At 41.2% G+C, this 70,790-nt stretch overlaps 4 protein-coding genes across 5 annotated transcripts in view; 3 read left to right on the forward strand and 1 right to left on the reverse strand.

Moving 5' to 3' along the window:
* Positions 1–414: 414 nt before the first annotated feature.
* Positions 415–29,407, forward strand: FZD6 (frizzled class receptor 6). The gene is made up of 6 exons (XM_061373372.1): positions 415–929; positions 19,242–19,438; positions 22,413–23,430; positions 26,446–26,594; positions 27,845–28,270; positions 28,568–29,407. Exons 1-6 carry the CDS (start codon positions 750–752, stop codon positions 28,722–28,724), a joined length of 2,127 nt encoding a protein of 708 aa, XP_061229356.1. The 5' UTR covers positions 415–749; the 3' UTR covers positions 28,725–29,407.
* Positions 29,408–39,651: 10,244 nt separating this feature from the next.
* On the forward strand, positions 39,652–45,996 carry CTHRC1 (collagen triple helix repeat containing 1). Its single transcript, XM_061373299.1, has 4 exons — positions 39,652–39,993; positions 42,704–42,925; positions 44,130–44,346; positions 45,533–45,996. Exons 1-4 carry the CDS (start codon positions 39,667–39,669, stop codon positions 45,673–45,675), a joined length of 909 nt encoding a protein of 302 aa, XP_061229283.1. The 5' UTR covers positions 39,652–39,666; the 3' UTR covers positions 45,676–45,996.
* An 862-nt stretch (positions 45,997–46,858) lies between these two features.
* On the reverse strand, positions 46,859–62,206 carry SLC25A32 (solute carrier family 25 member 32). Of its 2 annotated transcripts, XM_061373302.1 has the most exons (8): positions 61,963–62,206; positions 58,761–58,911; positions 57,612–57,697; positions 56,402–56,562; positions 50,696–50,809; positions 50,106–50,251; positions 49,198–49,335; positions 46,859–48,875 (listed from the first exon to the last, which is right to left on the reverse strand). In XM_061373302.1, exons 1-7 carry the CDS (start codon positions 62,132–62,134, stop codon positions 49,200–49,202), a joined length of 966 nt encoding a protein of 321 aa, XP_061229286.1. In that variant the 5' UTR covers positions 62,135–62,206; the 3' UTR covers positions 46,859–48,875; positions 49,198–49,199. The 2 variants fall into 2 exon arrangements, with proteins under 2 accessions (XP_061229286.1, XP_061229285.1); XM_061373301.1 differs by having other exon boundaries at positions 47,266–49,335.
* A 20-nt stretch (positions 62,207–62,226) lies between these two features.
* DCAF13 (DDB1 and CUL4 associated factor 13) overlaps positions 62,227–70,790 on the forward strand; it is a 20,071-nt gene continuing 11,507 nt past the window's right edge. Inside the window, exons 1-6 of the mRNA XM_061373300.1 lie at positions 62,227–62,395; positions 64,609–64,808; positions 66,064–66,171; positions 67,876–67,962; positions 68,788–68,943; positions 69,591–69,668. Of these exons, the coding sequence (XP_061229284.1) occupies positions 62,326–62,395; positions 64,609–64,808; positions 66,064–66,171; positions 67,876–67,962; positions 68,788–68,943; positions 69,591–69,668 (699 nt within the window). The 5' untranslated portion in view covers positions 62,227–62,325. The remainder of the gene's footprint in view (positions 62,396–64,608; positions 64,809–66,063; positions 66,172–67,875; positions 67,963–68,787; positions 68,944–69,590; positions 69,669–70,790) is intronic.

A 70,790-nucleotide genomic window follows, 5' to 3' on the forward strand; every position in this document is an offset into this window, starting at 1 on the left:
GGGGGCAGCGCCGGCACCCCTCGGCCCGGCCCGGGGAGCGGCGGCTCCTCCTCGGCGCCCCGGGGCATCCGCCAGCGGGGAAGCATCCGCTGGGAGGCGGGTCCTGGTGAGGGGGCGGTGGGGGCGCGGCCCGGGCGTGGCGGGGATGCGGCGCCGAGGCCGCGCCCGGCGAGCCCCGGCTCCTGGGCCGACTTCTCCGTCGGGTCCCGCCCGGCCCCTCGGGCACCGCTTCCCAGGGCGGGGCTGGGAACCGAGCGCCGACAGCGGGGCGTTGGGAGCCAGCGGTGGCTGCGGGGCCCGGGCGGGAGCGGAGGCCGAGCGCACCGCTCCCCGTGGGCGCGGCGGCGGGAGCGCGGGCAGCGCCGTGCTGCTGCCCCTGCGGGGTGTGTGAAGCCGGAGGGGGCTGCGGGACCCGCGGGAGCTGCCCTCTCCTGCCGGCCTTTGCGGAGGCCGCGTTCGGCCTTCGGACGGGTGGTCGCGGTCGGGTTGTTTCTGCTGTTAATGATCAGCCCTGTCTCTTCCTGCTTCTGCAGCTTGCAGGCTGGAGGAGGAGGGGGTTTTAATAAAACCGGGGCCAGCCGAAATGGGGAGATGCCTAAAGCAGCAGTGAGGAGTCCGTCGTCTGCCTAGTTGCCCGCGTCCTTACCTTGCGCTGGAATCAGCAGAGGAAGATGTATATTTTTATCCTTGTGCCAAGCTGGTCTAACTCTTAAGCAGAGCTATGCGCTGAAGTTGGAGGTCCTGACAAAATGGGAGTACTTGTGTTCTTTGTGACTTGCAGTTTACTTCTAACTCTGGTGAGAGGGCACAGTTTGTTCACATGTGAGCCAATTACTATTTCCAGATGTTCAGGAATGCCTTACAATATGACTTTTTTTCCAAACATCATGGGACACTATGATCAGGACACGGCTGCTTTCCAAATGGAGGTAAGTTCCCTTGTCCCTAGTGTAGTATGTAAATATTACACTGTGAAACAACCTTTTTGTCATTGAGAAATGTTTTGTGATGCCCGTTTCACTGAATGCCAAGGCAGATAATGTTTAATGACCAGGTGTTTCTTTAAAACGTTATGAGCTGTAAGGCACCCCCACCCCACCTTGGGTCCGGTGTTGGAGTGGAAGAGGAGTAGGTGTATCACAGTAATGTGGCTATTCAGAGCTCTTTGGCAGAGCTGATTACGTATAGCACCACACTGATATACAGGGCAGTTCCTGAAATTCTCTGGGGTCATGGCTTATGATATTGTGGCCGATCTGAACTTAGGTAGTGCAAAAATAATGTTTAGAAGTTGCTCTTTGTTCCTCTCTCAGCTTATGTGTACTAAGGAGAGAGGTACCCAAACTTGTTATTGGCCCGTTCTCCATTGTGGCTTTGCCTTATGTTGTCTTCTGACTGGATGCTGAAACTTCTGACTGAAAGTTGGAGGTTTTTTAAGCTGAAAGCAAACACTTTTCTTACTTGAACTGATGTAACATGTGGCTCTCTTGAGAATATTCCACCTTGTGGAAAGGCTTTGCTGATAGAAACAAAAGGGCCAGAGCCTCTCTGGGTGAGAGGCTTGTAAAACAAGTTTTAAACCTGTTTTAATAGTGGCTTTTCAGTGGTAAGAGGAGGGGGAACATATTAACACAGATCTTGAAAAGCTTATTATCTTTGTGCTGTGCAGAGTGAAACAAGTGAGTTGAAAATTAAGTTTCTGGTTAAAAAATAAATAAAATTAAAAGGTTGTATTGGAGTTGGCTACTGTTGTTAAAATCTTATTTGCATGTTCTTTACTGAGCTTGGAGGAGGAGCTTGGTTCAGTTACCAAAGCATTCTTTTAGTGTTGCTTGGGATAGTCAGGATTCCCTGGTTGGCCTCCAGCTGCCAGCCTGGAACAGCACAGGCTTTGGTCTTGCATAATGTTTGCCAGCCTGGTGTAGATGTATGGATGGGAAAGTCTGGTATCAAATGTTGAGATACCTGTATGCATGCAACTGAATTCAGCTGCAGGTCTCAGATAAATTTTGGGCTTTAAAATTGGAATGCAAGCTTATAAGCTTCAGTTGTAAACTGTGCAGTGCCTTATCTAGTCACTGTTTGTCAGGAATGCTTTCTACAACGTCTGCCACTTTTATCTCATCAGGTGTGCTGCTGGTTCTTACTTGGTGTGTCTTTGCAACTGTTGAGCCAGCTTTTGTTAGTATTTGTGCCTTCCAGTCATGCTGCTGTTATAGCAGATACCACAGAGCCATTTTTATTAGATTGCTACTCCTGACTTTTCTGAACTGTCAAGTAGCTTGTGCCTACTGCATGTCTTCTGGAAAGGCTTCATGGTTTACCTGTTCTCATACAGATACTTCATAAAACCTGAGTGGTAGTGAGAAGTTTTGTTGCTTTCCCTTTTTTTATCCCCCCCATCCTGTCTCCCTTATAACCACCTCTGACCACTGCAATGGTTGATCACTACTCAGCCAACTGACTGGGTGACTGTGTGGAACAACAGTGTCTATTAGGTTTTGATTTCCTTACCCTGTATCATTTGCTTCTTAGTCTCCTGTCATTGCTACTGTCTGGCCTCTAATTTGTTATACCTCACTACTCTAGTGTTGTGTAGACATTTCTAAACTACCTCATGTGTCTGTCTGCTGATCTGCTTCTATTTGTGATTCAGCAGTGCTGATTGACTGCTGGATCAAACTGGATTTTTAAGACAGCTGCTTTACTGATGAAAGGGTAAGGAAGTTGCTTTCCATTCTTATATAGCTAGTGTTGAATCTGTTGCTAGTGGTTAGATTGCAATTAATATGATAAACTTATGGTAGTTCATTGCAGGACCCTTTTTTCTGAGGGAGACGGGTATGTACCAACATCCCTTATACATTTTGGCATGTATTCTATGTGGCATTTGGTAATGGTGCTGGTATTGTTTGTCCCTAGTTGATTGTAACAGGGAGCTGCCTTAGGATTGTCAAAAGGTCCTGCTTTTTTGCAAAGGGGGGATTTGGTGTGGCTTCAGGGGAGGAGGAAATATTGATTTCTGGAGTATTGTTTAATTTCACCTTGCAGCCATAAAGAGGCAGTGGGTTGTGGCATGGGGGAGACTTCAGGTGTTATAAGAGCTTGAATTTTTCTGTAATTGGAGGTCCAAACCTTGTTCATAACAAAGAAAGAATCTTAATAGTATGTTGGTTAAAACTTTGTTCTTTTGATCTTTGATAGGAATGCTTAAAGGCTTTGTTTTCTAATTCCATCTTGTTCTTCTGCCTCCCCTCCCCACAGCCTGTTCTCAAGACTGGGCATGGTTTTAGGGTGTAAACACTGGGTTTTGAGATTAATGCTTGTAATATTTTCCTCACTTTATGTTAGCTGACTTAGAGTAAGCTGCTTAATCATGCAGTCACAGGGCATATGGTGGAGATGTCTTCAAGAAATCCAAGTATTTTGTGCAGAAAGAGCCTTGATGTTAGTCCTGTTTTCTGCTCCTATCTCCTCTCAAAACTTCTTCCCATTACTTATTTGGAGTGTTAACTCCCAGAAATAGCAAACGTTTGTTAAGGGCATAAACCTTACATGCAGGTGAAGTTCACTCTCCAAAACTGTGATAACTCTATGTCCTGCTGTCAAGGCTCTACAGGCGTGTTCTACTGTGGGGAGTCTTGTATATCCAGAAGAGCTGTGCTTTCCATCTCCTGGAGCAGGAAGGCTTCTGTACAGTTGCTCTGCTGTCTGGACAGATGTTAAATTGGCATTTCTGGGGCAGTATCTTCATGGTAATCCTCCAGGAGAGGATGATGTGGAGCCACTGTCTCACATAGTGGTTGTCCTCCAGGAATCCAGCTGATCTGTGGTCTTACATTTCTCCCTCATGTATCAACTCTTCATAATGATGTGCTGGAAACTGTAACACTGGACTGATTAAAACCAGAAAGAAAAAAAAGATTAACTCAGTCTTACAGCCTCTTACAGTTACAGGTGTTCTGGCTAGTGATGATAGCTGTGCTGGACTCTTATTCTCTGCAGTAGAAAATTTGTAATTTCCAGATTTCCAGTTGCTCCAATTTCTAGTTGCTCCCTCATTCTCCCTGTTGTTTGTTTGTTTTGGGGTCTTTTTTGGAGCTGTCAACTTGGCAGACTGAGTTTAGGCTACTTGAGTTTTACTTTAGATTTGGATTAGTTTTGTTTATACAACAAATGGTGATTTGGGGAAAGTAAAAGCATGTGGCTTTGTGGTGTGAAGTTTTGTGTATGTTAGCTGAACAGATGCATGACAATGGAATCTAATTGCTTGCAGATGCTCAGTGTATCTGTATCTCCAAGCAGTTTAACAGTGACACTGCTCATGTTACTACTAGCTCAGGCTGGGAGGTTGAAGACCTGAGGTTTGTTGGGGCAGGAAAATAGATGGGCACAGCAGGATAGATGGTCTATTACGGCTATACTTAAATAGCTGTTAACTCCCCCTCGTGGTCATCCGCGAAATGAAGTCACTTCTAATTCCAAAGTAACTTCTACTTTCAGCTATACTGGGCTAAGTTGTCAATATAAGGCATTATTCCGGCAAGCCAGAGAATATTACCGTGTTGTAACTTTGTTCATATCTCTCGATCTGTTCTGCTGCTGTTCTGGAATGTGTTCACTGTAGACAAGCCCTTAAGACTTCCTGATGTGAGTAAAATCTATGGGTCTGTAGAATTACAAAGGCAAAAGGCTTGCCAACGAGTATTAAAGCAGACTATACAAACCACTGGAACACATCCCATGGAGAACAATAAAGTACCTCAGACTGGAAAAATGATTTAGTAGTGAGTTTTCCATTCACTTCGGAGTTTGTGACTGTGTGCCAGAATACATGTGTGCATGTCTGTGGAGAGTTCAGTGCAAGTGGCTGCAGCAGTGGGAGAAATTATAGGAGAACTAGGGTTGGTTTAAACTAACAAAACCAGTTTGAAGTGGATTAAGTACCACCCTCAAAAGTTTAATAGTGAAGTCCTGCAAGTTAAAATTTGAAATGTAATCACTTAATTTGCTTCCACTAAATATAAATCTACTATTAATTCAATACCAAAGTATGTCCAAAACCAGGAGAGCTGTGTCTGGTAAGCTAAATCAGTGTGCGTGTGTGTGTGTATACACACATGGAGGAGGAAGCCGCCCACCTTCTGTAGGTTGAGAGTTTTGGGAAATAAGTACAGTTTTGTGTAGAAGGTTGTTACTGGGTTGCTCTGCAAAACAGTATAGGTGTGAATTTACTGAAACCTCTACAGCTTCAATCAGAAAAAAACCCCACCAATATTCTTTATCTGCCTGGAGTTAGGTTTTGTCCCTGATGCTGCCTCAGAGCCTAAGACGCAGAAAGGGTGTAGAGGTGTGGACATTGACTCAATGGAGCAAGCAGGAGGGGCTCTTTAGTTCATATTTTGCTTGTAACTTTTTTTGCTGTTTCTTTACCATGTATCACTGGTACTACCAGGCAGGCAAGGGTTGTATAAGAAGAGGTAAATGCTGCAGGCAGTACATACATGTTACTCAGTACAAACTAAGGTAACTTTTTAAGCTTATCAGAAGGAAGTGGTGCTTACAAAAGATTCTGGTGCTGGAAGAGCTACGCTGATGCTTGTTAAATGAAAGTTTGCAAATGCCAAAGTTTATTTTTTTATATATGCTTCATATGGATCAAGGGAAATACAAAGCAGTGGAACTGACTTCTGTGCTGGATAAGTCTCTAGAAATAGAGAATAGTCGGACAAGAATAGTTCTGGTTTGAAGATCACTATGTTGAATGTAGAAAAGCTTGGCCAAAGGTTCAAAACAATATGAATTATACCCATCTGTGTCATTCTGTATGATACCATAAAAATTTGGGAAGTGTGGTTTTATTTTTGCACTCTGGTGTTCCGAAGAAACACAAGTCAGTATTGGTTCTTACTGTGGTTCTTACAGCAACAGATTTGTAAACCATCTTTGCTGACTCTTGTGTGTCAGCCACCAAAAAAAGTGTTTGTTACCTGTAGTACTGAGGCGCTTCATCAAGTGTTACTAGCTTGTGCAGATTTGCTAAAACCAGGCAGGTGAATGTGTGTAATCCTATTACATTGGCTTTAAGGGTATTGGTTATCTGCAAAATCTAGTGCTGCTTTGTCTAAATAGCATTTCTCATCTACTTGATAATGCGAATCATACTGCCTTGCTCCTTGTTCTGAAAGGATACTGCTTGGAATTCAGAGCGATCCAAAGTAATGCATGCTTGATGAAGAGTAATACATCCACTCACGGCATGACATTGAGGAGTTTCACTCTGGACTAAATTTAAGCCCGTCCTGCTGTGCATGAGGTCCAGAGCTGGCCTGTGGAAGGTGAGGTCTTTCTCAACAGCAGACCTTTCTGGAAAGTTTTGTGGTATCTTGTGGCTCTCCTGAAGATTGCTGTCCCTTCCACAGTGCTCTGTCTAGTGTTCCTATGTAGCTGCAAGCATTGGTGGTTTGAGTCTCATTGTACAGATCATGCCTTGGCTCCCCCCTCTTCTTCACACTTGTGTTGTTTGCTGAGCACAAGGCACCATAAGTATGTGATGGGCATAGTCTTGTAGCTGTAGCCTATTCCAGGAGAACACTTGTGAATGGAGTCATACAAGCATCCCTAAAGCTGTGTAGAGAAGGAAAACATGGACAGAGCTACTGAGTTTAGAACTGCTTTGCCTTCATTGATAGGAGGCAGTTAGGGCTTGGAGACTGGGTTGACTCATTGGAACACATCATCCTTGAAGCTGGGGAAAGCCAGCAGTGGGTACAAAGCTTTCAGATGTAAAAAGGTGTGATTTCAGGATCATTTCCATGTTTTTAAGGAGTAGCTGTTGCCCTGTGGAACCTCCTGAACTTCACCTGGTCAGTAGCAAATCAGGTTAGGGAAGACAAATCTGCTGAGAGTGATGTGGTGACAATAATTTCAGTCTCCACATTGTCTCCTCTTGAATAGTAAACAAGAGGACAAAATTGTATACCGTTGTGTACAGGTGGCCTACACTGTTTTCCCTCTGCTGTCCATGATTTATCAGATTGTTTGGATTCATGCATGTCATTAGCAGTTGACATCCAGTGCATTGGCCCACGGCAGCTCTGGCAACAGCAACTTGTCTTTCAGAAATTGCCACCCCTGTCCTATGTCTAAAGCCTCCTGATGCTTTACCAGTTGGGCAGCAGGGTGGGCCTAAAACTGCTCTAGTCTTTTTCCGTGTCTTTGGTGGACCTGTCAGTGATTACTTGCGCAGTGTTGTTTCTCTGTCTGTCTTCCTCAGTGCCACCTCAGCTGCATGGTGCTGCAGCATTGCCTCAGGGTGAACCCCCAGCCTAGTGTGTGTGCTTCCTTTTGGCTGCAGCACTCTAGGGAAAGGAAGAAGGAAGAGGTGCCTTTGCGTATGTGTTATATAAAGAGGAGGATGCATCCATCCACCTCCTTATCAGAGGAATCTGTGAAGGAAAGGAAACCAAATGTGAGTACTTGACTGCCTGTGTGGCTAGAGTACGATAACATGTCTTGTGAGCTCCCTACAGCCCCCAACTTCTCATGATGAAGATTTCTGCAGTGTGGTGGAGATGCTGGGGATGTACTTGCTTCTGTTTAGGCTTGCTCCTGTTAGGGGTGGGCGAAAGCTCACACCAGATTGTCCCACTGAGTATGTTAAGTTACTTCTGTGCTACAGCAAACAGTGAACTGTTGGGAAACTGCCTCTCCTTTGATTCTTTGATCTTGCTAGCAAGAGGAAGCAAAGTGTTTAAGGTGTCAAGGATTTGGGTGAAGATTTTGAAGAGTTGGAGGAGAGACTGTGGGAGGCAGTACGTGCAGAAAGAGGCTCCTGAAGTAACATCACTAGCTTTGAGAGAGCCCTTCCTTATATTTGGATATCTTGCATTTGGAGAAAGGAGGAAGAGGTGATCATAAAGTAATGGGGTAAAGGAATTAGCTTCCTTCCTTAACAGCTGCCTCATCCATCTTTTAGAATTAGGAATTTATGTATTATTTATTTATTTATTTATATCTAAAAGTGAGTTGTTTTGATTGCTTTCCTGCCTTTCAGGTTTGCTTGTGTCTCAGAATAAATAAAAATTAAGAGTAAATAAAAGTTAGTAAATAAAAGTAATTTGAGTACATATGTCTACAGAGCAAAAATCCGTAACTACTCATATTGTAATTGTTTTAGACATTTTTGTCTTCATTAAAAATAACTGAACAATAATGCCACAGAATAAAATATACCTGTGTCCTGGGTTCAGCAGTAGCAGTCATTTTTTTCCTTCTTGGTAGCTGGTGCAGTGCTGTGTTTTGACTTTTGGCCTGGGAACAGAGCTGATAACACTGATGTTTTGGTTTGGCCAAGGACTTTGTGAGCCTTATGCTCTGCCAGGGAGGAGGGGAAGCCAGGAGGAAGCAGAGACAGGACACCTGACCCAAACTGACCAAGAGGTATTCCATACCACAGCACGTCATGCCCAGGATGTAACTGAGAGTTACCCATAAGGGCTGGGACTGTGGGGTTGGAGGAGGTATTGGTCGGTGCTTGTTCAGGCTTGGGGGGCAAGTTATTGGTCGGCTGGTGGTGAGATATTGTATTCTCTTCCCTTGTTATTTCCTTCATCATTATTATTACTGTGGTAGCAGCAGTGATTTGTGTTATACCTTAGTTACTGAACTGTTCTTATCTCAACCCCTGGGATTGCATTCTTTTAAATTCTCCTTTCTGTCCCTCTGGGAGTAGGGGGAGGGCAAGGGGGGGGAGTGAGTGAACGAGCTGCCTGACTGGTTTTAAACCACGACAGTTCTTTTTGACGCCCAATGTGGGGCACAAAGGGTTGAGATAATGAGAGATCTGACTGGATTGATAGTCACTCGTCACAATGCTGATTTATTGGCTCTCGGAGTTGTTCCTCTTGATCTCACAGCTTCAGAATGTTGTAACTTACTTAGAGCCGGTATTTGCTGTGTTAGTGTTTATCAAGTGTGGGGCTTGGGCTAAGGTTCCTGTTTCACTGTACTTTATGGCAATGACTTGTAATATGGGCAGGCTCCAGCAGCAGGGTGGGATGGACGTGGCCGTGGACTGGTCCCTGGCCGTCCGGCTGCTCCTCACTGTCCTGGCCCTCGCCCTCGCCTCCGTCTGCGTGAGGCCGAGGGGAGCCGAGGGGGAGTGGCCCCTGCAGCCTGCGGCTGCTGAAGCGGCCCGGGAGAGCAGCCCGGGGACCAGGCAGTGGCAGGAGCGGGGCTAGGGGGCTGGCAGGGAACGGCTGCCAGTGGAGGAGATCATCCCAGTCAAGGAGCGGAAGGAGGCGGCTGCCGAGCAGCGGGAGAAGGTGGCGGAGGAGCTGAGCCCCGCGACGGCCGAGAACATTCCCCAGAAGCTGCCTGCCGAGCTCCAGGAGGATGCAGGAGACCCCGCAGCATTTCCCAGCAAGGCAGAGGAGGAAGATCTGGATCCTGAAAAAGAGAAGCTGGTGGTGGGAGAGCTGGCAAGCACAGCAGCTGCACCAGCCCCAGTGACAAGTAAAGCAGCATCGTTTGAGAGTTCTGAAGGTTTTGAATGGCCTTTGGGTATCCTTGGGGCCTGCCTGCTGATTGTGATGGGGATCACCATGTTGGCACACATACAGACTGTGTTTTACCCACCACCATTTTGTCTGATCTCAAAAATTAAGCAGAGTCGGGTTCGGGTCTTGTCTGGGGTTAGATGACGATATAGGAGGACCAGGAGATTTTCCCCAAGGCTGGACAGTCATGAGTGGCAGGGCGTGTGGGACAGTATGGGCAAGTATCTAGTCCACCGGGCTCCTCCAGTGCTCTGGAAGCGTTGGAGATGGAAGGCAGCTGTATAGAGTCCCCAGCAACAAGCTGCAGAAACTGCTGAAGGGGACAGTGAATTATTTGAGCCTGGTGGGCCCATGGCACTTCAGGCCAACAGAGCAGAGATGCAGCATAGAGATGGACTCACGATTGAGGGGTGGACTTAGCAATGGACACTATTGCCCAGGTTATTCACGAGTGTGAACACTGCACACAGCCTCTCCTGCTCTGAAAGACTGTTACAAGAGATAGAGCCTGACATCATGGACCAGATGGACTCAGCAGTTTATAGGGACTGGTCCATGCACTAAGATAAGAGTGTACTGAGATAAGAGTGATGGTATATTGAAAATGTGGGATCTGAGCATGACGTGAATGGTATGGAGTAAGGGGTAAATAATGTCCTGGGTTCAGCAGCAGCAGTCATTTTTCTCCTTGGTAGCTAGTGCAGTGCTGTGTTTTGACTTTTGGCCTGGGAACAGAGCTGATAATGCTGATGTTTTGGTCTGGCCAAGGACTTTCTGAGCCTCATGCTCTGCCAGGGAGGAGGGGAAGCTAGGAGGAAGCAGAGACGGGACACCTGACCCAAACTGACCAAAGAGGTATTCCATACCACAGCACATCATGCCCAGGGTGTAACAGTTACCCAGAAGGGCTAGGACTGCAGGGTTGGAGGAGGTATCAGTCGGTGCTTGGTCGGGCTTGGGGGGCGAGTTATTGGTTGGCTGGTGCTGAGGTGTTGTGTTCTCTTCCCTTGTTATTTCCATTATCATTACAATTATTGGCAGTAGCAGCAGTGATATGTGTTATACCTTAGTTACTAAACTGTTCTTATCTCAACCCGTGGGAGTTGCATTGTTTTCGATTCTCCTCTCCGTCCCTCTGGGATCAGGGGGAGGGCAAGAGGGGTGGGGGAGTGAGTGAACGAGCTGTCTGGCTGGGTTTAAACCACAACAATCTGCAGAAGATAAGAACCATGTCCCACACTTAGGAATCCCCCTTCTTTTTTTTTTTTTTTTCCCTCAAGAAAGGATTTTATGTGTATCTTTTTTATATACCTTAAGTACTTGTTTTCCTATCATGATTATGTTCTCCTCTGAATAATAAGGATTATTAGTAATAATGATAATGTTATGTTTTCAAGCTACAGTCAAGGTGATAGCTGAAGAGATGAAGGCTGGTTTTCCATTTTGTGTACACACTGATCTTTCTAGAAGCAGTGATTTTACAGAAAATTACTCTGAATCAAAGTTATGGCACATGGTGAACGCTAAGTACATAGGAGGTTGGCTACATGGTGAAAGCTTCCCAAACACAAACAAAACAGAGGCTGCCATCCAGTTTTCCTGTCCAGTTTTTTAGCTGTCTCTGGTTTGTGGCTCAGACTCTTGGGTTGTTTTTTTCTAGTGCTGTCTGACTTGAGTTGCTCTGTGTCCCTGTGTTACCAAGAATTCATTCAGAAGGTCCTGTCCTCTTTGTCAGCAACTTGTGTGCATGACAGAAGAAACTTGTGCAGATTTTTTAGGGATTAAGCCAGTCTGTTTTAAGTTCAGGAAAGTATTTGATACTGCACTGCATGAAAACTGCTAAAAATGCTAATATTTGTAAACCTTAATCCATTCACTTTGTTGTGATGTAGATGTCAGCTGGGCATGCACAAGTCTGATGACTGAGTTGAAGCCCATGAAGCTGCAATTATCTACCTGACCACCTGCAGTTCTTACTTCTGTCTTCTGATTTCAGTATTTCCAGTTGGTCATATCTTGAGACACTGTCACACTGCTTGGCTGACCATGAGGCAAGCTATGTTTCATTTTTACAAGATACGGGCAAGAAACCACCGGATGCAGTTACTTTTAATTTTGTTGGATTTGGGATGCTGAGGGTGGCAGTTTATTATTACCCATTAGCATGGGAATTAACTTCGTAAGTCGGGAGATTTTCCAACTTCTGTACAATGTCTCTATCCCCATGTAACCAATAGCATGTCTAGCCCAGGTCTGCATGGAGTGGGAAGCTTGATGGAGGCAACAGTGTGGCTCCTTGCAGAGCTTCCTCGGGTCTGATCAAGTCAGCTTTGAGCAAAGGTGATTTGCCATATAACTGTGTTCTTGGATGGACTTGTAGCAGGATCAGCAGCCATGTAGAAACAGCACCTGGATGGGCTGGTGCTGCTCTGTGCAGAGTTATTTCAGAAGGTTTTTTCAGAAAGCCACAGAATTGGCTTTCTTGCCATCCCACTAACTGTCATGGTAAAGGGCTTTGAGAGCTCTGGTATTCATAGACTGGTAAAGGAGGTGTCTGAATGTGGATACCTGAGCATTCTGAGTAGTGTTCTGTTGTATAAACCCTGCCTCAGAGTTTGGTGTTAGTTTTAGTTGAGCATTTTCTTCTGGCTGTGAGGTTATCTCTCCTCCTGAATTCTGTGAATGTCATTCTTGGGTGCCTCTGGGTGTGGACATCAGGTAGGGAAACTGCTGTGAGGACTTTATGAAGTGCCTGGAAGTTAGGCATCAGAAATTTCTGTTGCAGTAGCCAGTCCACTTTGTGGATCTAGCTCTTGATTGCTCTACTTGATGTTGCAGATTACTTGGGAAGATTGATCCTGTTATGACTGAGATTCTCCTGATTTAATTTGTTCATGAAGTAGGCAAGGAAGAAAGCATGGTGCAGGGTTGCTTCTCTGGGAACTTGGGTGGTGGTGTTCTGTTGAAGTGAGTCCCTACACTTAAGAAGATAGGGAAACATGAATCTGGTCTGACTTTTGGAACCAGAGCAATAACTAATTCTGCTGGAATTCACTTCAAATGAGAATCTTTTTTTATAGGTAGCAGGCAGTCTTTCAACAGCATTACTGGTAACCTTCTAGATTGTATTCTACACAAAAAGTTCGGTAATGAATCCATTTAATCCTGTAATACATGGCAAATACATGATTTTTTTGAGGTGGTTCTGTTACCACAGTCCAGATGTAACGAAGCTCTGTCCAGCCATGTTTGAGAGCCTTCAGTTAACTTGCATTTGTCCGTCTTTTTATGCTTTGTATAGTATACATAGAGATAAAACCATATATAGTTTAAAACTGTGTATAAATAATTCAGTTTTGTAATGCTTGGGAAAACTCTCTCGTTTGTTTTGGAATGTAAATTGCAGAGGTTGGAATAGCTATAATTTAGGTTGAGCTATAATTTAGGTTAGAACCACAAAAGGCAGTGAATTTTGCTAATAAGCTATTTTTGGAGAGTGTTGTGGTACTACTTTAGTTTGCTTCAGAACAACTTCTTAGTGAGATGTAATATTCTTGGTTATATTGTTTCTAACCTTTGCTGTAGTTAAAAAATATAGGAACATTGGTATTTTTATGTCACACTTCGTTTAGGGTGAAAAAATGGAGCTAAGTTGTTTTACTACAGAAAGAAGTTCTGTAGTTGCTAGTTAATGCAAAACAGCCTGGAACCCATAGAGGTAAAAAGCAAAATATTTTACTGTTTTATCTTTCTGTGTATGTATCTGTGTAATGGCAATGGCAAATTTAGTGCCTAGTTGTGTCAGAGGAGTGTTTGCTTGTCGGTTTGTTTTTAAGGTGCATGAGTGCCTTGTTGCCTACTGACCTTTGAAAACCTTCCCCATGTGCCTTGTCCTTACCCTGGTTGGATTTATGATTAATATTCCCATCAACTTTGAGTAGCTAGTATGAAGGTTTAGACCTGAGTATGTATATTTTTATATATATATATGTATATGTATCAAAGTATATATTGTGTGTAGGGGTGAATGACGGCCAAGAACTTGCAAATATCCTGGTGATTTTGTTGCGGATATATTGACCATTCGTGTGATGGCTCATTCAGCTCACTGAGTACTTGAACCACCTGGTATCTGAGAGAATGTCTCACTAGCTTCACTTGAGGTAGGTGATGAAGTTCTGGCCGATTGAGTCTGTGCTGTACAGGCATCAGTCCCTGATGCCACTGGCGTTTACAGCACAGCATTCTTTAAGATAATGGGCTTGTCTTTCTAAAGGATAATGCTTCAGGTGCTGATCAGTTGTTGGCTCCCACAGTTGTACAACCATGGGGGGAGCAGGCAACAGGGAACAGTTCAGTTATCAACTGCTGCAAGTGAAGCTGTCCCCATGCTTTGTTCGGAGCCCTTTGAAAATCCAAATGCATGCACTGCCTTTGCTGTTTAGTCGAAGAACAAAGATGAAAGCTCGTATCTTTGCAAACAGATTCCGTTGCAGAACAATATCATTTGATCCACTTGCTTGCTTACTACATTTTTTAATTCTCTTTTTTTCCGTCATCTCCTTGAACTCCAGATTGTCCTTGGGAAGGAAATTTAAACTATTGTGTCTTTTAAGACAAGGTGATAATCTACTTTCTACTCTGACAAAAGGTTTTATTCTTATCTCTGTAAACACTAAACTGATTATGTTTAAAATATGTTTGACAAGCTTTTAAATCAATTGTGACTGCATTTGTCTTAATTGTCTTGTGAAAGCTACAGAAAGTAATGCTGCTTTGTTTAAAAGCAGCTTATTATAATTTGAATACATGTGTTTTGAATGCCTTTCTCTTACCTCTATCAAATTAGGCTGCACTAATGATGCGTATTAAATTTGCATATGTTCAGATCTAAAATATTTTATTCTTATCAGTGAATTTTAGTCCTGAAAACTCTTTTGTTGTAGAGGAGTTACCCATGATATTTTAGCTGAGTTTAGAAAATATAGATTATAACTGATACTTGCAGCTGGCAGCAATAGTCAATTATTATGCAAGCTCAGGTGGTGACACAGAGTATGTGGGACTCCAAATTAGTTCATACCATCTTCCCTGGTAGTTTGATGGATGGTTGACATTGTGCTAATGTTCATGAGCTACACTCACATTTCTGTTTTGCAGCTCTGCTGTTAAATAACAACTTCTAACAGACATGTAGCAACAAGATGCTGACATCTAAACTGCCTTAGCCTCCTGCAAAATAGTTTCTAATCCTTACATACCAACTTAAAAGTGTCTTTAACTTGCCTTTGATCTAAATCCATCAATGTAACTTCCAATAGGAAGACCTTGTTTTTTTTTCTCAACCCTGCTTTGAATGTAATGGAACTTGAGCATTTCATCCTTCGTTTTGTTCCATGTGTTAGGACATTTATTTATCATTATTTAACTGTGCATGAATTAGAAGTTGGAGATTCTTGGCAGCTGATTCACTATGGCTAAAAGCAAATTACCACCCTTGCTATCCTATCTAGTAATTGTGTGAAGGCATTAATCTCTCTGGGTATGATGCTAATCTCATTTCCATCCAGTCCAGAATAACTCTATTGAAACAGTAGTGTAGGATTAAATCAACCATGCCATATTTGTGTCACCATTTTTAATTGAAACAGATTGTCATTATAAAAGTGGGTAAAGATACTGTGAAGATTGTTAGTATCTCTCCGAGTATGAAGAGTAATTGCTGCCTGTTCTTTTGAAACTGTTTATATACACCATAGTTGACAGCAGCCATATTTCCTAAATATCAGATATGAAAGTGTATATGTAAAATATACTGGTTTAGGTTTTGAGGTTGTACTGCAGTTCTGTAGTGACACTTACGGGACAGTAGTTGTGTGTAAGTCTGGTACTGTAAATTTATTAATCATTAATTGTTAATAAAGTGCTATTCAAGGAGGGGGTTATTATTATATTAGTTACTGTCACTCAGAAAAGAGTCTGTCACTGAAAATGTGTGGTCAGTGTTCAACTGTAGTCAAGGCAAATAGAAGGTGAAGTATGTTAGGAAAGGAATAGAAAGAAAAATGTAAAACCTTATTATGCTAAGGTTTAGCAGGATGGCAAAATGACATGGAAAATGTAATCTGTTAGCTGTTTGTCAAAAGATAAATGAGGTTGCAAAACCAGGAGTTACAATAAACAAAATGTGCTCCTTTCTCAGCAGTGCCTGATTAATTTATGCAGTCTAACTTACTGCTGTAGTATTTGCAAAGGGTTTAAGTGTAAATGATTGAAAAAGAGATTAGATATGTTCTAGGCAGAAAGAAGGTCTGTCAGTGTCTTTTCAATACAGTGGTGGTATAACCTGCAGCTGATTTCCTAAACCACTGGTTGCAGGAAACTGAAGGGGATGTCAGCTTGTTTTGCTATATTCCGCTTGTTTTGCTATATCCCACTTGTTACCAGCTGGGGTGAGAAAGGGGTGCCCAGCTAAATGCAGTCTGAGTTTGGTCTGACTCGGAAGGTCTGCTTGTGTCTTCAGAACATGAAACATCCTGCTTCTTGTGTTTATACTTTCATGTGTCAGAAGGTAAATATTGTTAGCAAGCTGAAAGAAATACTGTAAGAACAAGTACTCTTGGCAGCCAAGTCCTTGGGTCCCTACTCCGATTACATTACAGGCTGAGCATAGGTTTCTTCCTAAAATTTCACATTTTTGTATTTAGCTGTTCACACAGTTTTGCATTTAAATAAAATAGATTGTTAAACAATAGTGTTTAGCCAGTGACAACATGCCGTAGTCAGAATGGTAAAGGTTGAGTTTATGTCCTTTCTTCACCAGATATCACTTTTGTTATACTTACTTGCTGTATCAAGGGGTGAGCCTACAATATGTAGCCTTATTAGCTATGTCGGAAAACTCAATTTAAAAAATTGTTTGTTGCTTATCGAAATACTTTATTTATTTTATTTATTTATTTAATTCTTTCTTTGTTGAGCAAATGTTGCTGTTTTACCTGTGGCTGCAGAAGTTCTTGCCTGGCACCCCAAAACTTGCTCTGGAAAATTATTTTCTGTCAACTGAGATAAACTTTGTGGGACACAGAAAGGAAAAAAGTAAAAAAAAATCAAGACAATTTCTGTAAGACTGAATTTCAAAAGTGAACTTGGTTTCTACAGGAGCTGTATGTGATCACCCAGGCTATTATCTTCATTTTATCCTAAGTGCCAGGAAGAACAGACCTAACATAAATTAACCATTGGAACAAATAACATTTAATTGAAAAGAAAACAAGCATCATAATTATGCAGAGGTCATTTCATTCATTTGGGGTTAACTCCTCACTGTTATTTTCATCTTAACCATGTAGTATTTAGGAATTAATCTGACTGATGGAACTGGAACATGTTATAACCAGAGTTATACTATTCTCCTTGTCATAAAACATTTCAAGTCTTGGGTTCCTGCAAAGGCAGCTCCAGAGCAGACATCCAGAGAGACAGGAGCAGACCTCTGTGCACCTGCTGTGATGGCATCTGCAGATGCAGCTGGAGTGCTCTGGAGGATAGTGCCAACAGTTTTTTTGTTTTTCATAAAGCATTTTTAAGTTAATCTTGCTGTGCCTTATCTTCTCCTTTCACCCCTCCCTACACATTCCTGTGCTTACTGCAAAAGTCCCCTGAGGCTTTGTAGGTATTCCATTTTGGAGGGGGAAATTTATCTATCAGTGTCTTTTATTTTAAAATACATGCTTGGTATGCAGTAAAACTTGCTCTTTGGCTGTAGATGTGTGTGTGTATATACTTGGGATTCTTAGGAGCTGGCAAAAGTAAGAATGCTATTCAGGACTCAGAAGTTAGTCCTTCCCTTACCGGTCATTTGTTGAATGTTTAATTTATGTAGCTGTTAATGGCAAAGAAGTAAATAAAATTCTTCCTAAATAAAAATCTTACTAAAAGCTTTGCCTACTTCGAAAACTTTGCACATTGTCCCTGTTTATCGAAACATTTAAAAGCGTGTTAAATACTGTTTCAGTTTTCCTGATGCATGAAATTGACTATTTAGGTGTGATATGGAGATTCCTGTTTCCTGAAATATCAGAAGTAGTTCTTCAAAAAGTGTACTTTGTAGAATCTTAGAATGCCAGATTGGAAAGGACCTCAATGATCATCTGGTCCAACCTTGCTTGGCAAAGCATGACTTAGACTAGATGTCCTGATGCCCTCTGTGGCTGAACCTTAAAAGTGTTCAATGTTGGGGAATCCACCACTTCCCTGGGGAGATTATTCCAATGGCTGATTGTTCTCTAAAACGTAAAAAAAATAATTTAAAAAGAACTTCAAAGGCTGATGTGACCCTGCAGATGGCTTTCACCCTCAGCTATGGGTTGGTTCCCTCAGGGAATGAGCTTGTTTTACTTTCATGAGCTGGGTCAGGAGAGTGTGTCTGGTATGGCAGACAGGACAGTGAACTGCAGCCTGCAATGGATCTGAAGGCTGGGGCTTATTCAAGAACCAGTGGGGCTGGATCCCTTCAGCACACACCCCTGCAGCTGCTCTGTGTTCCCTCCCTTTCCCTGGGCAGTCTCCGCACCTCGGTGAATGGAGAAGCCAGTCTGTTGTGCATCCCTCTAACCTGCCACCCCAGAGCTTTTACATGGGCCAAATGGCAGTGCACCACATATGTGCTGTCTGTCCTGGCAGTGCCTGGCACTTCCTGGCCCTAGCTGATCTGTGGTTAGTGTCCATGTGCCCTCCAGCAGGTCACCAACACATGGTTGGCTCCTTCAGTTTAATTTCTGCTTGTGCTCGCTGACACAAAGCCTTGCTTGCACAGCCCCCCAGCATTCCTGCTTCCTTCTGCTTGGCCCTGCTACTTTGGACATACAGCCCACTCATCACTTGCTTCCTTCAGTGAGCTGCCCTTACAACAATTCAGCACTTGCAAAAATGTCTGACAGCTTCTGGTTTGTCTGATATGCAGTAGTATTTCAGCTAAAATAGTTTTCCCTAATAATAAAGTTAGTAAAATATGGAGAAGGAAGACTGACTTTTTACCTTAAAAGCCTGTCTGTCAGTAATAGATTGAATTAACTCAGGGGGAGGCGGGAGGAGAAAGGGGCAAGTTGCATTAAATATCATTTTTGAATTCTCTAGTCGGAACATTCATCAGTCGTCAAATTTGAAATGCAGTGTTTCAGAAATGAAGAATAATGATATTTAGACCTCACTAATCAAAGAAACCCAAACCTCTCTGTCATGAGAGAAGATGATGAGTGCAACACACCACTTAGACTGAAAATGTAATGTAACAGGAACTACAGGGACAGGAACCCTTTTAAAAAAACTCATTTAGAAGCTGACTGGTGAATGTAGGAACTTAGTGTTTCCCTCTTTTAAAAAAAAAAATCTTAGGCTTTCATAATATCGTTCAAGTTTCTAATGTCAAATGGGAAAAAATCAGGTTTGAGTAGTTAGAGATTGGCCAAGATCCCAGGGCAGGGCTAGAAGTGTTAACAGAGCTTCTCACTGCTCAGGTCACTGGGTTTTACTCTTTCACAGCTGCTGAACAAGCACTATATTCTGCTATCTTTTCAAACCTACAGGGGAACAAATGTGATCCTTAGTGATGAAAGTTAGTTTTGACTACTTGAATTATCTTTTTAAAATTACTAACCAAATCCTTTTTCTTCCCTGTAGCCTTTTTTTCCGCTTATGAATCTTCACTGTTCACCAGACTTCCACACATTCCTGTGCAAAGCCTTTGTCCCTGCCTGCCTAGAGCAAGTTCATGTGATTCACCCTTGTCGAAGCCTCTGTGAGAAGGTATATTCTGATTGTAAGCAGTTGATGGACACTTTTGGAATCACATGGCCTGAAGAGCTGGAATGTGCCAGGTAGGGTATTTTTCACATTAACAGGTGGTGGGGGTAATGTTTTCATACTTGACCTAGGCTAAGCTGAAAATCTAAGGTAGAATGTTAAATATCACCACCTTGCTGTAGCTTCCTCGTCTTTGGTGATCCTGCAGTGCTTATGCATAGGGCTATTTTCTAATTAAAACCTGTTTATTCAAATGATCACCTGCATTTCCTGCTTGTGACTTTCTTACAACAAATTTCTGCAGCAGTACATTTCAGTATTCAGATCCCTGCAAAAAGAATTTTTTTAGTATAATTTTCATAAAATTTGTTATAATAAATGTTACAGAATATATTTTGCTTTGGTTTCTGATCTCTGAACTAAGGGTGATCATACTTACTTCATGGGGATTTTATAAATAACTGCTCATAAAATAATTAAATAGAAAATATTCTGTAGTTGAATGGGCACAGCATTAAGTCACAGAAGTCTTACCTTACTCCTAACTACTTAAATGTGCAAATTCAGTCTCGTGTTGCTTTTCCTGTACTGCCTGCCAAAAGTCCCTTTTTTAAAAATTCCAGTTTTTTCAGAGATGTTCACATGTGTCTTCCAGAGAGAAGACAGTTAATACTACGTTTGGGGAAAAGCTATGTATTAAACGGAAACCACTGAATACGCTCCATTGTAGTCTTTTGGGATTCTGACATTCAACTGCAGATAAATTATTAAGGCCAAATGGTGGTAGTGGTTGGGTTGTTTTTTAACACACATCAGGTCAAGAATGACAGGAAAGGAACAGAAGGTGGAAATTCAAATCATTTTTCTAACTCCTATGCAGTTGCTAATCTGTGATAGGGCTGAGAGAGAGCTGGATCAGTAATTCTGTGCCATGATCTCTGGTAGAAATCTGCATAGGGGTAGAAATCTGTACCAGAGTGAGTATGATAGATGGCATTAATGCCATTTTCCTTAGTTCTGCAGGAAAACTGGGGGGTTTTAAAACAAGGAGACATTAGCTTTTCCCATCTAATGTGAGCTTTTATGCAACAGTAGTGCTACTCAGCGCAGGAAATGTTTTCAAGATTTGTTTTGAAAAATTAGAAAAATGACAGTTGAAGCCAGTTACTCAATGTATCTTTAAAATTACATTTAAACTTAAAATACATTTTGCAGTAATTACTGCAGCTTTAAATTATTATTGCTAGCGTTTACTGACAATGAACCTGCTCTGTTTGTATGTGAAATGTCTCCCCAAGCACCTTGACCTGGGTTCAGCAGCAGCAGTCATTTTTCTCAGTCTTAGTAGCTGGTGCAGTGCTGTGGTTTTGACTTTCAACATGGGAACAGTGCTTATAACACCGATGTTTTTAGTTGTTGCTCAGTAATGTTTACTCTGACCAAGGACTTTCTGGGTTTCATGCTCTGCCAGGGAGAAGGGGAAGTCAAGAGGAAGCAGAGGCAGGACACCTGAACCAAACTAACCAAAGGGGTATTCTATACCACAGCATGTCATGCCTGGTATATAAACTGAGGGCAGTTATCTGGAAGGGCTAGATCACTGTTTGGCTCAGGCTGGGTATTGGTTGGTGGGTGGTGAGCAGTTATATTCTCTTCCCTTGTTATTTCCCTTATCATTATTACTATTGGTGGCAGCAGTGGTGGTTTGTGTTATACCTCAGTTACTGGAGTGTTCTTATCTCAATCTGTGGGAGTTACATTCTTTCGATTCTCCTCCTCATCCCTCTGGGAGTGGGGGGAGAAAGTGGAGGTTGGGGAGTGAACTGTCATCTGCGTGGTTCTGAGTTACCGGCTGGGCTTAAACCACGACACACCTAAAGAGAAATCCAGGCGATGCAGGATGTTCACAGCAGAGATCCTGCTGCTGGAGCCCGTTGAAGAGGAGCTTGTGAGAGGATGGTCAGTAACTGGAATCCTCAGATTCCTACTTCTGTATTCTTACAGACATGCTTAATGCCTAGGAAGACGTGGGTGAATAAAGCTTGCACTGTTTCCATGCATGGTGGTCCAGCCCTTGGTTAATGAAAGAATCTGCTACAGTATCAGCTCTTTTAAGTCTGGATTTATTTAGACAACAGAATAATGCAGGGCAAACAAAGAACTGAAGGGGTTTTTAGCTTAAGCCAAGCTTGCAAACTAACATTGAAGGACTCCTATAATAGCATTTCACAAAAAATGTTTTGAGATAACAGAAATTTACTTTAAAGGTTAAAATGCAAAACTTGTTCTTTTTAAATATATGCTTAGACTTGGAAAGCGTATAAATACAAACCTAGTTTTGAGTAAATGCTTTCCTGTTTGAGTTATAACTACATAAGCTAGTTTGAAGATATGTTCAACACTGCTAGTACTGTATTAACCATACGAAAGGTCACATATTGTGTTCAATCAAACCCTTGAGCAGTTGAGTCTTGAGCAATTTTTAGATGAACACTATTGCTAAAATAGTGATAATTTTTTACATTGCTTATCTATTCTGCTTTTGTCTTTTTCAGTTAGGTAGTTTTATTGTTGTCAACAATGAAATATTACTAAAACACAAAAATTACAATCATATACTAGACATCAGTTAATGCTGCGTACTGGCAGCCTTCTTTCTTTATTCCTTGGCTGAGGCTTGCATTTTGACAACATCTGTCTTCAGCACTCTGTTGTTATCCAGAGTTAAAAAAGCCCTGCTAGGAATATTTTTATATACATATATGAAAGTTTAGTAGAACTTAAGACTCTAAAAGAACAATTGAAATTTGAGTAGTTTCATAAGCAATAAAACAACAGTTGTATAGCTGTGCTTGAATAGTCTTCTAAACTGAAAGTATTTTAAGTCTGTTTTTTTAAATACCACTGGAGTTTTCAATGTAATGCACATTTTGCATTATCTACAAAATTTAAAGCGCTTAGAATCAGATTTTTTTCATATTTCTGAGAAATAATTGAAGTTAAGAATGAGGAGTATTAAGGTATTTCCTCTTCTGTTTGTTTATGTAGACTAGTCAATTGTGATGAAACTGTTCCTGCCACTGCTGCTGTAACCGCAAACATACATGGAACTCAGAAGACCCCAGGCCAGACCCGAAGGGATTATGGATTCTGGTGTCCACGACACCTACACACTACCAATGGACAAGGCTACAAGTTTCTAGGAATTGATCAGTGCGCACCCCCATGTCCCAATATGTACTTCAAAAACTATGAATTGGATGTTGCAAAAAGCTTCATTGGAATAGTTTCAATCTTTTGTCTTTGTGCTACACTTTTCACTTTCCTGACTTTCCTGATTGATGTTAAAAGGTTTAGGTACCCAGAGAGGCCGATCATATATTACTCTGTCTGTTACAGCATAGTCTCGCTAATGTACTTTATTGGATTTTTACTTGGGAACAAAACTGCCTGTAACGAGGCAGATGATAAGTTAGAAATCGGTGAAACAGTTGTTCTTGGCTCCCAAAACAAAGCCTGTACTGTCCTTTTCATGGTTTTGTATTTTTTCACTATGGCAGGAACTATATGGTGGGTGATTCTTACAATCACTTGGTTCCTTGCAGCTGGAAGAAAATGGAGCTGTGAAGCTATTGCACAAAAGGCCATGTGGTTCCATGCGGTTGCATGGGGAATACCTGGTTTTCTAACCATTATGCTTCTTGCAATGAACAAAGTTGAAGGGGACAATATCAGTGGAGTTTGTTTCGTGGGTCTCTACGATCTGGATGCCTCTTTATACTTTGTGCTTTTGCCGTTGTGCCTTTGTGTCTTTTTCGGTCTCTCTCTTCTTTTAGCTGGTATTATTTCTTTAAATCATGTGCGGCAAGTCATTCAGCATGATGGCAGAAACCAGGAGAAGCTAAAGAAATTTATGATCCGAATTGGAGTTTTTAGTGGTTTATACTTGGTGCCTCTTGTAGCACTTCTTGGATGTTATGTCTATGAACTGGTGAACCGGAAGATCTGGGAAACGACTTGGGTGTTTGACCACTGTGACCAGTACCATATTCCTTGTCCTTATCAGGCAAGTAGCAGTTTCCTTTATAAATTATAATGAAAAGTTAATTAACAAAGCCCATTATACATTACTGTATCTGCTGTGCAGTTAGTAAATCAGTTCAAGAGCATGCAGTGAGTAGTTGCTTCTTAAGTGAAAATTGGTGGTATGAAACTTCTGCTTTGAAAGTTTTTGTTAATCAAATTGATAGCACGGGGCAGTTAACTCCGACTTAATCTGAAGGGAATATATGATCTTTAAGGTATTTGAATTTATAGAATCATAAAATCATAGAATAGTTAGGGTTGGAAAGGACCTTAAGATCATCTAGTTGCAACACCCCTGCCATGGGCAGGGACACCTCACACTAAACTGTGTCACCTAAGACTTTGTCCAGCCTGGCCTTAAACACTGCCAGGAATGGAGCATTCACGACTTCCTTCAGCAACCCATTCCAGTGCCTCACCACCCTTACAATAAGGAACTTCTTCGTTATATCCAGTCTAAACTTCACCTGGTGAAGTTTTAACCCACTACCCCTTGTCCTATCACTACAGTCCCTAGTGAAGAGTCCCTCCCCAGCACCCTTATAGCCCCCTTTCAGATACTGGGAGGCTGCTATGAGGTCTCCACGCAGCCTTCTCTTCTCCAGGCTGAACAGCCCCAACTTCCTCAGCCTGTCTTCATATGGGAGGTGCTCCAGTCCCCTGATCATCCTCGTGGCCCTTCTCTGGACTTGTTCCAACAGTTCCATGTCCTTTTTATGTTGAGGACACCAGAACTGCACACAGTACTCCCAAGTGATGTCTTACGAGAGCAGAGGGGCAGGATCACCTCCCTTGACCTGCTGGTCACACTCCTTTTGATGCAGCCCAGGATATGGTTGGCTTTCTGGGCTGGGAGCGCACACTGAAGCCAGCTCATGTTCATTTTTTCACCGACCAGCACCCCCAAGTCCTTCTCCGCAGGGCTGCTCTGAATCTCTTCTCTGCCCAACCTGTAGCTGTGCCTGGGATTGCTCCGACCCAGGTGTAGGACCTTGCACTTGGCATGGTTAAACTTCATGAGGTTGGCATCAGCCCAGCTCACAAGCATGTCAAGGTCCCTCTGGATGGCATTCCTTCCCTCCAGCGTATCAACCGAACCACACAGCTTGCTGTCATCGGCAAACTTGCTGAGGGTGCACACAATCCCACTGTCCATGTCACCAACAAAGATGTTGAACAAAACCAGTCCCAACAAAGTTCATGCTGGGAGGAGGATCATTCTTCATAGTATGTGTACCTAAAAGTAGTTGCTTGCTATTTGGGTACCTAGCTCAGTATCAAAGCACTTAAGGTGAATTTTCATCAATTTCAGTTGAAGCTGAAATGATGATTCTTGAAGATTGAGAAAGTCTAACTGGGATTTTGTTGCTTATAACCATAGGTTTTAAATCACTCTTGTCCTTTTTTTTTTTTTTTTGTCTTTGAAGTGCAGAAGTGTAAACCACTTGAAATTACAAAACAAATTTCCAGTATATTTTTCCCATGATAGCTGTCATTTGCAGGCTGATTTTCAGTATGTGAAGAAATCTTAAAAACAATCAACCAAACAAAGAGCAAACAAAAAAAGAAAAAACAATCCAACAGCACTTTAAAGTGCAGAAGTGTTTGTGTTTAACATTTGACTCTTAAAACGCCAACTTCCTTGGAAAGGCTTTTAAAGTAAATCTGCCCATGTTCAGTACTCTCTGTGGATTAAATCTCTTGTAAGTACATAAAACTCCCTGCAATTGCAAGTAATTTGTGGTTCCTTTCCATTAAGAACAAATGTAAAAGATGACACCATCATTAAGAGAAATGCAAGTGTCTCATGTCATCTTTCATTGCTTTGCACTTACCATCTGTGCTTTTACTGCAATAAACTATCATTAAAAAACGGAATATAAGCACAGGCATTATGGAATGATAAGGCTTGATCCTTCTACATTCTTAAGCATCCTCTGTATCCTGTGTACTGAAGTTAGTATAAACTGAGAGTAGCAGAGCTTACAGACTTCTTTATTACTTAGGTTCCATTACTGTTCTTAACAAGTGCACTTTGTCTTCACTGAGCTGTGTATCAACCTAAACAGTTCAAAATTACAAAATATACAAGATAAAAACAAGGCTTTGATGCTTTAAAAAAAGCACGTTTTGTTTCTTAGTGCTTACATATAACAGTTTGGTATAATAATATTGAGCATGTATTCTCAGCCTATAATTAACCTATTGGAAAGAGTAAATAGCAACAGGGAATGTTACGCAAAGATAGACTTAATGGGATCTGTCCCTGTAATAAACAGCACGTGCTAACTGTGGAGTAGATTAAAGTGGCATGCTCAGCCTTGGTTTACCTGAGCGAGCTTGAAGACTTTCATTACACTGGCCTGATCAAAACCAAATAAAACCCAACTTCAGTTTAAGTAGCTAAAGTTACCTGGCTAACAGAAATAGTGATCTTCATAGATGGGACAGGCAGATAGGTCAGGTAATGTAAATTAAATTTGCATCATGGGAGCAGAAGATAATAATCTCTGAATTAAATATCTCTGCTCCTATGATCCAGTTCTGCAAATAAGTGGATTAATTTTGAAATAAACAAAAACCTACTCTTTAGTTCCCTGCGGCTCCTTGAATATGCTGTGCAGTCTGATTAGCTCCCAACTCATCCACGTACTGTTTCTTTTAAGTTGAAGAGAGACATCTTATACATCCAGGCTCTCTCTGAAGAACATGGTTACTAATACTGTTACCCTCCAAATTATCTTTCCTTTCAAGTTAAAAAAAAATAAATTCTTTCTGACTAATCTTCTCTGTGTATATTCAGCTGTAGACATTAACCAGGTCTGACTTGACTGTACATGTCTAACATTTGTCCTCAGTACAAGCCTCAACAAAGACCAGCAGCCGTAAGGAGAAGGTCTCTTTTGCATCATTTATTTTGTTTTCTGTGTGTAAAAAAAATAAAGCAACAAATGTATTTTCTTCTTTGCATTTATTCAACTTTGTTATCTTCTAGGCAAAAGCACTAGCAAGACCAGAAATATTTTTGTTTCTGATGAAATATTTGCTGACATTGATTGTTGGCATATCTCCAGTCTTCTGGGTGGGAAGTAAAAAGACCTGTTCTGAATGGGCCAATTTCTTCAACAGAAACCGCAAAAGAGAGTAAGAACCATTTTTTTATGCCTGTTTTTTTTAAGTATATACCTTAAAATAAGTTGGAATTTTGGCATATCTCTTTAAATTATAGCTCAGGCAATCAAAATGTTCTCCTTCGACCATTTCTAAATGCTGCATATGGGCATCAGCAAAATTCCGTTAGAGTTTGTGGAAGTTTTACATATGCAGTGACTTTTTGACATTTTCAGTAAATAGAAAATATTTTCCTCTGCTGATTTGCTCTCTTTCGTAAAGCAGAAGACATATTGTTGTTTAGCATTGACTAGTGCATCTCTATTTCCAGTCACATGGGGAAAGATAATTTCAGCTGTCAATTTACATCCTTTCACATGTTGTGGATGCTTCAGTAGCACAGTGCTTAGCTGTATTTACTGTCGTAATAACATCCTGTGCTTTTCTGTCAGGCTTGTCTTATTTTAAAATTCATTTTCATTGAACCCTCCTTAGTATCACTTTTATTATATTAATCTATTCTTCCTTATTATTTTTCTGAAACAGAATAATTCAGTTTTATTACTTAATTTATTTAATTTCTGCCTGTGGATTTAAACAGATTATAAATGTCATGCCCATTTCTAGTAGTTGTCATTTTTTCCATTTCTTTTTATTCCTTGATGATTTCCTTTAAAGTATCTGTATTACTCATAAATTATACTGTGGGTTTAGATCTTCCTCTTTGGATTTCCCAAGGCAGCAGTCCTTAAGCTCCTTTTATTTTACATCTGCATTCCTTGATGGTGAGCTTATAGCTTCCTTTCCCTCTCCCCTCTTTTTCCATTTCCTGTATAATTTTTTGTGTGTTTCAAATGTTAACTGCTTTAAGCTATAAGAATTTAAAAATACTGAAGTCAGTTTTATAATGCTTACCTTTTTTTCACTTAAACAAGGTTTACTTTACATAAAGTTAATTTTGTAATACAGCTGCTTATGAGCTAATCCTGCTTTCCTGTCTGAGATGATTAATCAGCTGAAGCCATTGGACCTACTTACAGAAGTAAGATATGTAGAAATCTGCTTTATTTAATTGTTCCACAGACATCATTACTTTGGAGCCATTATGATTGGGGCTTTTTTCCCCTCTTTTTTCACATATTTTTTTTATCTCATGTTTATTAACATCCAGCTCAGACTACATTACTGGTTGCTATTCTTTCATGGGTTTGTGTACAAAGCTATATTACACTCTGTCTAGGATTATCCCCTTGATTCAGTTACACACTTGTATTTTCTTTCAGTCCCATCAGTGAAAGTCGAAGAGTGCTGCAAGAATCATGTGAATTTTTCTTGAGGCATAATTCCAAAGTTAAGCATAAAAAGAAGCACTACAAATCAACCTCACACAGACTGAAAGTCATTTCGAAGTCAATGGGGACCAGCACCGCTGGGACAACAAATCATGGAACGTCTGCAGTAGCAATCACTAATCATGATTACTTAAGCCAGGAAACTGTTGCAGAAATTAAAACCTCTCCAGAGACATCTGAGAAAGAGGTAGAGGCGGATGGAACATCAGTCCGAAGAGTCGACGAAGGTGAAAACAGTGATCAAATGTTATCTGGTTCTAAACTGACCGTGGATCAGGTGGAAAAAAGAAATAAAGCAGATAGCACATGTCACCTGAGTAGCTTGGGTGAGAGTATGAAGAGAGCAGCTGAAGGAAGGTAAGACTCCTTAACTCAGTCTTCTGCATGTTTATGTGTATGACCATTAATTCTTTTTCTGATAAGTTTTTTATTTCTTCTCTCTGAAGAATCAGTATACTCTCGGTAATCATTTTGAGAGGTGGCAGGTCTGAAAAAGAGCAGTGGTGACCCTGAGCTTGGCAAAATGCACAGAACTGTGCTGCATTCTCTTGAAAAGAATATAGCTTAAATACATTTCTAGTGATGAAATTACAATATTTTTTCCAATGTGTGCTTAAAATTGACTCCCTGTATTTTCTTTTCCATTAATTCTAGAATAACTCCTAGGAGTGATTTTGTTGAATCTCCTCCATTACAAGGCAGCTGTTCCCAAATACCTGATGTCTCACAGTCAGCTTCCCTACCGCTACTTGTCTACTCGGCTTCAGATACCAGAAGAGAGTTGGATTCAGGAAACAGTTCAAACCTTTGAAAGATTGAAATTTTATATGAACATTTGCAGTGTATAAAACTGATAGAGATTCTGTGTTACACTGGAAATATTGGGTATTCTGTGCCTTATTAAAAAACACATGTATCTTGCTTTGCACTTGAAAGACGTAGGTTTTGTTGTGGGGGCAGTTAGCAATAATGTACTATATTTTATCCTATACAGGAATAGTGGAAACAAGTTCTGTAGGATATGGCTAGGTTGACTAGCAGTAATTTAACAAGAAGATGAGAGGAACAAATATTCCCAATAGGAAAAACACTTTGTAATGAATTGTATTAAAATAATGCTTAGAAAGCACTGTTACTTTTCAAGGCATGAAAGTTCCATCTTCATCTTTGTTATTTTCCAAAACCTGGGGTTTTTTTCCTCTTTTTTTTTTTTTTTTTTTTTTTTTTTTGCTGTCTCTTTAACAGCAGTATCACTTTAAATAAGGGAAACACAAATTTATATATATATAGTCCCTACATTACGTGTCATGGTGCATTGATTATAGCACTGCTTTATGGTAGCTTGTACACTGAATATGAAAAGGAATCTGGAATTATAGTGACTTATTTTGTACATAAAAATGAATTTTGTAAATAACTGACTGCATAAGGTCAACATTTATAACTAGTGTTTTGTATGTATTGTACAAACTTAGTAAGGCTAACATGCTTCCCCCAGGTAAGTCAGCAGTCTTGTGGTCTTTGTTACTTGTTTCTGCGGAAAGCAGGTTGTACTGTATGTGTAACATGTGACATACACTGTGCCTTGGGGCAGGGCTGGTTGGATATCTGTGGGGATGTTGGACATCTGCAGGGACAATGTGTTAGATGCAGCACTGCTTCAGAAAAATGCTTCCTGTAGCCCCTCCTGGTGTGGTGATCCCATGCATTATGCCAAAGAAGCTGCTTGGAGGGCAGATCCTGAAGTATACGCTGGGTTTTTCTACTGAGCTGCGGTGAAAGTATGTGTTTCACGTTGTATCTATGCAAGTAACTTAATATTTTTAATTCTGTAGAGAAATATCTTGCAGAAAGCAAACTATTGAGTTATTAATATACAGGCTTGTTTAACAATATATTTACTTAAAAGAAGACCTTAATACTTTTTCTACAAAGCTTCATTTTCTATATGCTACAGCAATATATTTTCTTTAAATCAAAAAGGCCTTAATACATGTAGACTTTCTTATGATAGGGTGGCTCTCAAAAGCAAGCACTACTGAGGTGGGTAAGAATTTCATTGTTTGGCTCTTAAGAAATTGTGGCTCCAGTGAAGTCAATATGACTTCAGTGCTTCAGATAATTTAAAGCCAGAATTTTTCTGTTTTCTAAACCTAAATGTCAGTGCATTTTATAAGACTGTTCAGCATCTTGCATTTTATTACTAGTAAGAATATTTCTCAATATTTTGATACTATGCAGAGAATTGTGTTCTAATTTGGACATCATACTGATACTTTGCACAGTCAATCAAAACTGGTAAAAAACCCACGTAAATGCTGAATCAACAGGAACTACAGTTCTGATAAACCAAAGTTATTTGTTTTATCCACCATGCATTAAAAATTGAATGTATTTATCTTTCTATTATGGTGTCTGCATTTTAGCATTTGTAATTTATTGCTTTCAATAGGACATGCTATTTTTTATAATTTCCCCATTAAAAATAGTCAGAATTCTTGCTGTTGGGAGGGACAGTGAGAAAGATCTGAAAACTCTCCTGTGAAAATGCACACTAAGTACCCTTCATTCTTGTAGTCATGTTTATAAACGGGTGACTTTATATACATGTTGAGGAGCTTTGTTATTACAGTTTTTGTTAGTAATAAAATATACTGTTGTATAGTAAGAACTTGTGAGTTGCTACTTCTTATTAACTAGATGGTAGCATGCTTGTTGCTCTATTACTGCAGCATTTTTGCACCTAAGACACTTAAATGTATTTTTTTTTACTTCATATAGCTGTGTGAGGTAACAAGTATTGCGATGTTTTTACCCCTCCTGTGTAAGCAAGGAGCTGAGACAGAACAATGCTGGCAATTGTGCACATGGACGTGGAGAGTTATGAAAGAGGGAGAAACCTGAACTGGTTCTTTCATCCTAACTTTTAGAGCATTCTTTTATGACTTCTAGTTAAAGACCCCTTTAGATTACACAGAATATCTGTTTCCACACTCTCACTGCAACCTTCTTAAAATAGATATGCATTTTTCATTTATTTAATATTCCAATTTTTTGATAGCTTAGGAAAAGTCACTTTTGTGGTAAATGCTCCAAAAAAAAGGATAAATACAGGGTAATTTTGAATTTACAGCAAGAGGGTGGGCTTAAAAAGAGATACCATTTCAAAGAACTGTGAAATACTAGGCAGTAACCATAACATTCAGTGGAGATGAAATGCATCAGTGGTAGATTGAGACTGCAGCACTTGTGTGTGCCGATGCGGCTGTACCAGAAGTAACATGCAAACTGTGAATTCCCAGGGTGACCTTTATAGCTAAAGTGATGCTGATCTCTGGATGCAGAGATTAACTTTGAAATACCCAAGTAGTAACTGGAAAGTTAAGCAACTATTTGAATGCCCACAAAAATGATGGGGAGGAAGCAACTGAGAGCAAGAGTCAGGGTATGGAAGACTGCATTACAGGGATGGACTATAGAGAGGCTCATTACCCTTTCATTAGAGAAACTTCTCTGGGTTTTATCTGTTATCTGACCAAAGTTAAAACTGAAAATAGATGATTCGTATCAAAAGGGCTTTTCTGAAACTAAGAATAACTTCTTAGGGGAGCATCTCCGTCAACTGAAGTAATTTAATCAAGACTGGCTACCTTGTAAAAGATGCAGTATAAGTCCATTTGAAAGATCGATGCAGCCATTTCAGTCTTGTTTTCTGCCTTTGTTTGAAAAAAGCTGGAATAAAGGGTGCTGCCAACACTCCAAGCCTTACAATATCTGTACCAAAGGGACTTTTATGGCTCTTCTTTGTCTTAATGGATCTGTAAAATCACATCAAAGTATGCATTATACTGAAGTTTCAGACTGCATATACAACCTCTCAAAGGACAAGATAAATTTAACATGCTAAATCATATTTGATTTGTGATTAACACCGATATTACCAAAAATAACACCAAAATCACCAATACAGTGATTTCATGGTACCTGTTGTTTATACTATACCTTAACTGTCCTATTTTGCCAATTTTTTGGAGGGTGGGAAAAAATAGTTCAAGTTTGCAAAACTAACCCAGGGAATGGAAAAAAATTGTTATTTTGTTCCTGTTTGAAAGGTGCTATTAGCAGATCATAAGGAAGATCTCTGCAGTACTTAAAACCTCTTTAAATCGTTTTGCTTTTTTAAAGTTAAAGACCTCAATGGTTCAGGGGTGGAGCATAAACAAGCTGAAGCATCACACTGACAGTTGTTCAGCTGATTTACAGAGAACTGTAGGTCCTTTTTCTTTACAGGATACAGAACAGGCTTGATTTAAAGATGTCAAATCCAGTTGTATTTCAGAAGCGAAATTTAAAAAAACCCACAACATTTAAATATGAAAAGTTGAACTTCAACAAGAATAAGTTGTGCATTCTGCAAAGCACTGAAGAAAGCGGTAGCTCAACAGGATGAAGAATCACGTTTCCTTTTGAAGTCTGACCACCCAGTCTCTCAATGCACAACTACAGATGGCTGCACATTAAAGGAGAAATGCTACATCCCTCCCTTGACACTGGCCATGCCTTGAATGAGTCTTTGAAGGTACCTGACCGCTGGTGTTTGGCTGTGCTCAGGGGTAAGGATCTCTGCCAATGTTAACCACTGGTATTTGCAGCAATTTAGATGGCTAGCACCAAAGGGATTTTAGAGTCTCACGGGAATATGTTATTTCCTGTGCATTGCCTTTCTTTGCACTTATTCTTTCACTCTGATTTTTATCCTTTATCATGCTAACCTTTTTTTCTTTCTTCAGTGGACTAGAATTTAACTGTTAATTAAACATAAAGAAGTTGGGCAACCTATACCACACCTTCCTAAGCTGCCTACTTTATATCTCTAGAAGCGGAGCTCAGGGTATCTTTCTGACGTACATCTATGAAATCCGATTTTACTTCCTATTAAAAAGCACTTCAGATGCAAAGTATAATTAAAAGATTAAAAACATGCCAGGACATTTATATTAGAGCTCTTCATTAGTGCTTGTTCCCTGGTTTTCAACTTTGTTTGTAGGAATTAAATGTAAAATAAAAGTCTGTTTTAATTCAGGTCTTACTAGTTAACATAATCACAAACATGAGATACATTAAACACTAAGATCTGCCTTCATTAAATGGCTCAGCACTGGTTTCTCAATGCAAACATGAGCTGGAGAGGAGCTGCAAGAACTGTGTGGAAGAAAGCAGGTTTTGTGGGAGTGCTGAACAGGCACTCAACACTGGGAGCAGAACTGGAGGGAGGCAGGCTGGTCTCCAGCCCAGAGAGCATACTCCCAGGTATGGCAGAATGGGCAGGAAACATCAGGTGTTCTAAGTGGGGAGGAACATACTGGTGTTTTAGAACTTACTCTTGGCATACAAGATGAAGAGAAATGGCAAGAAGAAATTCTACTTCCACTAAGTAGGTTTGTAAGTTACAGAGGTGGTGGTGGAATCATTAGACACAGCCACCAAAGGGATCTTAACAGGAAAAAGTATGTTTCATGTGTGTATGAAGGATGACCAAAGTATCTATATATTTATGAAGATAATGTGCCTCCCAGTTTATCTTCCTGATGTTCTGCCTGACCACAACCTGGATCACAAGACATTACATAGATAAAAAAATAAGACCCTGCCAGATAAGGTCCTAGAGGAAATGATTTGTAAGTTAGCTAATCAGTTAATGGCTTAACTGGTCTGGGAAGCTGCATTCTTTCCAGCCCCAGCTCTGATTGTATCATACCTACTAGCTGAGAGTGCACGCAAGTCTTCAATAACCCAGGCTAAGATGGAGGATTTGAGGATGCTGAAGCAGCTGAACAGGTTCCTTGGCACTGGGGTTGAGTCACCGATGGTGCCCACTGGACACAGTCCTCTCTGAGACTTGGTCTCCTTCCAGATGCCTGCATACAGGGCTGTAATCCAGACTTCCAGCTAAAGAACAAATGGGTGCATTACAGGGTTTAACAATCCAGATGTGTCATTCCATTGAAAAGTGAAGAGATGGCACTGACAGGGGTGTGACATATCAGTGAGAGGATGAGATGCAAATGGCTGGCTGAAGTCAGGACTCACAATGGAAATTAATTGTAGCTATTTTCCTTAAAATGGGATTTTAGTAGGTAAGATCATCGTGAGGATGGACACTGTGAGAGAAGCTGGTAGTCATGAGGCTTCCTATGGAGAGAAATGGGGAGTCACCAAGCCAGTACGAAAACCCAAGAGCACACTCAATAAAAACCAAGGGAGGACTTTGCCTTGTAAATGAATACAGCCTCAACCATGTTAGATATTTTTAGGGCACACATACTGAAAGTTTCTCTACTTGGCAATGGGAAATTGTTAACTCATAAAAGAGATTTTTAATCAAGGGCAGAAGTAAGGAACCACACTAGAAGCAAACTCATGCATCACAAAAGCACACTTAGATGAGCACCTGCTGTGAAAACTGTAACTCAAATAAGGACCTGAAAAACATTTTTCTCCACAGGAACCTGGCAGGTCTTTCACTGCTCTGGCCAAAATCAGTTTCATCTCCACGTGAGCCAGGGATTCAGTGTTGTGCTTGATCCTTTTCAGCACCATTGCACTAGTCAGCTGTTGCAGGACAAATAAGATTTCTGGTTTAGAAATCTTATTAAAATCTTGCATTAAGATAATCTTAATGCAAGTGTTTCTCTGCTGAGGTATCCTTGGGGCTAGCTATGGGGTGATGCCACTGAACCATTCATGGTGAATCTCTTCCTGTGCCTGACACAGCAGCTCCTGTAAGTCCATTGCCCTTTTGGTGTCAGTGAGTTGTTAGTGAATAGATGATGTAGGTGCTGCCCAGCAGCTCCACAGCCTTGACTGCAGCAAGCTATGGTATTTCTTCACTGAGGTCAGGGTGGATGTGAGAAGCCAAGTCTCAGGAACGCTGTGGGTTCCAGGTTCCATCACCACATTCAACAGGCAGAGGCCATAACAACCATGAGTATTCAGATCTGTCAGTGCTCCTGTGTCTCTCCTCTGAGACAGGAAGTTTTGTACAGCTGTTGAGTGTCCTGGGCCAATTCATTTGTTTCTGTGGCCAAATCCTCTTGCATTCACAGGCTTCTATGTATTTTGTGTGTGCCAGCTATGGTGGCAACAGATGTCTGCTTTCTGTAAACTGAAATGCTACACAGCCCTTAGCCTGCAACTCACTCCTCGTTGCTGCCTTACTTATTCCCAGGAATGCCTTTAAACAGACTTGCTGTATACAAATAAAAATAAACATAAACATAAACAAAATAAACATAAACAAAACTTTGAATATCAAAGTTCAAGTCTATCCCTGTAATTTTAGGATTATCACTGTCTCAAGGTTCTATCTTCCAAAAGTGGAAGGACAGACCTGTGGCAATGCACTTGAATAGTGTAGGAAAACCAAGATTGTTTTCTTCATTGAAGAAACTTTAATGTCTGAATGGAGCAGTGTATTTCACATCCTAATAACTGTCTACTAGTGCAGGATTCAAGAAAAGTTAGCTTCTCAGTTCTGCAGAAGGTGTTTCTATTAACTGAGGATTCATGAAGCAAACAAGTCATTTTTCTACCATCAATAATTCACAGTCACACTAAAGAGCAAATGTTTCTCCTGAGCTCCAGGTCTCCCCTTGCACATAGTGGTTCACTGAAGGCCAACTGAATTTAACTAAAAGCTGGTGAACTGAATTCATTTTCCCATTCTACCATGCGTGCAAGTCCTAGAACAACCTGATCTAACTGGACCTGCTTCAATCAGATACGCTTCAGGTAACCCTTCCAATCAGAACATCTCCATGGCTGCAGCCAGGTTTGCAACTGCCTTTGGGTGACGGAGGCACAGCTCAGAGTCCTCCAGAGTCAGAAATCTGCAGTGAGCAGTCAATGAAAACAGGGCTCAGTGTGGGCTTTTTATCAAGTTTACACTATGGAAACGTGTGGATATCCTGGGTTCTCCTTCATCAGTGAAGCAGTTCCCCCAGACAGTTTTATTAAAGATTATCTAACTCTGTTGGACAGTTTGTGAGTGTTGTTTAGTTCAGGATGTTCAATACTTCCATTATTATTGTAAAAGCCACAGCTATAGGGAAATTCAACTATAAATAACTGATGACTTGGATGGAAAAAAAAGATCAAAGGAGCTGTTTCCACAAGATGAGCTCCTTGGTATCTGACGTATATCCTGGTCTGGGCTTGTTGGTAACAATGTTAAAGATTTCTCTCAATAGAAAGCTTAATTAATCTGAGTAATTAAAAGTGTTAATCCTCTCTCTAGAGTTTTCTATTGTGCAAAAATAAGACATTTCTTGTGGCAACATTAAGAAGTACCCTGTGCTTACTCAGAAGTAAGGAATTAACACTTCACTGCAGGGTTTTTCTCTCACACTCAGAATATGCTGTCCTCCTGGGTATGGACACAGGAATCTTCTGCAGAGAAACCTCTGAAGGGTTGGCATATGTTTTCCTGACAGGTACCTTGCCTTCCACAAACTCCATTATTATCCTCTAACCTCTGCCTGTCCTTTGTGGCTGTCATTTAGATGACCAACTTTTTCTTTCATGGCTTGCATAGGGAACTATTAGCATGATCTGGCTGTCACCTGGAGGGTACAGACTCTCAGCAAGTGGAGTATTGATATGGCTTACACTTTAAAGCTTTTCCTAAAGGCAGAAACAGGGCATCAAGGAGTGCTATAATCCACTAAAAAATTTACCCCAGACCTGTTTTTGAGATTCAAACATTAGCATGTAGCTGCAAAGCTCTGCTGTGACTACAAGGCCACATTTGTCACTCTGTGTAGAAGCTTCTGGAAGTTTTTTTAAATAGGTTTATATGTTCTAGTGAAGCAGCAAAATAAAAGGAGAGAAGTTTTGGATTATTTTAAATCATTAATGAATATGAATACATATGAATATATTTGAACTAAAAAGTGTTAGAAGGGATCAAAGCCACAATCCCATTGATTTTTATGCAGTTCCAAAGTTTTTTGTGGGAGAAAATGAAATCTGTTTCTTAAACCTGTAATAAATTTCCCCGAGAGCTCTTGTTTTGGTTTTCTTCTACAGCAGCACAGATGGCTCTTTGTCTGCTGGGTCAGACAGGCAGGCTGCAAAGAGCCATTCAAGAAAATTCAAGTCTTCTCTGATCCCAGCCTTTTACACCAACTTACAACTCACTCTAAAATACCAGTAATAAAGTAAATAATAGCTAAACTATGAACTCCATAATTAAAACCACAAAAGGCAGATCAGCAAGGATCCTGAATGCTGTGATGCTGAGAGCTGCAGTGCTAACACTGAGCACTCTGCTTCTTGCCCTGTGGCATGCATGTGTTCCCCAATGCAGTGTCTAGGTATGCCTGCCAATCAAAGCCAAAATCCCCAGACACTGCCAGGACAGGGAACTGTATAACACAGTAAGAGTTAAAGGCAGAGGAAATGTCCTGGTCTAGGCACTTACCTTACTGGGCCTCATTTGGCTCAGGATCCTCAGCCTTAAACCTTCTGTAATATTTAGACACCTGAGCTGGTTTTCCTGGTTGTGAAAAGCCACAAGTAATATAGTTCCTATCTGAGAAGAATCTATTTCCAAGTGGTTAAAGCTTCTCCTCACTATATAAGGAGACTCTTCAACCAGATCTGGGTCTGTTCTATGGGATCTTGGTCTCTTCTACCAGACCTGGAATATAGACCTGGTCTTTCATTCCCAGGCTCTGCAATGGGTTCCCATGATAAAATGCTCCTAATCTTTCCTACTGTAGTTATTTCACTTAGTGAAGACCAGCGAATGAATAGCAGTTATTTACTGGTTGCAAACAAACCAGTGCTGTAATAAATAGCATTCATAAACAAGAAGAGTTTTCACAAGAAAGGTGGAGATACTCAGTTACCCAGAGGGCAGCCTCTTGAATTTAAACATTTTATAGCTGAGAAGAATGGAAATACATGTGTGTCTGAGCACATCCTCCTCTCCAGGCTTGTGTTTGGGGATGCTGAGAGGCTGTGTGAGGGGGACAACAGCTCAAGTTGCAGTGGAGAGACAGCAGTCATGGCACCAGCCTCGTGGTGTGAGCATCTGCTGTGCACATTGCTCTGATGGTGCCACGCTGACTTTGTATGAGCCCGCCTCGGTCGTAGCAGCAGACTGGCCGAGTGGAAGATTTTAGTGACAGTTAAATGGTGGATGTATGTACCTCATCATCCTTGCTCATGTGTTTGTAAAGCCACATATAAAAGTTATGTATCATATAGCAGTATGGGTGAGATAAAGGAATCACTAGTTGATGTAATATGGATCCTGGTTTATTACAAGTTTATTACAATAGCTCCTTTTGTCTGGGAAACAGTTAAGGCAAAGTAAATCAGTAGTTCTGAGTCGAGTATTTCACCAGCATTCAACAACAGTTGCTGTCCTCAGAAGCTTTTAAATATATCAAAAGCCCACAGAGCACAAGCCTAGCAGATGGCAAGGCTTGCTTGGACTGAAGCAGGCTAAGGAGGATGTTGACATTTCTGTTTCCCAGATGGCGATGCACATCGCAAGTCAAATGAGCGCTGGGAACTGCCCAGTGCACTCACCAGAGCTGAAAGCAGATGTCCCACCAGTGTTTACTAAGAGCTTCTTTTACAGCTCTCCCCAGTTTGCTTCCCCTGGCAAAGCCAGCCATTTGGGATTAAAAGCTTCTAGTCCAGACCCAAACTGCTGCACCATGAAGCCTCTGCTTGTGTGTGATGCTCATTGAAGCTGTCACAGAAGCAATTGCTATAATTAAGAATTTACAACATTCCATAAATTTTCCCAACTGGTTTAGGGATCCTTCACCAGCTGTCAGTGTATGGCTGCCATCCTCACAGGGCAGGAGCCCCCACCTCAGCCATAGGGCTGGTGTCCGTCCCAGTGCCCAGGACGGTGTGTGCCAGGGCTGATGCCAGCAGCGTGACCCGTGGTGCAAATCCCACCTCACTGCTGTTGTTCAGCCAGTACAGATGTGGAGGGGGGAGAAAAGCAGAAGTGGCTTAAAGCACAGAAGTAACTAACTGCAGGCAGAGCCACGGGGGAGGTTTAGTGTGAACAAAAATCCAGTCCATCGTAAATGGCTCAACGTCCTGTAACGTGCATTCCTAGAGGAGAAATGTGTGTTTTTGTTAAATACTTGAGAAGAAAAATGCACCAAAGCTTATATCCCCCTTCTATAAATTCTACCTCTACAAACCCCAGGAATATCGCAGCATACAGAAGTTATCTTTTGAATATTTGCTGTTTCTCTATTTAATGCTTAAGGACATACAGCATCCTTTATTTCATAGTGCTTTAATTTCTAGTATGATGAAAAATAAAGTATTACTTGGGTTATTAAACTGGGTTCTTTCTTGGGTTACTAAATTGACAATATTCACTCAGGCAACACCAAGCTCTTCGATAAAAGCTCGAATTCCGCTGCTCTTTGGGAAGGATTTTGTGCCCTTAACTGGCACTTCTGCTAAATCAAAACCAGTGATTTCCACCCAGCTGCTGCTGTTTCACCACCGCTGTGTTCCCCTCACGGTGGAACTCCTGCCGGGCCGTTACGGGATTTCTTGGCGGAAAGGTGTTCCCAGCCGCGGGGCGCCTTCCCCAGGCCGGGACGAGGCTCCCCGGTGCTCGGGAGGGCCCGTTCGGGCCTGCCGGCACCGCCCGGGGCGAGCTCCGTGGGGCTGGCCCGAGGGGCGGGCGCTCTCCGGCCCCTTTGCCAATGGCTGCGGGGGGGTGGCTCTGGACGTTCCCGCCCGGTTACAGGATGGAAATTCCGGGCCTCCCCGGGGAGGGAGCTCGGGCTCCGCGCTCTGAAAGCCTCATTTATCCCCGCGCTGCCGCTCCGAGCGGCGGACACGGCTCCTGCGCCGCAGCCTCCGGCCCCAGCACCACGGCCCCGGCCCGCACCATGCCCAGCGCCTCGGGTGTCGCCGCCCCGGTGCTGCTGCTGCTGGCGCTGCTGCTGGCGGCCGCCCCGCCGCCCGGCGGCTCGGAGAGCCCCAAGGGGAAGCAGAAGGCGCTGCGGCAGCGGGAGGTGGTGGACATGGTGAGAGCGGAGGGGTCGGGGCGGCGGGGGCTGGGGAATGGGAGCCGCTCGGCTCTTTCATTGGAAAGGCTGGGAAAAAAAGGAAAAATCAGAAGTTTTCGGAAAACCTGTCTGCCGCTGCGGGCCGGGCACCGCCGGGTCCGCCGCCGGGTCCCGGTGCTCCCTGGGCTCTGTCTTGGGTTGTTTCTTATTACGCCCTGGTTGTGCCGAATGGGGAAAATGCTGAGGAAGGGTTGGACGGGCTTTGATGGAAACCGCTGGTTTGCGGCGGGTGGGTGCGGGTCTTCCCTTCGTCTTTTCAGAGCCTGCGGCTGAAGCCAGCGTGGGCTCCGCTCCCGGCCGTGGCTGGAACCCGCAGTCCCTGCACGTCGGTGGTGATGCTGTTGAGATCCCAAAGGGCCGGTGGATAATAAACGACAAAGAGAGAAATCAAAAGACTGCTCTTTAGCAGCTGCTAGTTACTGCAAAACCCGTATCTGCACGCTTACTGATCCCCCTTTGCCTTGGTGTGGTGTTGATTCATTATCCCATTTGGCACCTGGGACTGCCGTTCCATTGCAACTAGAAACCTGGATGCACAGGGACTATCCTGTCTCAGGGATAGAAGAAAAGAGGAAGATTTTCCAGTCTTTGGAATGCAGAAAGCAGATGTGAAGCTATTTCTGTGAGTGGCTGGACTGCCGTTCACCTCCTATAGAAAAGCAGTGACAGGCCATTTCTGCTATCATCTCCAGAGAGATCCCTTGAAGTGATGTGCTGGAAGCATCACCGGTACAAAGCTCCTTCACTCTCACACCACCTTATTACCCTTTCACTTTAATTGTGGAAATTGTATTGCATGGAGAATAAGGAGTCTGCACACATGGAGATTTTGTTGGAGCACCGGCTTAGGATCCTCCATTCCTCTTGCATTGCTCCATGCTTTTGGGTGCCACAGAGTAAGCAGCAAAGCTAAAGCCCTTCAGGGCACCATAAAGGTATGCCCCAGAGGGGATACTGCCTTCAGTGGACATTTTAAAAGATGTTTTATGCATTTACAGCATACAAAAGCATGAGTCCTAAGCCTCATCTCCCTCCATCTCTCCCCAGTTTCCACATCCTTGGCATTTCTGTGGTGAGTAACCACATGTGAAAAGCCAGAGCCAGTCGCTGTTACAAGTAGCATCCAATGGAAAAAGAGCAGCAAAAGCAGATAACCAGTGCTGTGTGAAACAAAAATGTCTTTGCATTATTCACATGGTCTCTGAGTCAGTATTTGCTTTGCCCAGCAGCCTGCTCTCCAGCAAAAAACTTCTAGATGTGTCCTTCTTAATTATAGCATCCCACTGTTTCCACTGCCATTTGTCAACAGTGTTTTCTTTGGTGAAGGTACTAAGGGAATGCCAGCATAGATTAGTCCAACTCTCACCTCGCTGTTTACTAGACCTCTTCACACACTCGCTCGTTGTATTTGTAGAGTGCCTCCAGCCAAGCCTGTGATGCCCGTGCTGTTTTTTGCACCAAAGCCCTGGAAAAGGAACAACCCCAGAAGACTGAAGTTGACCAGCCTGACAAAGGACAGAGGGCAGGGGCTGTGGCTTACAGCTCCCATGGTGCAGTAGTGATATGGCTTGCAGGAAGGGGAATAATTTGCATGGTCATTTCTTTCTGAAACAGGTAGGGATTAGGCGGTTCAAAACAGATGAAGAGAAAGAGGTGTGAGAAAGGTCAAGAGCAGAATGTAGTTATCTGTGTGGCCTTGGGATGAGGTGAAGCAGCCAGTCACCAGATGGACAAGAGCATTTAAAGTGAAAGCCCTGCCATCACCAGCCCCTGCAGGTTCCTGCTCTGTTTCTTTTCCTGCTCACCCAGCTCCACACATGGGTGTCCCCTAGCATCCAGCGCTCAGGCTGCTGGGGAAGGAGCTTTGGGCTGCACAAACCTTCTCTCTAAGGAGGGCAACCCCAAATCTCATAAGGTACAAAGGCAACGTGTGTTAACTGTGGTTTGGGAGAGCAGCGTTTGACCTTTCCCAATACTGTGATTAGGGAGAATGATAGTGTGCTGACCCTACCATGTGTGCCTTTCCACTGCTATGAGTGAGGATCCTGAGTTTGGGATTGTTCCTGGGTGCAGCTTCCCACATCCACATCAACACCGACTTACTGTGTGCACTCTGGAGTCTGACTTTTGGGGCATGACTGTTGTGAAGCCCTTCTGTTGCAAAGAAGGGGTAACAGACAGAAAGAAACTGGCACTAAACTCTGCTCCCTGTGAAATGCAAAGTTTTCTTCACTGTTTGGTTTTTTGGTTTTATTTTTTTTAAAGAAAGGGAAAAATAGTAACGGAAGCCTATTGGCCAAGACAGTGACACAAGCAATGGTGGGGTAGGAGAAAGTAACTATTAACATCCAAACTTTTTTTGTTTCTGTATTGAAATGTTGTGGGTCTTCTGAGGTTTTCCAGCAGGTTTTAATCCTTGGACACAGCCACATTTTCATTCTAGGATTTATGCATCTTTTCATAAAATAATCGGCATCTTAATTTATAGCAAATTCTGCTGACATTGCTTATCTTTGAACTTTTATTTTTCTATTTCTTCCTCTATGGAAGCATCTTCTTGGTGATCCAGACATCACCTGTCACAGCAGGGTGTTTGTGTTTGTTTGTGTTTAACTTAGTTAGCCTCTGAGTGAGGGATGGAAGCAGTAAGATCTGTTCTGTGTTTCAGTACAATGGCGTGTGCCTGCAAGGCCCCAGTGGCGTTCCTGGACGGGATGGAAACCCAGGAGCCAATGGGATCCCCGGGACACCTGGTATCCCAGGACGGGATGGGCTGAAGGGGGAGAAGGGCGAGTGCATGCGTGAGAGCATCGAGGAGTCCTGGACACCCAACTTCAAGCAGTGTTCATGGAGTGCCCTTAACTACGGCATCGATCTTGGGAAGATAGCAGTAAGTTAGCTTTGCCATGGATGCTGCACTGCACCAACCACAGCAGTCTCAATCTGACTCTGTGAGCTGGGTAGCACCAATCATACAGGTTTCTCCTTGGAGCCTTTTTCATAGTCATAGAATGGTTTGGGTTGCAAAGGACCTTAAAGATCATCCAGTTCAAACCGCCTGCCATGGGCAGAGGCACCTTCCACTAGACCAGGTTGCTCAAAGCCCCATCCAACCTGGTCTTGAACACTGCCAGGGATGGGGCAGCCAGAGCTGCTCTGGGCATCCTGTTCCAGTGTCTCACCAGCCCCACAGTGAAGAATTTCTTCCTATTGTTGAATGTAAGTCTCCCCTCTGTCAGTTTAAAGCCATTCCCCTTTGTCCCATCACTTCATGCCCTTGTAAAAAGTCCCTCTCCAGATTTCTTGTAGGCCCCTTTAGGTAGTAGAAAGCTGCTATGAGGTCTTCCTGGAGCCTTCTCTTCTCCAGACTAAACAAGCCCAACTCTCTCAGCCCGTCTCCATAGGAGGGGTGATCAATCACAGCTATGAGGCAATGCCCAGACTGGTTGGAGAAATTTAACTGCTACTGCTGGCTTAGAGTGATAATTAACCTTTCTGAGTTGACATTTCTTATTGCCATGTACTTGCAGAACTGTCCCTAGCTTCCCCCATCCCCTTATATCCGGCATTTTGAAGACAGGTAATAATGACCTCTTAAAAACCTGGAAACATTTCTTTTTCAGTTGCTGAGCTTTTAGCAGAGTTTAAGCCTCTCACAAATCCTGTAACTGTTGAATCCAAGATTTCTGGCAACAGAAACAGAAATTGTACTGTCCTCTCATGCAAGGACTTGAGTACAGCCTTCAGACGGGTCATACCCCTTTACACGAGCCCCGAGATGTAACTAGGTTACTATCTTAACAGCAGATATATAGCAGATAAATAAAATTAAGAATTTCCATAATCCCCATTCTCTACTACCATCTATGAGGTGCTGCTTCTGATTTGCATCTTTGCACCATACAATATTTGCCAGGCTGTACTTTTTCTTTTGTTCTATTTTTTCTAGAGGGGACTAAAGAGAATAGTGAAACCATTCTGAAATAAACATATTCCTAATATATTCCTAAATCTGTTTGCTACATATAAATATATAGAAAATAAATAGGTTAAAACCCAGAGGTTGCTACCAAAGCATTTTTTTCTCCTCTCAGGAATGCACATTTACAAAGATGCGCTCCAACAGTGCTCTCCGTGTTCTCTTCAGTGGATCGCTTCGGCTAAAATGCAAAAGTGCCTGTTGTCAGCGCTGGTACTTCACTTTTAATGGAGCAGAATGTGCTGGGCCACTTCCTATTGAAGCCATAATCTATTTAGATCAAGGAAGCCCGGAGCTGAATTCTACTATTAATATACACCGAACTTCTTCAGGTATGTATGCGGAGACTGCATGAACAGAGATGGAGAAGCCAGTAGCAAATGTAGTTACCAAGTGCCCAGGGTGCAGTCTGACTTATAAACTCAAAAGACTGGAAGGAGGAGGAAGAGTGGCCAGCTAACACTTGTTACTCCTACTCTGCTGTCTCACAGGTGACTATCAATAGTAACAGTATAAGAATTATTTATTAAGTGGTACTTCATTACTGTGGTATTTTTCATGGCATCCTGCAATTAAGAAATAGAAGGGATTTCTGTCCAGACAGTTCTACTGTACTCTGCTACAGAGACATTCTGTGCTATTTTAGCATGTGGAGAAACTTCCTTTTTGTCAAGAACAGGGTCATGTCACACTGACACTTGCACATTATCTGTGCATAAGATTTATTCCTCCTTGAATTTCTATTATAATTTCAGGTGGACACAAATGTACTTCCAAAGTGAAATAGCTGGGAACTATTATTCAGTTGCTAAGCAAAAGGCAAATTAGTGAAGTTACTTCAACATAAAAGGTGACACTAGGAACAGGGGACTAACATCGTCTATACTTTCTCCATTTTCCTCCCTGTACTATTTCATGACTGTGTGAAATCCAACATCTAGAGTTATGATAGGGATTCTTCATTAAGGGGTAGGACCCACCTGTCTTCATTAACCCACCTCCAACTAGTGGTGCTAGTGGGGGAAAAAATAAAGGGACAGCAGAAGTGGAACCTTACACAGAAGCAATGAACTAAGAGTGGAAAAGGCTACAGGGTGGCAATCACCTTTGCAGGGCTCAGCTGTGGAAGCCAGTTATGGCCGTGTGCCTATTCCCCTCCCCATCACTGCTAAAAGGATGGCTAGGTGGGATTGAAGCCATATCCCAGCTACCAGGTAGTGACTTTGGATGTTTACAGATGCAGGTGTACCTCCCATGTAACCATCCTGTGGGTTGTGATCTACTGCAGGTACTGCAACAGACTTCAAGAAGCAGCATGGATAAAGGCAATGCATGACTCTAACCTATGCTGCCACATCTCTAATTAATAGGTTTTACTTCAAAAAATGTTATTCAGGTGTAACTAAACAGCATGAGCTTGCAATGAACTGCTGTTCCCAAGTGCTGGTGTCCCTATTCAGTGATGAAATATAAAGTAGTTGTGTCTGCTGAGGTAACCTGATTTTTGTCTTTACCCAGTGGAAGGTCTGTGTGAAGGGATCAATGCTGGTTTGGTGGACATTGCCATCTGGGTCGGGACTTGCTCAGATTATCCACGGGGAGATGCTTCTACTGGATGGAACTCAGTCTCCCGCATTATCATTGAAGAACTACCAAAATAGCTTTCCCCCCCTTTTTATAGTTTCTCTCTTCCCCCCCCCCCCCCTTTATTTTTTACCATTTTCCTCAGAATTTATTTCTGTGGAGTTGGATGCAAGTATTTTGAGTGGAAGGCACCAAACTCTTGCATCTGTAGTCTTTGTTTAGCCTTTTTTTGCACATTGCAGAGGCTTTTTACAACAGTCATTTTAGAATATAAATATCAAACCCAAGTTCATTAACTTTTTTAATTCCTTATTTGATGTATGAAAATATACCACCCCCATTTTAAGAATTAACTGTAACTTTTTGTATCAAATAAACACGATCTTTTACAAATAGAAGATCCAAGCTATTTTATTGACTATTAAAGTGCTTACACGGTGTTATGAAACATAATTTTCTTAGAAGACTTCATAGAAATTTCTAAGAAAGTAAACTCAGATCTTGGCTTTAGCCTTCAGAAAATGTATGTAACATCTACTCCTGGTATACCTGACTACAAAATAGGATGCTCTGCTGTTAAACTCTTAAGTCTCCCAACTAACTCCCAGTGACTTAACTGTGACCTAGATGATGTGGTGTTAAATACCTTGTTCTGAATGACTTAAGTAAAAATAGACTATGTAAGATCTCCTTCCCTCTTTTGCATGTCAATAGACTGAATTTCAGTATAAGCATCTATTATTGGTCTTATTATTGGTATTATTATTGGTTTTGTAACTTTACAGTTACAAAACTTAATTTAATTGCTCCAGTAAAATAATTCTCCTAGATTTAGCCTTTCAGATTTGTACAATCACTTTGGTGTTAAATAAAAGCCAGACATATTAAATAGTTTGGAGGATACAGAAATAAGACAGGTTGAAACGCCTTGGCTTTCAAAAGTGTATTGGTAAAGTGAAAGAATTATGTCACAACTATTTGACTGCAGTCTCCAGCCTCAACAAATGACAATTCATCATGGCAGCACACCACTAGCTTCGGTGCTTTAAGTGTTTTCTTCCAAATGCAACGAGTGATAAACTATTTGGCTTTTTTTTTTTTTTTTAATGTTAAAGATTCTCGAGGCAAACAACACTCATGTTTACATTACAAAATCAACTTTACATTAACGAAATACCCCCCCCCAACAAGATACAGCATGTATAACATGCAGAAATCTATGGTCTTCCCAGAAATGAAAAGGAAGAAACATTAAATCTCAGATAATTAATTTATTTCAGCTATTTAGAATTAAATTTCAGCTTTCTTCTGAGCAGGTTATAAGATTTTTCCCATACATCTCAAATTGGTAGCTCTTGTCTGCAGCTTTTGTGAAGAATGCTAGAGGACACAGCTGTGGCTAGGAGAGCATTTGGGCTTTCCCAACTGCAAGCTTATGTGTGATTCTGCTGTAAACCAGCAAATTATACAGCTGGCATTTTGTATCTGCAGAACTGTACTGTTTTCATTGGCTCGGAGGATGGGTTTTAAGGTATCTGGACACAAACAAGTTACTATGAGCTAAGCTATGGTGTGAATTTAGAGAATGTCAGTTAACATACAGTAACTGATTGTGTACATGCTTGTAGCCTGTCTTTGCATTTATCCTGGAGCATGAGTACATTAACTCAGGCTAATAAGTGTGCAACTTTTATTCATATGGCTTCACAACATTTCTGGGATCCTCAGTGGCAGAGTTAATTTGGTTATTCATTCTGTGTACTAGAAAACACACAAAACAAGTAAAAACCCTCCAAAGGGAGAAGTTAGTAGCTGTTAGGGATCTACACAGTAATTTTTTTGCTAAACTTCCAGTAAATTTGATCCTCAGCTAAATACACATGGAAACTTTCATAATAAAAACCAAAGCCAGCCTTAATGGCCACATGCCCTTTTCAGATGAGATTATTAACTGTATCAGTAGAGGGAATGGGATTGTGGAACAGAAAATATAAATAAGTATACGCAAAATATGGTATGTGGCAATAGGATCAAGAGGAACAAGCAAGTGGATTGCTGAACTAAGATTTAAAATATTGATCTTAATTCAAAAAGTATGAAAATTGTAAGATGTTAACTTAAAACTGAAACCAAATCCCTAATCAGTTACATTTGTTTTTTTATGAAAAAGCTTGTTTCTACTTTAGGCCAGTTTTCTGTTAAACAGGAGAATTCTCTGTATTCAGGTGTTTTGTGGGATAGTATCCACCACTCCTTATGAAACTGATTATTTCCCCCACCCCGTGGAATGATCTTTGCTAACTTACTTCCTCCTTAGTTAAGTGATGCTTTCTACATACTTCTTAATAACCTCCTATTAACAGCAGAGGCAGTTGTTAGTAATGGCCAGTAATGCATCTTCTTAAAGAAGAACTAAAAAAATAAACCAAACCCAAATCTCAAAAAAATTCATATCCTTGACAGCAATTATTGGCATACCAATAAATATCATTATTATACAAATTTACTGAGATGTACTGTAATTTAGTTTATCACTAAGTTAGCAGTCAATATATTCTTACAGTCCTTTCCTTAGAATAAGCAGAAGACATTAATGAATCGTTTTTTAAGTCCTGTGCACAGGATTTTTTTGACTACTTAAAGAGTATTTCCTTTTCCAGAAAATATTACTGAAAATAAGCATGTTCATATTTGTTGCAACACTGGTTTGAAAACTGTATCACTATGGGATTACTAGAAAACAAAAATGTTTAAAACATAAACCTACATTCAAATACACATTTACTTACTAATATTTGGTCAGATGTATCAGTAACAGACACAATGTCACAGGGCGGGGTTCAGAGAGAGGGCAGGCAGGGACGAGAGAGAAAATGAATTCAGTAAGTGGCCAGCAATGCACACAACATATACTTTGGTCTGGTGCTAAAAGCAAGCCAAAAACCACAATGCAAGTCTGTCTGGTATGAGACAAGAACTGGGTTTCATCAGATTGGCAATTATTCAAACCCGAGAATGGACAGCTGTTTTACAAAACAATTCTGAGTTTCCAAACTGCACCCCACCAAGGCAGCGTTTTTTGTGTTGGATGAGCAATGGAATCTGGAGCATTCTATATCCTAAAATCTGACAAAACACAGAGGCAGCTTCAGAAGACCTTGCTTGTTTCTTCATGAAACTCAGATAAAGATTTAAGAAAGTTCTGCCAGACCCCAGAGTTGCTTTTATATGAAATTTTCCACTTCTATAGGAGTGGAATCTGACCAACAATTAAGACCTGTCAAAACACATCAGTCTATTATTCCAGGCAGGCCAGGATGAACTGAACTGCTGCACAGTTGCCTCCACCCCGTCACAGTGCTATTATTTCACAGTTGCAGAGACGTCTGTTTCAAGCAGGCAGAGCTGATTCAGAGAAGGCAGCAGCAATGCGAGAACATTCAGCAGCAGAGATGTTGGCAGGGTTTTACTATCTCCACGTTCTTTCCTCAAAATACTAGATCAATTCACAGTGTCAAAGATGTCTGCTGAACTAAATCTCTCCCAGACTACAAATACAAAAACTAAAGGATAGATTCCTTATGAACACAAGCTCCTACCTTTAATTACTTTCTTTCCTAAAACCAAGTAAAAAACCAGACACATTTTCATAAACAACAAAGGTAATGCAGCAGGCAGGAGTCACTCTGATCACATTGGGGATAATTCCTTTGTAAAATCCATGAATCCCTTCTTTCCTTTAAAGACAAAGAAAAATATTTAATTTTAATTAATGTATTTAATTGAAATCAGACATAAAACAAAGCCTGGAATTTTTCTTCTTGCACTCTAAGAGAGCTACTTCAGGTAAGAGTAACAATTTCAGAGTAATTTCTTCCTATACTGTTTACAGAGCCATAATATATTAAATCTTAACCCATCACTGGTTGCATACTGCGCAGGTGCCCAACCTTAGTAACTGTGTGAAAACTCTCACATGCCCTGTGGAGATGAGGGAAGAAGGTTTATGAGGAGATATACACAGGTGTGGAGTAAAGGTTCTCTAAAGGTCCTACCAGAAGCTAGGGCTAGACTACAAATGCAGTCAGGCCCTACAGTAACCTAGGGACATCCGTATAAAACAGCTGTGGCTAGTTTTCATTTCCTCCTGCCAGGAATTTGGGTTATCCACAACACCCAACAGTACAACACTGCTGTCATACTGTTTAAGAGCCCCAGCACAGCCAACTCAATGTTATTTTTTAACCTGTAAGTGAAATTTGCTGAGGAAGAGAGAAGGGAGACAGAATAAACAATAGAAGACTACCACTGACCCTCTCCTATCTCGTCCCTTGTCCTTAAATTATTGCTGTTAGTGGCAACTTGCACAAAATGGCTTTGTACAGCTAATATTTTGTTTGCTCAGACCTGCACTGATTCTGCAAGTTGGCATGGAAAACAGGAAACATAGCTCTGATTCTGTAAGACTCACTTTCTAAGTCATAAGCTTTTAATTCTGCATGCCTACCTCCATGTCCTGCGGATCACGTCAAACACACCAGAATACGTATTATGTTGATCTTGAAGACGAGCTCGCACAACCTGATAGGGATATGTTGCTGACACAGCAAATATTTTGGATACAGCTGCCATCATTATGTACTCCACAGTGTTCTAAAAGCAATAAAAATTACCACGCTTGCTTTAAGTATGGTTTAAATTACCAAATTTCCCAAAATCTTCTTTGATTTTTAAATGTTGAACTAAACAATACATTTTCCCCCCAACTACTTTTGCCCAACTTGCACCTGACCAGTTTTCTACCTAAGTGTTTAAGACCACCATCTATGGCTCCACAAAGTAAGACAAAAAAACCCATTCCTCCCTCTGCAATTCTCAAAACACTTGCCAAAATAACAAGTTGGTGTCCCTATAGGAAAAGAGCACTAATCAGTTCCTTGATCCTAAAAGGTGAAAAAGTATTATTTCCTCCTGTGTTCTACATTCCAATTAAAGCAGCAATACTTTGTACACTTGGTTGCACTACAACCTAGACAAATGGAATACATTTATGCTTATTCACATGCCACAACACATTCTTATTCTCAAGAACTGTACCAATTTTGTGTCTGACACTCTGTTTCTGTACTTGTTGTATCTCAGTTTCAAATCCTCATATGCCATGAACTGAAGCGCTCCGTGTGAAGTTCCAAACAGACCAGGCACAAAACCCTAGAAAAAAAGAATAAAACAAGGCTAAACAGCAAGGCACAAAAACTATACAACTTGACAAAGCTCAGTTTACACATGTAAGTATGTCCTCCGTTACTTTACAGATTGTGACTGCACAACTCATCATTGCGCAGTATGACTCAGAGCTGATTGTGTTGATATTCTTAATGGCAGACATCACACAGGAGTGTAGTAAATGGACTTTTTTCCAAATGACATACAAGCTAAAAACACCTAATGAGTAAGCTAAAAACACCTAATGAGTAAGCTAAAACAAGTGGCTAAGGGACTCCTTCTCACAGAACACAAGCACAGGTTTTAAAAAGATGGCAACATGGATCAAGATTCTAAGAATATTAATCAAGCTGCAGTCTTGCAAATGTGCTGCTCAGCGCCTGTCCCTTTCCAGGACTGACACCGAGCTGTTCAGTTCCCACCTAAGACTGTTAAGGCAATGATGGAAGCTGGCATCTCAGTGAGGAGGGCCATCAGCAGTGGAGGTACAAAAGAATTCTTGGTCAAGTCCTGGAGACAGATATGCACATGTGTGTGGGTATACAAATGTGTATGATACATAAACAATCCCATATTAAAAATGTGTGTATGTATAGAATCATTTAGTTTGAAAGAGACCTTTAACATCATTGAGTCCAAATGTAAACACAGCGCTGCCAAGTCTACCACCAAACCATGTCCCTAGGCACATCTACACACCTTTTAAATACCTTGAGGAATGGTCACTCAACCTTCTTCCCTGGGCAGCCTGTTCAAATGCCTGACAACCTTTTTGGTGAAGAAATTTTTCCTAATACCCAATCTAAACATCCCCTGGTGCAACTTGAGGCCATTTCCTCTTGTCCTGTCACTTCCTACTTGGGAGAAGTATTCTCCTCACTATAACCTCATCTATACCTCACTATAACCTCCTGTCAGGTAGCTGTAGAAATCGAGACGGTCCCCTGAGCCTCCTTTCCTCCAATGCTAAATGACCTCAGTTCCCTCAGCTGCTCCAGCACCTCATGTCTTGCACACACAGAGCGAAAAGTTCAAGGGCACACAAGGACTTATGGATGACTTACATTAAAGAAACAAACCTAAGATTCAGATCAGTCTGAGTGCATTCCTCACCCTGCTCAGAGAACATCCCAAAACAGCCCAGCAGGGTTTGCAAAGCAGTCTGTGAAATGTTCCCCATTTGTAAGAGGCAGTAATGGACAGTAAGAATACAATATGAAAGTATTCAGAAATCTCTTTTTTCAAAAAAGTTGAAATGAAGGAGAGAAGGAGGTATTTTCTGAAGCGTCTCTACAAGAAACAGAAGGTTTGTTTTGGAGAAGAATCAGCTCAGTTGAAATGAGTAAGACAGCTGCATGAGTTCTGACAAGCACTAATTCTTCCTTTGAAGAGTTGGTCACTTACACTGGAAAAATGCAAATAAACAGGGAATTAATTATCTTGGCTAGAAATGACTTAAGGGAGGCAAAAGCTTCCTGAAAACTGTTGCAAAGGGATGATTACAATGGAGTAAGTGATCAAAATGTGGGTAAAAGGACACAAAGAAACAGAATTTTCCCCTAAATACTGGCATTGAATAGTTTTATCTTATTTCCCATGATCCATTCAGATATGACAGAGGAATTAAAAGATGTGTTCACAAACAAAACTCTGTATTAGACTAAACAGGAAGCCCAGCATGTTGAATAAAGATTTATCAATATACTACTAAAAGCCTAGAAAAGGAGAAGAAAAAGAGAAGGGATCCTGCTAGAAGTCCACTGGAACAGTGCAACAGGACAAAAATGATATATTATTCCGTAAACTCCTAACTTACAGGAAAAAAAACCCCAAATCCTAAAACATAGGCATAAAAATTGCACAGACCTTCTACGACTTCAGAAATTAGCTCTCCTTAAGTTTCCAATATTATATCCATTCAGGAAGGGATTTTCTTCTCACAGTAGAAAACAATGACAGTGAATTAATAATCAGTGACCATGAAAGGACAAAATGCATTAAGGGCTGGCTAAAGTTGTTGGAAAAAAAACCCTACTTCCCCAAATGAGAACAAATGGAATTAAACCAAACAGTTATGTTTTGTCAACTGTAAGCATAATCACAGAATTTCTGTGAAGTCTGAAAACAAAGGGCCACAACAGAGGGAAAAGGACAAGTTTGTTTTTCAAAAATCCTGGATTAAAGAAGAAAAATTAACCAGTAACATAAAAACAGAAGAGGAGGAACAAAAAACCCCACCCCAAAATTATCAGAAGTATCAAAGAAAAAATTATTTGGGTCAGCAGAACAAGGACCAGTATGAAATTTACGTAATAGCTGGGAAAATCTTCACAAACATTTGGCTGTGAATAGACAACAAAACCGTTCAAAGACAAAGAAAGTAACTGCTCTTTACTTGGAAAGAATTAGAATGATGTATTTATATCACAGGAGAATGAGGTAATATTCTCTCCAACAACAAAAGAAGAATATTAAACAACATTTAAGAGCGCTAAACTCTTTTAAATTTAAGCCAGCAGATCTGGATAACTTGCACCCAACCATCCTCAAGCATCTACTGATGATACTTGCTAAATGAGTACCAGCACACTCTAAGTCTTGTGCTGATGGGGAAAGCTTCCAGAGACTGAAGGACTTTTAATGTTGGGCCAATATTAAAAAATGCATGCAAAAAACAATGCGTTCTTACGGAAAAATGTTTCAAAGCAAAACTGCTTTCCTCACAGTAAATGAAATATGTTGGCTTAGGAAGTTTCGGAAATATTCTCCTATTCTGCTTTCTCATTCTTACAGTTTTACACAAAAACCTTCATTGCCACAAAATTTGATAGAATTTTATGCTTATTTTTCATCTAAAATATGACTGTAAAGGTAAATTTTAAAATAATTTAACTTTATGTACTTCTTGTTATTTTTTGCTTTAATATTCAAAACGTATCTTCAGAAGATTTTTGCCATGAGGGCTTGACAGGATCAGTGGTTGCTCAAAGAAGTCCTGCTTGAATTCTCTTTTGGAGGATTGGAACAATAGACAGAATTAATTTTATAATTAGAAACGTAGACGGTAAGGCATATAATTCTGAGCAGTAGACAGTGGGGAAAAAAAACCTGTGTTTTAAAGTTGGCTTGAACGGCTCTAAGTGTAGAAGATTCAGGACAAGAGAGAAATGTCCTATGGTTAGTGTTGCTAAGGTTGCCAATCACAAGGAAAAGGAACATAGGCATATGTACACACTGGAAAGCCTATGCTTCTTGGTAAAGCAGAGAACTAGCTTAATCTGGCCATGTGGTACCCACATCGCTGCCTGATCACTGGAGAGGGCTCACACCAGAGCAGCCTCTGCTATATGTATTGACAGAATGCAGCAGATTGTCCTTTTAATCTGTTTAGTATTGTCTTCATTTGGGTTCTCAGCATGCCAAAGACCAGTGGTATCAGAATGGCCTGCTCTGACAACTTGTGCAGAAAGACACTGAAATTATGTCATTATCTCCATACGTATCCTGATTCCTTCATGGTGAAAAATTCTACCACCTTTTATGTGAAAGTTACTTGTGCTTCTATCTATCTGCAGAATCTGGAAGTAAAGCTAAAATCAAGATGGCCAAATCTCAGTGGATTTTGCTGTATACAAGTACAAAGACACAGAAAGTCACTTAGCTTACAAGATACACATTTGCAAGAAGAAAAACAGCATAAGCAAAATAGAGACTCTGTCCCCAGTCATCTAGGGGATGAAGGCCAAAGGACAAAGCCTAATGATGGTGGGGAAGATCACTGACTAGATGATTACTGGGATAATCGGTGAAGGAAAGACTCCTGCCTTTTCAAAACCAGACCAAATTTGCAAACAAGTTATTGAGGAACACAGCTTTAGATGAACTAGTTTAATGAATGAACAATAGCCACAGAGCTAATACAGACAGCTTTGATGCCTGCTAGAAAAATCAGTGCATCCTTAAAAGTCATGTGCCCCAAATGACTTAAAGGAATTGCCCAGACCACTAACAGCATCTTGTGCAACAGAGAGCAAGATACGGAGATGTTTGGAAAGAAATACCATTCTTTAGGAGAGTAATCTCAAACTTAGCAGAATAAACTACTTTCAGATTTTATTTCCAACTTGTGGTGGTATTCTGAGATTCCCTTATAAGGAACTATATCCAAAATTATGAGGAAAAAGAAGACAATTGTGCACTACAGCTGCTGCAACTTACAGAAATTAACAAAACTTCAGCTGCCATATTTCAAATAAAGCAAGAAAGAGAAAAAAATAAAAACTCCCCCAAAACCAGAAAATGGAGGAAGGCTAAGGTATGTGCAAGTCAAAGAGCCATCCAAAGAGGTACCGATTTCCCTAGCATAGCCAGGGTTGAGAGAATCCTGACGTCAAGGGAAAGTTGCACAGTGTGCATAGACATATAGGTCACTCAGGACCTATGTAGGTCACCTGCTCTGCAGATTTAAGCAGGTAATTTGCTCTTTCAAAGGAAGTACCTGCTTTAATTCCTCACTTACAGATCTACACTACAAAGAAGTGTCTAGTGCCAAAGGCAACACATACTACATGCATGAATGATCTGAAAAGTAAGTCAATGGAAGGACATCTTAAAGCCTAACAGATGCAAGGAAAACAAATTTATCAACATGGAACAGAGCAGAAACCCAGCCAGGCAAATCAGAAATCCTGACAATTTCAATTTAGGAATAAGCGAGGTGCCTTGCTCCTGGTGTCAGAATTTGGCATTCCCTAGTATGTGGCATGGTAGTCTTTCAGCATAGGAATGATTCGAATTTTCACTGCAAATAAAATAAGGTAATATTCAGTAATCAGGACAATGCCTACGAGATAGTGTTCTTGTTCTGTAACATTACTTGCAGGAGAGCCTGACTGAACTAAAATAGGTTTCTTCACACCTTCTGATGTCTTGATGTCATGGCCTGAAGGAAGGAGGAGGCAAAAAGTCCAAATCCAGTTGCCATCTGTTTCTCTAAATTAAAGGGAATAAAACACCAACACATATGCAGACCAAAGTCTGAAAATTTTACGGATCTAGAGATGACAGATTACAGACCTCAGTAACTAGAGGGCAATGTCCAGTTGTGAAACCGCCCACTGCGGAATTAAAAATTAGCAAATGCTTTAGTTGTATGTTATGTTCCACAACATGTCAGAAAGCCAGAGATAAGGGATGAAATGGAAAAAAGCACTAGCAACAAGACAGATTACACTACTGCTGCCCTCTTTATCCTAATAATAATTATAGGAAGGCCCAAAAATCTAAAAAGCAGCTTGTGGTTTATTCTCATTTTAGCATTATCATCCAATAGAAGATGGCTTAGTCATAAACCTTATACTCTTTTCTTCAGTGATTTCCTATATTTCAACAGTATAATAGCTTTTCTTCTGATTAAGCCTTTTTGCTGCAGCTCTTCGGTGGGAAAGACAACTCACAGAATAAAAGTGAGCTAATACAGAAATGACTTGCATTTTTTCTGTAGACGAGTATTTACAAGTCTCACCATGCTACTGACTAGTGCCAGCCAATCCTGGAATTTTACTTAAACTTTATTACCTTGTATAAGCCACGTACGCCTTCCATCTTGTATATCTTTATAAGAGCATCAAACATTCCTTTGTATTGTCGCTTTGATGGGTCGACACCAGCATTATATTGTAGCACGAGTCGTGTCTTTGTTACCCATATTGGGTTGGTAATGCAGAGAGTCATGGCTCCTGAGGACAGAAGTTAGAGTGGTTGGTATGCTAACTCCAAAGCTTGTCCCAGTTTGTTCAGTCCAATATAACACAGGCTTCTACAATGACAAAACTTACAAGAGTACAAGTACTCTTACAAGAGTACTTAAAAAAGATGATGTTTATACCCACCATTGTTCCCTCTCTCTGCCTTCAAAGCTCACAATCAAGCCCAACCTACTCCTTCTGTAGAGCATACAGCTTTTTGCATATTCCTAGTACATTCCCTTTTTTGCTTCACCGTTTCACAGTATGTAGCATAATCTGTAGTAGATAGGAACCTAAGTAACTTCTTAATGTACTCCTGATTATTCAGGTTATTCTTCAGGTATACAATGGTTCAAAATTTAATGGACACCTCAGTCATGAGAAATATGCTTCATCATATTGGTAGGTTAATAAAAGCAACCTGCCACAGCTTTCTAGGTTACTGAAAATACAGCTGTAAATTACTATTTTTCACATTAAACAATATGCCTTATATTTCAATATAACACCCTAATAAAGTCTTCATAATTGCCTAGATTAAATACAACACAGAAGCATGGACAAGAACATATCAGAAGTCTTGCAGATAGAAGTTGTATTTTTATTTTAGATGTTTAGTTTCTAAGGAAACTTGGACCATATGTAAAGACCAATTCATTTATTCTATTAACTTCAATAGACCTTCTCTTTTCCAGGTCTAAGTGTTAAACATTTAATGAGTTAACACGCCAATAGCAGCTACAGTTATATTTTGGGACTCAATGTATTACTAAGTATGGAAAACACTTACATACAAGGAAAATAAGGTCAAAAAGGATTTTGACAACTGCTGCTTCTAAGCAAAACTGAAGAGACCACAGTGATCCATCTATTCATCTTAGACATCATTACTTTATTTAAAGACAATAAATGACTGCATTTGAACTCAAACACTTTACATTTGCCATCTGTAATAAAAAGCAGCACTGACACACAAAGGCAGACAGCAACACACAGAAAGGCTAGAAGCAAACACTAGTCTTCTCTGCATTTAAACTCACCAGCCTCTGCAGCTGACACTAGGTGTTCAGTTGCACTAAGACTTTCCAGCTTCCCTTCCTTCTTGTAAGCTTTGATGGCATTGTAACTGGAAAATGTAAAACATATTTTAGTAACAGTGAAAACAAATTTACACCACTTAACCCACAAACAGCAAAACACCTCACTTGATAATGGAAAACGTTAGATGGTACACAGCCTTTGAAAACAAGTATGTAAGTAAACTGTATTTGTTTAGTTGACCCATTGATCTCCGAGCAGTCAGCTTTTTGAAGTGAACTATGGTAATACATACGTAAATTGATAAAGTATTACTACCGTTAGTATCAGTGGGACACATATTGAAGTATCTGCTGGATCTCAAGACTTCTAAAAAAACCCAGTTAGATAGCCTCCTTTTTATTGAGAGCAACAGTACCTGTCTTCTAACTTAGAAATACACTGATCTTTCTTCTCTTGATCCAGTTTCCACTCTTTGTGGATTGAGATATTGTTAACAGGAGCTGAACCACAGTAGGAGCGTACAGCAAAGCTTGAGGACTGAAATAAACAGTAACTACTGACAAGGTTTTATAAGCATACCAACTAACTGTTCCCTAAAGTATTACAATTAATAAGGGTCGGGAGTAAATCACATCACAGTTGCACAGCTAATAAAATAGAAAAAACTGAGTATTAACAAATGGGTTTGTAAGCAAAGCCCAACACCTCACAGAAACAATGAGAGACCCAACTATCACTAAAAATATTAAAAATTAGTTAAACATTTAGCTTGATCATATTCTCCAATTCTTAACATGTCGGGTTAGGCTTTTATTTTTTGTGAGGTTTTAAGCACAGTGTACTGGCACTTTTAGAGGATTCTTCATGACTGATATCACCATCTCTCAAGTTCCTTAGTATTTTCACAGCATAAAGGAATGCACTGTACTTGACAAAGTAAGTCAAAGTAAGGCAAAATCAGGTCTCTGACTCAAATTACTTAAATTCTAAACCAGCAAGACATAATTAAGGGTAAAAGATGTGGACTTACGAAAAGAATCACAAGTTTATAAGCCACGTAGCACATTTTTACACCCCGCAAAGAAGATGCAGTGTATATCTGAACATTACACTGTGCAGGAAATGACACATTTTACAGTTCTACTTACAAGAAAAAGTAAAGTCCCCAGGAAGCCCCTGCTCCCAACATGTTTGGTGTTACGCCTTGATATAAGCCTCGTAGTCCTTCATGCTTCCAGACAGTGGTCATACAGTGGAGAATCCCATTGTATTTTGGCCTCAGCTCCAATCCATCGTTTACTATGAAAGAAAGAAATTACGTTGAAAAAAAACCATTTCAGGAAGTCTGAAGCTCAGCTGTGTAAAAGGTTCCACAGAAGTACAAAGACTACAAAGCAAGCTGCAGATGAACATGAAATCTAACTGATCAGCTGTATTTTAAAATTATCCTTTTAAAAGCATGTAAGAGTTGGGGTTTACAAATTTGTAAGTCTACACTTAAAGTAAAAAAAAAAAAAAAAGCAGAAACACAAAGATGAAAAAGACCTTTTAAGGTCTGCCAAACTAAAGGAAATTTCCCATTAGTCTGATAATGCTAAATAAATGCACTGCTACGCACTTTTGGTGAGCATCACCTTTGAAGTTGTCTCTTCTTTTTAGCACTTCAACAATTTTACATCATACTTCAAGTGGTATGTGTTGGACTTTGACAACACGTTTCTATAGGGACTTTAGACAAGCCCCAAATAACACCTTTTAAATTCAATCTTCTCCTTTAAAATGTTTTCTGAGCATTTTCAATGCGTCATGCCTTACTGATTCCAAAGTCAGTTTTTACTAGAACACTCAAAGATTATTTCCAGCAAAACTTCCTGTGTTCTCCTTCTATTCTCATTGAATGGATTTGTGGAAAAACACCAAACAAATACACTTCTCCCACCCAATAACCAAATAGCTGGTTGTCCAAACATTCAGAAAACATCACCGTCAAAAAGATAAAACCAGGCAAATTCTTGTTTGTGAGATTTCTTTTAGAACTCAGAATAGAGATGTTCACACAACTTAAGAGTGGTAACTGCTACTGCTCCTACTGTAGCAGCAAAAGAGTAAGTTGGTTACTGATGACATGTGATATGGCACACGGGGAGATGACAGATGACAGACACAAGCTGGAACAGAGGGAATTCCAATCAGAACATTTTCTCCATGAGAGTAATCAAATACTGGAACAAGTTGCGTGAAGAGGTATCTTTGGAACTACTCAAAACTCCAGCACACAAGACTGACCAGTCTGGCTTATACAGACCTTACCTGAGGAAGGAGTGAACTCCACAGCTCTTGTCTGACCTAAATGACTATGATGCCAACACAGCAGCAGCTTTCATTCTTTATAGACATAAGGATAGATTGCAGTTTTACTGAAAATTAATCTCAAAGTTTCACACTCAGCACAGTTTTTGTGTCCCAAACAAGATTAATCCTTGTAATCGTGAATTTGTGTTTTCTGTTCAGTGCCACATTTACTATTAATTCTCCTTTAAACCTGGTGCACAGTCCTGTATGTTGCGATAGACTTCGGGACTAAAGACAAAATGTTTTTTCTGAGCACAGTGTGAAAAGGCCTCAACACCTTGACAGTCACCCAAAATTAAAAGACAAATGCCTCCTTCCTCCTGAATGAGCCCTGCTAGACCTTTCCCAACGACCTTTGGGGTTTTTTTAACCATGTTGCCATTAGGTCAGGTTTATAAACACATTAAACAACATGGGAAATCAGAGATGTGAATGAAAGTCTGTCTGTCAATGATGCTACTAGAATCTTCACAATGTTACTATCAGCTTTTTACTTTCTTTTTTTTACTTACTTTTACTTTATATTCTGGTATCAGCTCTTACTTCCTGGTTTGAAGACAAAACACAAGAATTGTTATTTTCAAACCAAACGAGCAACAGACCTCCAGAGGTCACCTAATCCACTCCCCTGCTCAACATAGATGTCAATAGATCAGGTTGCTACTTGTATGTTCACTTGGTTCCTGAATGTTTCCAGGACTGAAGAAATTACAGCTTCTCTGGGTAGACTCCACCGGAACTTGACCACTTTCACAGTAAAAATCCTCTTTCCTAAAGTAACTGGAATTTCCCATGTACCCACTAATGCCTGTTCCCTCTTGCCCTACCCTCCAAGAAGAACCTGGCTTCACCTTCTGTGTCTCCCAACCACAGCCACACGCTGCAATGATGTTTCCCCTCAGCCTTCTCTTCACGAGGATGAACCGATCCTGATCCTGTTCCATCAGCCCATCCTCCTGTCATGTGTCCTGCAGTGTGATGGCCTTCACTGGAATCATGCCAGTCAATGCCTTCCATGTGCTGGTGAGCCCCAAACCAGAACCAGTACTTCAGATGCAGTCTTACAGGTGTGAGACAGAGAGAAAGCTGCTGGCTACGATCTTCATAACACAGGCCCAGGACGTACTCACAGTAGAATATACAAGAAAAGTGTTCAACTCCAATTTTGCAAAAAGCCTGTTTGGAAATACAATGTTTCTATGTTTTCTAAAACTTCTCTGTGATAGCTCATTATTTTTGAGATCTAAAGCAACCATGGATTTACTTAAAATAACAATCCAAAGACACAGCAAAATGTTTCAACCTCTATAAAAGAAGATACGACAAAAGAGCACCATGTTTCTCATGTTAACAGTAAAATCACTAGGGAGAAGCTGACACGTTTCCCTGCAGAACACCAAAGCAGTTGGGAGTTTTCTGTAAAACAATACCTCTACTGTTAACATCCAATATTATTATAGCACTATTGTTATGCTTTGAAGATCGAGGCTCGTTGGTATAAAGGTGAACTTTGAACGTTGGCTTGAGCCCATCTGCCAGTTAAAAAGAGCCAAACTTGCTGTGTCCTATGGCACCCGATGGTCATGAAAGAGAGGGAGAAGTCTGGCCAGTTCTCAGGTCTGCCTGAAAACAGCCTCTGAGGCACACAGCACATATTTTATAGTTCCTAGAAATGACAAGAAAATTAATTTTTGGACTTGGGGGGAGGAGAACCACAGAATATCCTTTCTGCTTACGGCCTGTTTATTCAAGCCATGGGGCTGCCAGCGCCGGCCCCTCGTGCCGCCGCACACGGCTCTGGGCAGAGGCGTATGGGCTCATCGGCCGTACAACCCCTCAGAAACAAGCCGGTGGATCGCTCGCTTGGAACCTCCGAGCCTGGCGAGATGTGTGCGTTCGTGGCACAAAGCGCGGTGTGTGCCGGCAGCCCTCGGGGAGAGCCGGGCTCACGGGCTGTCCTTGCCGTTCCCCTGCCTGCGCAGCCCAGCCGGGCCTCACCTGCGAAGCGGATCTTAACGAGGTCCAGCGGGTGCAGCACGAGGGTGGAGAGGACGCCGCCGCTGAGCCCCGCCGCCAGGTTCTCCGGCTGCACGTGGCGGAGCAGGGACCGCGCGGGTGGCGGAGCCGCTACCGGCTCGCGCACGGCGCACGCGGACCCCGAAGCGCTCATCGGCAACGGCGGCAGAGGCGGCGGCAGCGGAGCGCGGCAGGGGGCGGGGCTCCCTCCGCCTGTCCCCCCGCACGCTGACAGCCGGTTCCGGCTCCGCGCGAGAGCAGCCCGCCCGGCGCATCCGGTCACGTGGGTGCGCCCGGGGGGGGTCTGCGAGTTACCGGCAGTGCGGCCCGGTGCGTGGAGGCAGGATGAGGGTTAAGGTGCTGAGCCGTAACCCCGACGACTATGTCCGTGAGACGAAGCTGGACCTGCAGCGCGGTGAGCGGCGCGGCTCTCGGAGCGGGGCTCGGCCAGGCCTGGCCTACTCGCCTGCCGCCCAACCGGCATGGCCTGGGGAAAAAGGGAAGACGCTCAGGCGTCCGCCGGCCCCACCTTGCGGCTGAGCTGCCCTCTGGAGGGGGTGCCAAGCAGCTGCCAGCCCCTGGCGGGGTGCGGGCTCCCCTCCAGCCGCCGCCGGGATCGGCCGGTCGGGGGAGGAGGCGGTGACGGTGGCCGTGCGCATGCGCGAGGGGCTGTGAGGCGGTTGCGGGGCCTGGGGCGCGAGGGGGGGAGTCGGCTCCATGTGGTGGTGCCGTGCCGCGGGGCCCGGCTGAGATCCCGGGGTGCAAGAGCGCGTCCTGGGAATGACGACAGCGAGGGGTCGGGGAGGTGGGGTGGGTGGTCACGGCTCCGGCACGCTGAGGTTGCTTAGTGTTACCTGGGCCACCCTTAGCAGTCTTGTGCTCTTATTGCCTTTTTTTTTTCCTGGTACATCTTGTCCTGCTTCTTGTGTGTCCCTCGTTAAACCTGGCAAAAATCGTATAGGTTTTGTACTTGCTTTAGATGTAGCAGCTGTAGCCTGGTAGCTGAGATTATAGAATTATAGAATAGTTTAGGTTGGAAGGGACCTTAAAGCTCATCCAGTTCCAACCTCCCTACCACGAGCAGGGACACCTTCCACTAGACCATGTTGCTCAAAGGGCTGTCCAGCTTGGACTATGAATACTGCCAGGGATGGGGCAGCCACAGCTTCCTTGGGCAACCTGTTCCAGTGCTTCACCACTCTTACGGTGAAGAATTTCTTCCTTATACCTGACCTGTTTCTTCCCTGTTTAAGTTTGAACCCATTGCCCTTTCTGCAGTTGCTACAGTCCCTGATGAAGGGTCCCTCTTTGGCATCTTTGTAGGCCCCCTTCAGATATTGGAAGGCTGCTATGAGGTCTCCATGCAGCCTTCTCCAGGCTGAACAGATGAGGTGAGTGAGGACTTCCCCCACTCTGTCCTGCTCATCCTCCACACATCTTATTCTACGCAGTCATGGCAGTTTCACCTCTGTAATATGATAGAAATGAAGTTTAGCTTCTACCTGATGACGGAGTTTGTGAAATGGCCCTTTGTCAGAAGAAGGACTAAAACTCTGGGCATATTTAATGCACTAAATCAAACTGTTTTGGGTAGGATAATAGACCTGTGTTATTTTAAATTGCCTGTGCTTCATTATTAGGTTGAATTAGAGGTAGGTGCAAAGCAGCATCTCAACTGATTTGTTCTAGTTATTTAATTGTGGTTATAGACATACATAACATGGAAAAATATTATTGAAGTTACCCACTGGGATGGTAGCTGAATATATTGTAATTTTCCAAGTGGGATTTGTATGTAAGCTGTTAAATTCTGTCATGTTACAGAGTGATACCTAATTCTTTCCTCAGAGATTTTAGAGGTTCTGATATGTATCAAATAGTCTTTAGAAAGTGGCAGACTCGACTAAGCATCAATTCTTAATGAGCAATGTGTTGTCAGTTGCTCTGCTGATTTTTCAGTCTTTTTGCATGGAACAGAATGAAAGAGACAAAACCCAGAAGTGGTGTCAAAATGTGCTGTCTTTATTTATTATAAGGTGCCTTGCAGGCAGATGCAGAGAGACCCTTGCTCGAAGCTTGTGTAATCTAAACGCTCCTGCCTGTGAAACCAGATAGCATTAGCAGAGGATCAAGCTCATGAAACTAATGAGCCTCATTTCAGAGCCAGGGCTGCCTTGCAGGTGATTGAACATGAAGACCACTAGGGTGCTTCTCCTTGTGTGTCTCTATGTAGTTGTGTCCTTCTAGTGTACTGTGTATGTTAGAGTTTAACAGTAGGTATTATGGGGTTTGTTTATTTTGCCTTGTGGCTGGATGTTCTTGGTGTTTGTTTGGTTTTTTTAATATAATAGTTGCAAGATATCTGCAGCTTCCAGTTTGTTGTGTACATTTATATCTTCCCTTGCAAAGGACTTAAAAAAGTTTCAGGCATCATTAACTTAGAGCTTGATTAAGTGGTCATACTAATGATCCCACAGATCAGTTTCAAAATGGCAGGAACAGCAATAATCTCAGTGTTGACAGAAAATTCTCCATGGCAGGAAAATTGAAGAGGACTTCTGAATTCAGCTTACCTTGAATTACACTACATACCATGGGTTTCTAATGTATGTGTTACTCTTACTGCAGTTCCAAGAAACTATGATCCTGCATTGCACCCTTTTGAGGTTCCACGAGAGTACGTAAGAGCTCTGAATGCAACAAAGCTAGAACGTGTGTTTGCAAAACCCTTTCTTGGCTCACTTGATGGCCACAGAGATGGCGTTAACTGCATGGCCAAACATCCAAAGAGTTTGTCTACAGTGCTGTCTGGAGCTTGTGATGGAGAGGTAAGCTGCAGTTACAACCAACAGCAAGCAAGGTACCCTTCCTCCTTTTTTTGTTTTTTTCTTGTGCCTTTGTTTAATTTTGTTGTTTTCAAATGCCATATGCTTACCTTTTGTGTCTTTGTTCAGTAAGATACCATATCTTCTCTCAGAAGGTGCAGCTTACCCAGTTTGGGGAAGTATTTCTCAAACCGTAGGTTGTAATCTGCCAGTGCACAAAGGCAGCAGCTTTCAGTTGTTCACCTCTGAGCAGAGGGTGTGACACTCGTCTCCTCAGGATGGTGCAGTGTATGTCAATACTTACAGTCTGTAGTGACTGCTTTTTGCTGCCCAGGTGATGCTTTTTCCCTTGGAGAAGTTAAACTGCTGCGGATTAAGAAGATTGTATGAAGTCAGATGAGCTAAGGGAAAGGGGCACACAACCAAAAATTTTCTGGAATAATAATATATCATATTGTCTAGAAAATGCTAACACTGTGCTTGATTATTTTACATAAATATTACAAATAGCAAGCAAGGGCACTTCTGATGGAGTCAGTTGCAGAAAGAAATTGCCTGTCTTCTGTCTTCTGTGTCCTCTCTCACACTTCTGTTGTGCATTTCGTAGTACTTGTATATTTTGAAGGTGTCTTCTGGGTAGGTGGTTGCTTTGTGCTTTTTATTGAAGGTGTGTATGTCATGCAGGAGTGTAAGGGAGATTAATCTTTTCAGAGAAGAGGGGAATAAATTTATATGAAATGTTGGCCAGATTTCTTATCTACTGATAAGAGTGAGTAAGGTACTGGGCACAATAAATACATACAAATAGAAAAGCTGTCCTCCATTTCTTCTTATTTTTTAAATGGGCCCAAATGCTTTAAAACAGAAACCTCTGTGGGAGGTAGGCATCTGTATAAAAGGTAGCACAGATACTGGACTGGAAACACTGTTAGTTGCAAAGGCTATTTCCTTGTGCCCTTCTCTTAAGAGATATTCTTTGCTAAAATTATGTGTGCTATTTTTCAGGCAGAAATCTACAAATACGCAAGTGTGGAGCTTTGGAGGGGATAAGGAAAGAGCTGCACTTGTACTTTTTTTTTTTTTTTTTTTTAAGAAGGAAATAATTAGGTAGTTTTAACACTGTAAAATCAGGCTGGTGTCCAAGCCAGCCATGCCATTTCATGACAACATGTGTGATCTCTTGTACTTGAATTGTGAGTTGCAGCTGTGGGCTGCAGAAAACATAAGTAACAACAGAATATTCTTCTGTTTTTAACAGGTTAAAATTTGGAACCTGACCAAACAACAGTGTATTCGTACTATACAAGCCCATGAAGGCTTTGTTCGAGGCATATGTGCTCGTTTCTGTGGTACATCATTCTTTACTGTAAGTATAATATGTCTCCTTAGTACAGTGTGGCAGTACAGAGTGCCTTTTCACCATCTGGTTTCCAGTGAGCAACTTATTCTCTGCCATATAATACTTAAATACTGTATGAATAAGTTTATTAAATTTTTCTGAGAACTTGACAGTTCCATTTTTTGTGATATTTTTGTTGATGCTGTGATATGGGTCTTATTTAAGACTATGGAAAGGATCAATACCAGAAAATTGCTAATGAATGGTCATATAATCAAGTCTTGAGTAAAGTAGTTGTCATTAAAGTAGGACATGGATTATGTTCATTGAAAGACATAAAAAAGTAACCATTTACGTATACTATGAAGATAAGCTGATTAAGTCAAGATAGTCCCAGGTTAATTTAACTTTATTAACTTATATCAATGATCAAGTATTCACTTGCATGTAAAACATCTGGAAATAGTATGTCTTCCTGTTTGCATTAAAAGCAATTACAAGATGATACAATAAAAAAAATTGATTTTGAAGACTAAAGTGTCCTGAGGTTTTGCTTCTTTTGAGCTGGGCATAGAAGAGCTATTTTCACTGCTATATATTTATCTTTTCTGAAGTATATATCAGATCATGAGGACAGAAGTTAGGATGTAAGGGAAGTTGCAGCAAAAAATTCTAAGTGACTCCAAATTAGAATTCACTTTTGACAATCCCCCTGCTTGAAAATTGAGAGGGAAAGAAGGAACGGTAGCAGTGCTGTCAGGAAAGGTAGTTAAACTTGTACAACTAACATTTTTACTCAGCAAGTTTGCCTGATCCAGGTCACTGCACAGCCATGCAAAAACTTAGCTGGCATAGTGCAAGACATTCCATGGCATTAGGAATAGGCAACTGGAGCAACTGAGGTGGAGGGTGCCTTTTATTTGTTTACATGATCATCAAAATGACATCCAGAAAATAATTTGCAGTTTAAGGTGCCGTTTGATTAAAAATGACATAATGTAGCCTGAAAAAGTAGTCGTTCCAGTTTACCTTTTTCTGTTCAACATCTCTTTTGGAAACTGGAAAGCATTTGTGGATTGAGGTAAAGACAGTCGAATGAGGGAAATGTAGTGGTGGGGGCAACAGTGAAATCAGTCACCTTCTTTCACAAGCAGACAGTCTCTGAGCAGCAGCCACTTTGAAAGCCAGCCCCTGCCTCCCTTTCTTCTTCCATTACCCCAGTTTTTATTGCTGAGCATGATGTTCATGGTCTGGAATACTCCTTTGGCTGCTTTAGGTTGGCTGTCATGTCTGCGTCCCCTCCCAGGCTGTTACCCACACCTAGCCTATTTCTTGATGGGTGAGGCAGTGATAATGACTGACAGACTGAGGGAAGGAAATGCCTTGACACCCTACAAGTAGTGTTCAGCAGTAGCCGTGATTAGTGCTGTATCAGCACTGTTTTAGCCACAAATCCAAAACACAGAGCCGTATGGGCTGCTAGGAAGAATGTTAACCCCTTTTCAGCCAGCTGATGTACATGCGCTTTCTCAGTTTCTAGGAAAATAGTATAACAAGAACTAATCTTCAACTTGGAGGTATAAAAGGGAACAGTGAATGGGCAGGAGAGAGTGCTTCTGTGTATACCATGGATTGTTGTCTTTTAAAAGACTGCCTTAATTGCAAAATACATCTTATAAAATAAACAATATATTTATGTAAAAATGTACATGCTTTCTGCAATATTTCCAGGTTGGCGATGACAAAACAGTGAAGCAGTGGAAAATGGAGAGCTCAGAATGTGGAGAAGAGGAGCCTATCCATACAATTCTTGGAAAGGTAGTAAACTGAAGTTCTGATTATATCCCCCACCCCCCCCCATCTCTTCTTTTGAATTGTTTGAACCAGTTCTTATCTAGCTTTTTGAGGAGAAACAGTTTGGTATCACATGTTATCATAATGAGTTGTAAGGTGATGGCATGAAATTTTACAAAGGGACTTTTAAAGTTTCTATTACATTTATTTTACATATAAGCAGACAAGAATATCTCAAATGCTATCAGAGAGTGCTTAGCTCAGTCAATACGAGCCATCCCTTTCATGTGAATTGGTCAGATCTTTCTGAATCTCCTTCTCTTCAGACCTGTTGTCAGTGCTCAGTCTGCATTACATAGGTTTGTTTTCATGGCAATACCCTGCAGCCATCCAATACAAAATTTTAACTTTATATCTTTCTTTTTGGCAAAAGCAGATTAAAAATATGTACTTCAGCACTCTTTATTATACATTTACTTTAAGAATATTAAATACTTGTTGTAAATAGTTTGAAACTCTTCAATTATTGTAACATCTGTGGAATCTGTTCAGGTCCCATTGAAAGTTTATAGTGCTCTTAAAATTTCCATTTGCTTTAAAGTCAACCAGATCTTTGTAAATGGGCTTCTAGTGCTGACTGCATTTAAATTAACAAGAATTACATGTATGCATATTAAGTACAAAGCAAGCTGATCTTTTGTGCAAGAGTATATCTGGTAGCAGTGGTGACTTGGTTTTCAGTAATATAAATTAATAAAATCAGGCAGACGTGATATGTGATGATTTGATCTTTTTTGTAAAAGAACATACTTGCATATGTAAGTATACAATTACTTTTGTCTTTTAAAGACAGTGTATACAGGAATTGATCACCACTGGAAGGAAGCTGTTTTTGCCACCTGTGGCCAGCAAGTGGACATTTGGGATGAACAAAGGACAAGTCCCATGTGCTCTCTGACATGGGGTTTTGATAGCATAAGCAGTGTAAAATTCAATCCCATTGAGGTAATGTTTCTGTTATATATTGGAAATGAGTATTTTTCTTGATCAGTGTAAGATCTAAACTCTGTTACAACCATCTCTGACAGCCTTTTCCAAATTTAGATTTTTATATAGCTTTTAATGTAGTATTTAGGGGGTGTATACATATTTTTTATGGCTATATTGTTTTGGAATGTAGTAACATGTGGTTTCATCTTTTTATCTTTTGTCTCTGTTAGTAGGAGAGAGGAGGAAGAAAAGTAGGGTGGTCTCCATTTTGCCCACAGCAATACAGACCCCATACCTTGTAGTGGTTATGTGGCTGTGGAGCTTTCATCCTTCTCTGTGGCAAAACCATTGCATTTGATTTACTACAGTAGTTCCTATGTATCTCTTTGCTGGGCTGTGTTCATAGATGAAGTTTTCATGAGTAAATTGCTCGTAAATTTGAAGTAGAGAGGACTGGGTAGATTCTGAATCTTACAGGGGCAGCTATTTAAACTGTACTAAATGATTAGGTGCACAGAAAGAATGATGAGTATATTTCCTTGACTGAAAAGGAACTATTTCACTACCAGCTTTGTGGAACTGCTTAGGTATCTAGCGTGAGCTGTTGCCCATATTTTATAAGTGTTTAGAAGATACACTGCTTTTGTTTGTTTGCTTTTTAGACGTACCTTTTGGGGAGCTGTGCTTCTGACAGAAATATTGTGCTATATGATATGAGAAAATCAACTCCATTAAAGAAGGTAATCTTTTTAACAGAAGCTGATGGCACTAATAAACATACTGAATATGAAAGTAGTCTGTAATTGTTGGTGGTTTAGTGGTGGTCTTGGCAGTCCTGGAGTACTGGTTGGACTTTATGATATTAAAGGTCTTTTTCAACCTAGTTGATTCTATAGTGGTAGAGAAAGAGAAGCTCTGAACTGTGAGTTCTCTGAGTTTTCATTGTCTAATATTGAGCCTTTTAACTGAGTTGCTGGGATTTAAACAAATGGAGTTAGGGCCTTTTTCTGCATTCAAATGGGCTGTCAGGCTCACTGTTGTAATTTTTGATAAAGTGCCTGACCTGACAGCAATTTCACAATAAGAACTTTATGTTCCTGTATTGCATTCTGTCTGTGTGTGATTTTTTTTTTTTTTTTTATTTTTTTTTTTCTCCTCCTTGCCAGAAGGAAACAAAGTAACTTTTAAGGTACTTCCTTTCCACCACTGGAGAATCTTCCTCTGCTTTTGAACAGGTGTTTTGCTTTTACATGAGATAAACCTTCCCTATGCGCACAGTAAAAACATGCAGAAATCCTTTGCAGTGGAATCAAAATTGTATTTATATGTGGAATTTACCAGTGACATGAAGATTTTTCTTTAATAGAAAGTATGTCTTTATTTAAAACAAGAAGTCAGTAATTCATATTAACCTTGGTCAAGTTCAGTAGTTAGGAACCCCAGAACTATCTTTAACAATTTTCTTCTTGAAGAACAGTATTCTAGTTTGTGAACATACACTCAGTATCCTACTAGTATGTTATGTATTGTCGGCAGTGGCGCTGATCTGATACACCCCAGAACACTATAAGGGTATTTTAAATTGCTAGCACAGTGATAATGGTGGGTGGATTACAACACCGTAGCTTCTACATCATTGCATGGCACTTGAACAAGGAATGGTAACTGTCTGGAGAGTTCATGAACTGCAGTTTCAACTATAATGAAGTGATAGTAGTAAGTGGAGGATATCACAATGTAGCAATAGCTTTGCAAGTGCTGGTTTGCATTGTCAGTTAATGACTATCGCTTGAGATAAGAATTTAATGAGGTGTGATTATAAATTACTTACCTAAAGGTTCTTATAAATATGATGGAAAAGT

Source organism: Neopsephotus bourkii, unplaced genomic scaffold (assembly GCF_033783945.1).
Source record: "Neopsephotus bourkii isolate Nb327-2 ecotype Australia unplaced genomic scaffold, CSIRO-AGI_Nbou_v1 NB_1630, whole genome shotgun sequence".
Taxonomy (NCBI): domain Eukaryota; kingdom Metazoa; phylum Chordata; class Aves; order Psittaciformes; family Psittacidae; genus Neopsephotus; species Neopsephotus bourkii.

Coding starts and splice junctions, on each gene's coding strand:
- FZD6 (XM_061373372.1), top strand. CDS start 750: ATGGGAGTACTTGTGTTCTTTGTGACTTGCAGTTTACTTCTAACTCTG. Junction 19,439..22,412: donor GAAGAGCTGGAATGTGCCAG/GTAGGGTATTTT, acceptor TTGTTTATGTAG/ACTAGTCAATTGTGATGAAA. Junction 26,595..27,844: donor AACAGAAACCGCAAAAGAGA/GTAAGAACCATT, acceptor ATTTTCTTTCAG/TCCCATCAGTGAAAGTCGAA.
- CTHRC1 (XM_061373299.1), top strand. CDS start 39,667: ATGGCTGCGGGGGGGTGGCTCTGGACGTTCCCGCCCGGTTACAGGATG. Junction 39,994..42,703: donor AGCGGGAGGTGGTGGACATG/GTGAGAGCGGAG, acceptor TCTGTGTTTCAG/TACAATGGCGTGTGCCTGCA. Junction 42,926..44,129: donor TCGATCTTGGGAAGATAGCA/GTAAGTTAGCTT, acceptor TTCTCCTCTCAG/GAATGCACATTTACAAAGAT.
- SLC25A32 (XM_061373302.1), bottom strand. CDS start 62,134: ATGAGCGCTTCGGGGTCCGCGTGCGCCGTGCGCGAGCCGGTAGCGGCT. Junction 58,912..61,962: donor CGTTAAGATCCGCTTCGCAG/GTGAGGCCCGGC, acceptor TTTCTTTCATAG/TAAACGATGGATTGGAGCTG. Junction 49,336..50,105: donor GTGATCCGCAGGACATGGAG/GTAGGCATGCAG, acceptor TTGTCTTTAAAG/GAAAGAAGGGATTCATGGAT.